This window comes from Budorcas taxicolor, chromosome 7, assembly GCF_023091745.1.
Source record: "Budorcas taxicolor isolate Tak-1 chromosome 7, Takin1.1, whole genome shotgun sequence".
NCBI lineage: Eukaryota > Metazoa > Chordata > Mammalia > Artiodactyla > Bovidae > Budorcas > Budorcas taxicolor.
In genome coordinates this window covers 15164429-15234430 of record NC_068916.1, presented here as the reverse complement: position 1 = coordinate 15234430, position 70002 = coordinate 15164429, and the positions used below count along the sequence as shown (strand labels likewise).

The 70002-nt window shown below is 50.4% G+C and overlaps 2 protein-coding genes across 8 annotated transcripts; both read right to left on the bottom strand.

Moving 5' to 3' along the window:
* Nucleotides 1-5515: 5515 nt before the first annotated feature.
* On the bottom strand, nucleotides 5516-32231 carry ILF3 (interleukin enhancer binding factor 3). Of its 5 annotated transcripts, none has more exons than XM_052644309.1 (20): nucleotides 32084-32228; nucleotides 21279-21485; nucleotides 20499-20728; nucleotides 20167-20344; nucleotides 17905-18052; nucleotides 16434-16525; nucleotides 15929-16024; nucleotides 15094-15205; nucleotides 14568-14665; nucleotides 13900-14011; nucleotides 13685-13795; nucleotides 12937-13136; nucleotides 12424-12591; nucleotides 11914-12051; nucleotides 11632-11808; nucleotides 11372-11525; nucleotides 11189-11242; nucleotides 7508-7873; nucleotides 6783-6908; nucleotides 5516-6211 (listed from the first exon to the last, which is right to left on the bottom strand). In XM_052644309.1, the coding sequence occupies exons 2-20, from the start codon at nucleotides 21279-21281 to the stop codon at nucleotides 6075-6077; spliced, it is 2700 nt and encodes an 899-aa protein (XP_052500269.1). In that variant the 5' UTR covers nucleotides 21282-21485; nucleotides 32084-32228; the 3' UTR covers nucleotides 5516-6074. The 5 variants fall into 5 exon arrangements, with proteins under 5 accessions (XP_052500269.1, XP_052500268.1, XP_052500271.1 ...); XM_052644308.1 differs by having other exon boundaries at nucleotides 21279-21378; nucleotides 32084-32227; XM_052644311.1 differs by having other exon boundaries at nucleotides 11914-12039; nucleotides 21279-21378; nucleotides 32084-32227.
* A 5699-nt stretch (nucleotides 32232-37930) lies between these two features.
* Nucleotides 37931-69639, bottom strand: SLC44A2 (solute carrier family 44 member 2). Of its 3 annotated transcripts, none has more exons than XM_052642875.1 (22): nucleotides 52873-53104; nucleotides 52365-52413; nucleotides 48953-49026; nucleotides 48747-48831; nucleotides 48117-48201; nucleotides 47810-47920; nucleotides 47662-47722; nucleotides 47451-47574; nucleotides 47234-47317; nucleotides 47037-47149; nucleotides 44426-44557; nucleotides 44235-44334; nucleotides 44055-44147; nucleotides 43794-43878; nucleotides 42922-43184; nucleotides 42741-42835; nucleotides 42073-42176; nucleotides 41893-41966; nucleotides 41733-41803; nucleotides 41478-41566; nucleotides 40013-40097; nucleotides 37931-39129 (listed from the first exon to the last, which is right to left on the bottom strand). In XM_052642875.1, exons 1-22 carry the CDS (start codon nucleotides 52907-52909, stop codon nucleotides 39023-39025), a joined length of 2121 nt encoding a protein of 706 aa, XP_052498835.1. In that variant the 5' UTR covers nucleotides 52910-53104; the 3' UTR covers nucleotides 37931-39022. The 3 variants fall into 3 exon arrangements, with proteins under 3 accessions (XP_052498835.1, XP_052498834.1, XP_052498833.1); XM_052642874.1 differs by lacking the exon at nucleotides 52873-53104 and adding an exon at nucleotides 69512-69639 and having other exon boundaries at nucleotides 39004-39546; XM_052642873.1 differs by having other exon boundaries at nucleotides 39004-39546.
* Between the last annotated feature and the right edge of the window lie 363 nt (nucleotides 69640-70002).

Genomic DNA, 70002 nt, shown 5'->3' with positions numbered 1-70002 from the left:
TAGCACAGGGCAGAGACGAAAGGGTAGCCAGAAGAACCAGAAGAGGGGATTCAGAAACCAGGTGACTTTGGTCAAATGATGGGCACGCTACCTCAGTTTCTTCATCTTTAAATTGGGGCAGAGCATCATGATGAAGGTAAACAGTAAACGTCAAAATACACACATGAATATACATGCAATGAATATTAGGGAGCACCCACTGTCAGGCACTGTTCTCACTGCTGGTAACAGCAGTGAACAAGCAGACAAAAAACCATGCCCTGGAGGTATGAACAAGAAAATTTTGTAGAACATATCAGTCTCAGGTAGTGAAGAGTGTTGGGGGAATAATGAGGGCAGGAGAGGAGTTGGGAGGTGACTATTTTAAGTAGTGTGGTCTAGATCAGCCTCAATAAGGTGAGATTTGAGTCAAGGCCTGAAGGAAATAAAGAGGGACTCAAATGAGATCTGAGAGATCATTTTAGGCAGTGGGAACCATGAGAGCAAATTCTCTGCTGAGGTGGGAATGTACCTGGATCACTTGCGGTGCGGCAGGGAGAGCAACGTGGCCGCAGGGAGTAAGGGAAGGAGCAGAAGGTGAAGAGGTCACAGCATGAGATCGTGCAAGGCCTCTGGTTAGCAGTGGGGACTTCAGAGTTCTTCTGAGCTAGATAGGAGAGTGGAGGTTTCTTAACGAAGCGTTTAGAGTTTTTCCTATCCCCAGGGGTAAGTCGGGGGTTGGAGGTAAGTTGCATCCGAGGCTCAGTGGCATCTGCTTTATTTCAGCGCTGTTCAGCAGGTTGGCCTGGTGGGCGCCACAAGGCCGCCCTGAAATCGGTGCAGGGTGCCCGACTTCAGCACTCTGGACAGCGCCACGCATGTTTCCCGGAGGCCAGGGAAGCTGCAGGCCTGGGGGCGGAGCCTGAAGAAGCAGCCTATTAAAAGCCGCGCGCCGCGCACAAAGGGCTCACCCAATAGATAGGAGCTTGAGGAACTGTCCAATTGGGAGCGTTGGAGCGATGACGCACCGAACGACGTTGAGAGGCAGAGCTTGTGGAAAGCCTCTATGCCGAGCGGGGATTGTTGATTGGCTCTGTTGAAGCGACGGTGCCCAAGAGGCGGTCCTAAGAGCTTGCAAGAGGTCATTTTCCAAAGGGTAATTTGGAAAAACCGATCCTTGGGTGGTTTCTGCACCCAAGTGGAAGCCCGTGTACTTTCCCAGGTTGAAAGTCTCTGTGAAGCCCCCAACCCTTCCCTCTTTGGGGTCGACGCAACTATGCAGAGGAGCCCTCAAAACTGGAATAAGGGGTTCTCCTTATGGAGTAGCATGGAATTCTCAGATGCAGAACGGCAGGAGTTGGGTTTCCTCTGGAGTAAAGGGTAACTCTGACGTTGAACTGTGTTGTTGGAGAAGACTCTTGAGAGTCCCTTGGACTGCAAGGAGATCCAACCAGTCCATTCTGAAGATCAGCCCTGGGATTTCTTTGGAAGGAATGATGCTAAAGCTGAAACTCCAGTACTTCGGCCATCTCATGTATAGAGTTGACTCATTGGAAAAGACTCTGATGCTGGGAGGGATTGGGGGCAGGAGGAGAAGGGGACGACAGAGGATGAGATGGCTGGATGGCATCACTGACTCGATGGACGTGAGTCTGAGTGAACTCCCGGAGTTGGTGATGGACAGGGATGCCTGGCATGCTGCGATTCATGGGGTCGCAGAGTCGGACACGACTGAGCGACTGAACTGAACTGAACTGATGTTGAAATAGAAGTCTTTGCAGTCCTGGGGTTGGGTAATTGTCCCAAGAGCCTGGACGATGTTTTCTCTGATTCATTCAGATGGGCTTGAGAGTAGTCCTTGTGTGCTAATCTCAGCCCCCGCAGCCGGGGTGCCCTGCTAGCTTTTTGGGAAACACCAGAAAGGCCATGGACCAGGACTTCTGACCTGTGTGGAATGACCTCTATGGCCACTGTCTAGACATTCCAGCTTGTCTCCGCCACAGTAGAACAGAGTGGTGAGCCTGGACCCCTCTCCTTATCTTGGGCCAAGATTATAATGCATCACTCTTTGTCCCAGTCAGCTGTTTAGGATATGCAGGTGGTCCCTCACGAAGTCCAGTGGACTTTTGCCACTTTATCACTCTGAACCTCAGCTCAGTTGTTTCAGAACTCAAATCATTTTGTCGGTTTCTCAGCCTTTATTTTCACCTCTACTACACACAGGTTCTTTACCCAATATTCGAGGAACTGCTCTGGAGCACCACTCAGCCCAAGTTCTTTCTAGCTCAGAATCTTTCCACTGTTCTCCGTTGTCCTCAGGATGAGGCTGAGAACTCCTCTGCTTCCCAGTCAAGCCCCTGCACTGGATGGCTCCCGGCTTACATCAAGCCACACTTTTCCCTTCTCATGACCACAATGCTCACTCACCTGAGTATTGGCTCCTTGAATTCCATTGACACCTCCCAGAATTTTCTGAGCATGCCAGTCCCTTGGCTAATCCTCCTCAACACACCTTTGGGTCCCACTCAACCATATTGTTTCACTTGAGACACATAATGCCTTCCCCTAACACTCGACCCGAGCTGGGGAAGGGCCCTCCTGGTGCCTGGAAGCTCCTTGAGGGCTAGGCCCAGGTTCACTGCCATATTCCCAGCGCTCAGTACGTGGCTGAAACATAAGCAATATCCAATAAACGTTATGTGAATGAAACAAATGAGCACAGTAAGTTTTCGTTTATTCCAGAGTGGGTTAGAATGAGCATTTCAGCCAAAAATGCATGCTGCATTGTTGCCCAAAACTGTGTCCAGAAGTTTTATAATAGGCCTGTGAAGGGAAGGAAGAGCCTCGTGAGGCTCACACCTGGACACTGAATCCTGAGGCTCAACAGCCCAGCTGACTACACCAGAACAGGTTAATGGTCAGAGAGAGAACAAATGAATGTTTCCCTGTCAGGTAGAGGGTAGTTGGGCAGGTCAGGCTGCACCTAGACACAACCAGGGCCCTGGTGACTGCAAATCTAGAGATGTATGTCTCTGATTTTTGTCTCCACCATTGCTACTAAAGGCCCTCTTTCATCTGAGGTCACTAGTCCCCAGTACTTACACCATGATCAGTTCAAATTCCTGGCAAGGCCCTGTGACATCATCTCTTACCACCATGAGGTGTTAAGTCATACTTTCTCCCTTCCTACCTTCCCTCCAAAAGCACCCTTCAGGGTGGTGTCTGGTCCCAGGTCATTGACCCCCATGGCCTATCCATCAAGTACCCTGTCCTGATCACCTCGCCGAGGGTGTGGGCCACCAATCAATCCTTGTGCTGAGGCTCCTGGAGCTGTCTGCTGGTGACTCAAGGACACATGGCACCATCCTCCAGCAACACATGGGCCAACGTATCTCTCCATAAGCCAGCTGTTGCCTACCATGGCCATAGCTGAGGAGGAGCTGGAGACCACCTCCTCCACACTGGCCTCCAAGGCTTAGAGGACAATAGGCCTGGGAAAGCCTGGATCACATCTGAAGAGATGAGGTGTCAGCAAGGCCTTCTCCATGCTGAGGTATGGCCACATCTTGCTGAATCCAGGTTCCTGGGGTGGCAGGTCCCAAGGGCTGGGGTACCGTCCATGGCCTGCTGCATCGCCGCCACCAAGGTCCTCGAGTGGAGTCAGGGTGATGAGGGATCTGCGATTTCAAGCGGGCTCCTCAGACAGGGACTCACCTTGCTGAAAAGATGCTGTTGGCTCTGTGCTGTCCACACCTGACTACAGTAATCCTGATTGTGGCTGATGAGCTTCCAGGGCAGTGATAGCAGCAATGGAGGGTAGAACCTTTGCCCAGCCTTTTACTGGGTCAAAAAGTGTTCCCCAAAAAAAGCCTGTCCAATCCCTAACTACCAATACCTGTGAACCTAACTTTACCTGGAAACACATCTTTTTAGTTTTTAAAAAAGGATCATGGGAAGAATGCATCCTAGACCAGGGTGCGCCAAAATCCAGTGACTGGTGTCCTTACAGACTCAGGAAAAGTTCATGTGAAAACAGAGACGGAGACTGGCATGATGCTGTCACAAGCCAAGGGATGCCTGGAGCCACAGGAGCTGGAGGAGGCAAGAGGGCCATCCTGCTTCTTCCCAGTTAACTTGTCCTGACTGAGGGACTCCGTCAGGCCTCCATCAAAGATAAGCCACCCAGGCCCCAGCCCTTCCCCCGAGAGGACCATGGCAACAAGTCCCAAGTCCCTGAGGACGTGTCACCACAGGAACATCTTCCTCCGCTGCCTTCTTTGATCTTGAGATGCTTTCCCTTGTGGTGTCAGCATCCAGAAACGTGAATGGTGGCAGCAGATGCTGTTGGGAAACCCACGGTGAAACGTGTGGAGAATGCAGGTCCAGAGCTAAAGTCATGTGGCAGGTGGTGCGGGAGTGTTCCTCGCCATGGACTTCTGCCCACACCTTTATCATCTCAAACACAGGATCCCAGGGATCTCGAGTGGGTCTCCACTAGCACACATACTGAAGGGATACAGGGCACTTCAGGCCCCATTCCCCAAGCTGGACCATTTGAGATCCAGGGCCTCCTCTGCTCTGGCAGTTGACAAAATTCTTATGATGTTTTCCTATTTAGTGCAATCACCTTTCCTTCACCTCCCCGAGGAGGCAAATCTTTATCCTCCGAAGGCATGCTGGATGATTTCTGCCTCAGCCGAGTGACTGCATCAAGAATGGTTCACACTTCTCCCAATGGCCAAGGTTAACCAAGCACGGGAGGCCAAGGTGCCACCTGGAGCTCACAACTTGAACAGTACATGGTCTGAGAGTGGAGAGGCGGCAAAACTAGATGGACTTCTGCAGAGAGGCAGTCCCAGGCCTCACGGAGGGGCTCCTTCCAGACAGGCAGCTAACACCACTCTCCCCCTGGGGCAGGGCCGGAGTTGAGAAGGGCTGCTTGGGGAGGGGGCCACCGCTCCTCCACCTGCACACTGATGACCCCTAGGTGACAAATGTCCCCCACATTGCAAATGCCCAAGATGGAGAGGCATCCCAAAAGTGTACTCAGTGGAACAGGCCCCAGGAGAGGGCTGCTGGAGACACGAAGTGCCCTCCTTGCAGGGATGGTTCTGGGGCTGCATTCCCCAGACCTTGGGAACCTTCAGCCAGATTCAGCTGGGCTTTTTCAAAGTCAGCTCGTGTACCAAAGTACAAGATCACCTTACTTCACGGTGATTTGAAATTGCACTTAAGAACTCTATTAGAATTCATGGAGCAGAAAATAAACCCTGCCCAATTATGTATGAGCAAAACCCAAACAGCAATGTGGGCCTCTGGAAGCTGCCCTGCAGGCCGTTGGGAGAACGGAGGTTTCAGAGCCGCTGCAACACTGGGTCTCCAAGCTCCCAGGACGCTGGGTTTCTGGCCCTGGACTTCTCTGGTGACCAGGAGCTGCCCTGCCCCTCACACCCTGCCTTCCTGCACTGGTAACAGGGTGGAGGCACCCTGCCCATCCTGCTGTGGGTGGGCCAGACACCCAGGGCTACGACGGGCGCAGAGTTTTGTTTTTCTTTATTTGTCTACATTCAGCTCAATTCAGATGTACTGCTTGAATGATGCAGACATACCAAAAAAAAAAAAAAAAAAAGAAACCCCACTCTTTCCCACTGGTTTTTAAAATAAAATCTTCACTTATAAAACTGAAACACTAAAGCATTATAATACAGAAAGCTCGTTTAACTCACTTCACAAAAGCATTAACAGATGACGTATCCCTTCTGTGACTATTTAAAGACAAACTGAGTTAACACTAACACCAATCGTAAATAGACAGAGGGATACTTAACTGCAAGAACTCAAAAAACTCTACTCAGACAAAGTTGTAATGGCAACTAACAAACCATTGAAGACACGGAGTCCCAAACACGGCTAAATATGGGTCACAGGACGGGTCACGGGGGTGACCGGCTGCACCTCACGACACGGCAACGTGGACAGGGGAGGGCGGAGGGGCCTGGAGAGGCCGGCTGACATGTTAACTGTGATGCATAAAACTGAATCTTACAACGGGAGGGTAAGTGCAGAAGGTACAAATCTTCACCCCCTTGGGGGCTTTATCTGTATTGGTAGTTCATGCTGTGGTCTGCGTTTCTGCCATAGCCCCCTTGTGATGACTGGTAGGAGCTGGGAGGACCGCTGTAATTCTGGCCAGACCCTGGAGAGTTGTAGTTCGACTGTGACGAGTAGCCTCCTAATGGAGAGAGGAATAGGTCAGAAGTGAGGGACACAAGGCCCACCCCGTGGTCAGTGCTCGGGTTTCAGCCAACACTAGACAGAGCTGTGTCTGTCCATGAGATACAGCAGCAGAGCTCTGTTAAGTGCCTTTCCAGGGTCAGTGGGTCTAGTTCTCACGTGAGCCCTGAGAGGTGGGGCCATCAAGCAGGGCTTACAAGGAGTAGGGATCTGCCCAGTCACAGACTCGTCAGCCATGGGAGCTGTAATCGGGCACTGCCTGAGTGCAAGGCTGAACTCACCACCCCCAACCAGAGTTCACAGAGCAGGCTGTTTGGCCCTCACTGTTCTCAGCATTTTCCCCTGCTGGTGCCAACATTTATAAGCAGGGCAATTTCTAGACTTCCCTAGCAGGGGGCAGGGGGCTCAGCTTTGGTCGCTGGTAGGGGAGCTAAGATCCCACATGCTACGTGGCCAGAAAGTTTCAAGAAGTAAAACAAAACTGGGTCTTAAGAACCCCTGTGGGCTCTGTTGGCTCTGAGTTTAAGCCTCCCCTCGCCCCACTGTGCCACCTGCTTCCCCAGGCCCACCTTGTTTGCCTTGGTATGAGGAGCCGCCCCCAGAACCTCCATAGCCCCCGTGTGACCCTGGGTTGTAGGACGATCCGCCTGAGCCGTAGCTGTTCCCGCCGCTTCGGCCTCCACTACCACTGTAGTCTGGACGAGAAAAGACAGTGTGGTTAAGGGGCTGTGGCCACGACGTGGCCGGGCACGCTAGGTTTACCCTTGGCTGAGACCATAGGCTTTCGCAGAAATCCCTGTCTTAACTGTTTAAACCCGGCAACCAGTCCAACCATGAAGTGCCAGGGGTCACTGGAGTCCTGTAATGTCACCACGTTCTGAAGCCCAATTTCATCCTGCCTGCTGCAGGTCTCCTCCCTTCTCCCGCTTGGCACCCAGCGACCCCTGCCGGGCCCACTCAGACAGCACAGCTCCCTTAAGGACAGCCCGAGGATGCGCTGAGTCTTGTCGTGCTGTCTCCACAGGAGGTGGAAGACGGGGACAGTAACTGAGCATCTGCTGGGGGCTGTCTCCAGAGCCTAGCCCTGGAGGTGAGCTCACAGCAGCTGGCCTGGCCTCACAGGCTCTATCTATGCTGGTGCCCCAGCCTCTGGAACCACGGAGAAGGCAACAGGGAGCGCACAGCAAAGACTCGGACTGGGAGACTCGTTGCCAGGTTTTCCTAACGCTGCCCTGTAGCCAGCGTCGCTAGGCTCTCCACCATGCCTAGGGATGTCCTCTGCCAGCCAACTCACTGAATTTGCTCTCGTAGCTGTAGTCGGATCCGCCTCCACCTCCAGGGGAGCCGTAAGAGTTGGAGTACGAGGAATAGTTGCCTTGTCCATGATTGTAGCCTTTCTGCTTGCCCTGTGGGGGTCCGTAGTTGCTGTACTGGCTCTGGCTGTAGGACTGCTGCTGGCCTTGGTGGGGCTGGTAGCCTGAGCCATATGAGGGCTTCTGTTGGCCCCCGTGCGGCTGCTTCTTCCCGGCGTGTTTTGGGGGCACTGGGGAGTTGTAGTTGTCACCTTGGTAGTAGGAACCGTAGCCAGAAGAGCCACCACCGCCCCCGCCGCCGCCACCACCGGCGTTCCCCGAATGCCCTCCGTTGCTGTAGAACTGACCTAAACAGGAAGGCAGCAGGTCAGGCGAAGGAGGGAGAGACGGGGAAGGGCAGGAGGGGGGCGGTCTCAGCTGCGGGCCCTGAAGGCTGACCCACAAGCCCATGGCCCAGGCCGGGACAGAGGGACGGAGGCAGGAGAGCGAGGAGTGGCGGCTCCGGTCCATCAGGCAGCCTGGCTGGGGCTGGCCCCGGCCTTCAGCTCCACTCACCCATCAGCTGGCGACAACAATGGATCTCTGCCAAGCAGCGGCACGACAGCAGGCCGAGAGCAGCTTTTGCAGCAGATGTCAACATTATAGTGAGATGGGCTCCAAGCGCGGGATGACATTCACGACTAGCTTGCTGCTACCCAGATGTCCCCAACAGTGGCAGGAAAAGCAAAGCCCCACAGAAGCAGCCAGCTCCCACCTTGTCCTCCTCCCCTCGCCCCCCAACTCCCTGCTGTGCTGGGAAGAGGCTCTGCAGTCCAAGCCCTGTGACCTCAGGAGATATTCTGTAATGATGCCCCTAAAGCCAGAGCCATTCATGGAAGACTAGCTGGTCTGACCAATGACCTGGGATGTCTCCCGGGTGTGACTTACACAGCTTCGTGGGGAAATCAAACACTAGAGTTCGGTTCCCAACGCCCAGTTGAGGCCTCCCACAGGGCACCCCCCTCATTCCCAGCACAGCTGCCGGGCACAGGCGGGACCCAGTGGCAGGACTAACAGTGCAGCGAGGCCGCCACATTCTCAGGCCCTGAAGCAGAGAATGTCACGACAGATACCCGCCTCCCCAACGCTGGTCACTAGGTAGACCTTGATTTGTTAACAGACCCCAACACTCAGAGGGACTCATGGGGGATGGGCCTGATAAGGCAGGGTGATGGAAGGCGGAGGTCAGGTCATGTGGGTGGCTCCCTGACCCAGCCAGGCAATCCCCAACGTTCACGCATGGGTAGTGGAGCCCCTGGGGTAGGAAGACCTGGGCACACCACCTCCTGACACAGCCAGCCATTGTGTGTGCCCGGGATGGTGGAGAAGGAGAGAATGCTCCCATACACCCAGTCCTTCCTTCCCATATTTAGCAGCAATGGTCTCCAGTCTTTTGAATGAGGTGAATCTTGGAGTTCTCAAGGACCTTCCACCCACTGCAAATACACGCCTCATACCACTGTGTCTTGAGTGGTTGGGACAATAATTTGGATAGAGCTAATTTGCCACATAAGTTACTTTCCTCGAGACCCCTCCACTCAGCCCACCTGAAGGCAGAAACACCGGGGAGAAGGCTGTGTCCCCAATGCGAGAGAGCAAACATGCGAAGGTTCCTGGAGTAGGGGCGGTACCCCCTTGAGACTCCCCTCTCCTCTCAGAAGCCCACCACCTCAGCTGCCCACGGCCTGCACTGAGCACCTCCTTGCCCCTCCGCCAGCGTGGGGATGAATGAAGACGCCAAGGACTGAGGGCTTGTTACTTTAACATGTATTGATTAAAAAAAAAATAATAAAGGGGAGGGAAAGTTTTCAACGTCATTTCAGGATAACTATTTCCTGGTATAAAAAGACATTATTCTCAAACAATAACGTTCTTAAAAAAAAAAATACATCATGCAATCAAAGTTTTCGAAAGTTTCACTGAATGTTTCAAACCCCTGGGAACAAACTATGGAGTAACCGTTTTGACCAGTTTTTTTCCTGAATAAACGCAAAATCTTGCAAGTCAATGCGGAGGCAGGCTTTGCTGCAATAAGAACTGTTGATCAGAGCCAAAACTACACTCGTTCCCAAGAAGGACTCCCGCCAGGAAACGAGGGTCTCATTCAAGAGCCAGAACGCCTCGGTGCACCTCTACATGCAGGGAGAAGCCCCCAGCTCAAGCCTGCAACTTCCGGTGAGAGGGCAGTCGCTTTCCAGGCCTTTTGGAACCTGTCATGGGAGCAGGCTGGCAGCACAGGGCCTGCTGGGGGGCTTGGCTCCTCACTGGAGAATTAGGCGCTATGTATTAGGCTCTTTCTACTTGGATATTTTTAAAGCCCCATTTAAAAGAAAAAGAAAAAAAGAAAAAGAAAAATCCTTAAGAATCCCATGCATTTGCAGCGATGATTAGGACTTGCAAAATTCTACGTTCTCATTTTCTTAAAGCCTGTCTGTTTCTTGCACTAAGAGTGGAAGCACAGTTTGATACCTTTGAGAGTTCACCTCTAGCTAAAGCAGCCACAGAATATCGCACTCCGGAACAAGAACCCACCAGAGCAGTTACAAAAGATGGAAGGGGTTAACTTAGCACAACGTACAACTCCCCAACGTTCCCAATGTTTCACATGCTTATGAAAAAAAAGGCAGATTGCTCTGGATTCGGACGTGGTGAAACTGTTACTGTCAAAGGCATCAAAGAGATTCGGGGATTTGTTAAAAGGTTAAAAATTCATACAAAACCTGCTGTAAATTAAGACAAAGGTAGATTAAAATGCATTATTATCTGTCTCTTAAATAAAGTAATGCTTTCCATAAAAAGCAAAGGTGGGCTTTTGCCTTGATGCTGACCAACGCTGGCTCTAGAATTCTGTGCAGTTCTGCACAAAAACGCATTCTCTGAAAAATTGTTTTCCACTTATTGTGAACTTCAATAGGACCAAGTTCAAAGGCAAATCACGATAAAAACTGCCATTGTCTTAAATTCTGCAGGCTAAGAGTTTCAGACAAGCTGCGGTGACAAGCCACGGTTGAGAAACCCAGTGAAGCACAGGGCACAGCACGGACACTTTGGGTTTTGGAGTTCGAGAAAATTGGAGTAAAAAGTTGATTTTGTGTGCAATACTTTTAGATGCTCTAGGAAGACCCAAAATCATGATAGCCGTAGCAGTCTGTGAAAAAGTCACCTACAAAAGGGGGAGACAGAGCAGAGAAAAAAAATTAGAATTCTTTTGAAAAAGGGCACAGAGCGCCACATTTGAAATTCATGTTTTAGATTTCTCTGCTCCTGTAACCCCCCAATGAAGGCTCCTTCTCAAGACAAGAGCTGTGCACTGTCAGGAAAAGCGTATTCACAGGTTTGGTGCTTCGCATGGCTTAAAGCAGAGAAATTTAAAATTTTGATTTTTAACGAATTTGCCAGTTAGTTATACAAATGTGAGCCTTAACACTTAGTAAATTACGCTTCTGCAGCATGGGGGCACTGGAGGACCACTTGCCCTAACACCAAGCACAGGTGCCAGCCGCCCAGGAATCTCAGGGAGGCTGCTGCTGCTAATACTGCTGGGCCACCCTGCTCTAACTCAGGCCACGGGAGCTAAACTGCAGCTTCTTCCCAAGCTCAGACAAAGAGAAACACACACTTACTGTAGCCGGCAGTCGCTGAGTTGCCTCCATACCCGTAGCTGCCATACCCGGCGCCTGAAAGGGAATGGACAGGGTCACCAGGGTGGGAGATGGGTCTGCCCCACCCCTGCCTTGTTCGGGGGGGCCCACCCACTGCAGGGAGTAGGCCAGGCCCCTGGGGACAGCGCAGGACAGGGTCCTCACCAGCATTCATGTAGCCTCCATGGTTGGCACCACCGAATCCTCTCCCTCTCCCTCGACCACGGATGTTCCCTCCTCTTCCCCGTCCTCGGAGGTTGGGGGGTGGGGGCACTTCATTGTGCATGGGACCCCCCATGCCGAACCCAGGGTTATGTGGCTGGATGGGAGGGAAGACAGACAGCTTACATTCACCTCCCACTCAAATAACCAGAGAACGCCCGCCAAGGAAACCACACCCAGAGAGCTCAGGGCTGAACACCCACCTTAGCAGCAAATTTGGGGCCGCCTCTCACAGGCACAGGGGCTCTCTTCTTCTTGTTGGCCTCCAGGGAGAGAGGGGCGTCAGGGAACAGCTTTTCTAGTGCAGCCAGGGCGGCATATGCTTTGGCCACCTTTTTGTTTGAGCCAGCACCCTGAAACTTCTGGCCATCCACCTCGACCTGGGGAGAACAGTGTGTGTCAGGGGTGACCCAACACCACCCTTGGGGCAGGGACCTCTCCCAAGACCCCAGGTCCCCATGGGAACCACCCCTGGGACCACTCACCTCCATGACGAAGCGTTTGTCGTGGCTGCCCCCCGTCTCTGAGATGAGTTCGTACTTGAGGCCACGTCTCTTCTCATTCAGTTCCATAACAGGGTTCTTGCCATGCTTGGTCAGGATCGGCCCCTGCTGTTTTACGTTCTCAGGGAAAACAGAAAAGAACACCAACAAACTCAGCTAAGGTTTTTCTAACAGGTGGCAGCCCCTCGTGTTAAGGGCCTGAGGCCCTCTGCTCCACTCACTCTGCTGCCCACCCCTCTGGAAACCATCCGTGGGCTTGCCAGCAATGGGACCACCTCCACCCACACCGTCTCTCTCTCAAGGAAACAGCCCCCGATGTTGGGTCAACGCCAGCACAGGCCTCCACAGCTCACACTGCAACCCCACCCCCAGCGCCCTGGACTGGAAGGCTGTTATGCTTCTGGAGGAAGAGAACAAGGACCAATGACTGTCCTTGTTCAGGGGACCCCGGGCCACTCCTGTGGGGCCTCACAGCACCCACCCTGTGCTCACCTCGGTGGTGGGATCAGAGGGAAAGGCAGCACTGGGGGTCGAGACGGCCTCCACCACAGGTGGAGGGGCCACCACGGTGGGCTTCGCCTCTGTCTCCTCAGCGGAGTCCTCCCCCTTGCTGGAGTCTCTGCCTTCAGCGCCCGTGGGCAAGCCCATGTCCTGTAACACCTGCAGCAGGGGGAGACCCCGTGTCCCCAGTGAGGAAGGCCTCACCCAGACAGGAACTCCCCCACAGCCAGCGTCCTGAATCAGCAGCTCTTAGGGAGGCATCCAGCCAACTAGAGGCACTTTCCTGAAGCTCCCAAGAGCACCAAATGCCCGCCCACATTTGGGGGCCCTGCGCCCATCAGTGACGGCTCTCTGACCGTGTGGGACTTGGCCCCTAGTCAGGCCTCTGTTTCAGTGTTCCCATTCCCTCCCTCAGCCTCGTGCTTCAACAGGGGGCAGGGGCTCTCAATGGGCGCAAAGCTGAGGGAGGCACTTCGCCATTCCACCCCACTGCCAGCCACTCACCTTCACAGCCACGTGCAGCTTGGCAGTCTTTTTGGAGGGCCCAGAGGCCTCGAAGGAGCTCCCGTCCACCTCGACTGACATGGTGAAAATGGGGGCATGCACTGGGCCAGTCTGGGAGATCAGTTTGTACTGCAGCCCTGGTTTGAGCTGGTTCAGTCTCATCAGGGCGTTCATCGCTTGTGGAGGCTCTGCCTTCTCCTCTAGAGAGAACACAGCAATGCCGCTCTAGAATGCCAGTCAATTCTGACCCTGACAGGGACACTCTCCTGACTGGCCCCCGACACACCACGTGGTGGACTGGGCAGGAGACCGGGTGGCCAAATGTGCTGAAGCGCTGCCTGCCCTGCTATCCAGACACATACCCTGATTGTGGTCACCAGCTGAGGTGTATCCATCTTAATTGTGTTCCACGCCCATGCTAAGTTTAATCTATCCCTTTTATGGATCACAGCCTTCTCATGGCGAAGAGGCTTGCATAGCTCAAGGAAGCTATGAGCCATGCCATGCAGGGCCACCTAAGACTGATGGGTCATAGTGGAGTTCTGTCAAAATGTGGTCCACTGGAGGAGAGACTGGCAACCACTCCAGCATTTCTGCTGTGAGAATCCCATAACCAATCATTCTTAAAAGGACTTCCACATCACATCCGAGAAAAACAGAACAAAAGCAGGTATGTCACCACTTTGGGCTAAATCTTCAATGAAGCCAGACAGCAGGTAAAACAAGGACTATGCATGAACGCTTGTACCTTTCTTCTGAATCTTCTTCTTCTTTTTGCTAGGAGACTTTTCCTCCCCATCTTCCTCCATTGGGCGTTTCATGGGTGTAATAGCGTAGGTGGTGCTGGGGGGTATTTGAACTGAAACGAGACGAGGACGACAGCAGTTGAGACTCTAGCCTGTCCTCTTGCCAGGAGCCCATGATGACATCGCCGCCTGGGCCCAGGCCCTGCGGCCTCCTTACCCGTATAGTCCACTGGGTTTTCATTCTTTGGTTTCTTGGGCATCTTAGATGGCAGAGGGTCCATACCCAGTACTTTATGGAGCTGGCCAAACGCAGCTAGTCGCAGCGCGTGCTGGAGAAGGGGAAGAGGAATCTGACTCAGCCGCCCTTCACTCCCAGCCCTCATGTGTGCTCTCACTAATGCCTCCTGGAAGGGGTGGGAGCTGAGGGGGTTGCTAAATGGTGTCCCCTATAACAGCAAGGGGTCCTCCGCCAGCCAGGAGAGGGCCTGATTGCCAGGGCCTAGCCTTGCTGTGGGGGAAGGCCAGCCTGTGACCACCCCCCTCAAAAGAATACAGGAGACCCCAACCTGGGGACTGGTTGCCACACGGAGCCACGGGGTGGGCCTGCAAGGGAAGGACCCCTGGAGCAGTCCGCACAGCAAATACGTCTCCCCGCTGAACTCGGGTGTCTGAAAACGGCACTCGAGCAGGCCAAGGGGGGCAGGTGACAACCTCGCGTGGCGCCAGGGGAAAGAAGCAGCCCAGGTTGGGGCGCCCTGTATCAGGCCCGAGCCCCTGACCTTCGGGCCCCGAGCTGAGCCTACCCTGAGAATACCCAGTAACGGAACTGGAAGCCAGCGATTACAGACTGGGTAAGGGCTCACGTGGCAATGGCGACGACTATACCTGCGCACTCTGTGTGATATCTTCCCGTTGCTGTCTGTCTAGATGCCCAATAGCATCAGTGGCTTCTTTTTCACAAGGGTCATAAATGCCAGAACCATCTGAAGGCAGGAAACAAGGAAGATATGCAGAGGATTATCTTTTAGCATCTCGGAAGCATGGAGCTGGGCTGAGGGAACCAAGTGCGTTACCCCCCGCGCCCCATCCACACCCAGCTCTGGAAAACACGCCGGGCTCAGTGACCCACTCGGCGACCAGCCCGTGAGAGAAATAAGCCACTTGTGTCTCAGAGCAAGGAGCTCGCGTGGGAGTGGGTCACTACTGCCCCGGATCCGCCCGGAGTCACAGCTGCGGAGCCGGCACAGGGCTGGATATGATGGTGCAAGAGGGTAGTCACATGCTTCACCCCTGGGGGGACACGGGGCTGCTGCTGCCCTAACCCACTCAGGGGACCCGCCGGGAAGTGGCCTCGGGGCCTCGGTCCCTGTCCTTTCCTTTCCCTGCCACCTGCAAAGGACAAGGCCCCAACCTGGCATGACGATGCCCGAAGCCAGGCACTCCAGCACCCTCCGCAGGGCCTCGCCAGCACCCATGGGTCTGTTGGCTGTGCCAATGGACTTCTCACAGAGAAGCTCGAGGGGCTGAAAGGGAAGAGGGACAGTTAGTCACCAAGCCCAGGAGGGAGCAGGCTGACTCTGAGGCAGTGTCACCCTGTGTGCGTGTATCAGAGTCAGGGCCCTCCAAGTCCACAAGCCAGACTCACAAGCCAGAGACAGCACACCTCGAATGGAGCTCCACCAACTTTTCAGTAAAGGGACTGATGTTAAGTCTCTTAGGCTGTAGGGGCCAAGAATTGAAGCTGTGTACTTAGGTACTTAAAATGCAGCATTTAGAAAGATAAAAACCAGGGGGCGATGTATGTATACTTATAGCTGATTCATGTTGCTGTACAGCAGAAACTCATACAACACTGTAAAGCAATTATCCTCCAATTAAAAAATAATTTAAAAAAAAAGCCATTCTTCACCGTAGACTATAGAAAGAGGCAACTGGCCAAAACAGGCCTGTGGGCCTCAGTCTGCTGACCCTTGTCTCAGAGCAGCTACAAAAGCATCTACACGGAGTGGAGCCTGTTCCAGTAAGTGCACCGCTGGCTGAGCTGTGCACCCTCCTCTGGGTTCCTGGCCTCGCTCTCAGCCCCACCGGGGGTGTGGCACTCAGCAGGAGCTCAACAAGCAGCTCTGATGGGATGCATCAGCCACACCCCAACGGGCCACTCCAGCCCGCTGATCAGCAACACAGTCCTGGGATCTGGGAAGTCTGCACACATGACCCAAGGTGGCTACAGCTCCAAGGTGCCTTACCCATCCTCTGAGGGGACCCCAGGTGGGCACTCGGGTGCACAGGTCCCTCAGGACCCGGATGACAATGACACACGACTTCAGCCCGTTGGCTCTGGCCTAGAGGAACAAAGCACATGCTCTTTACACCAGGGCACCTCCCTGAACACGAGGCAAACATGAAAAACACAAGTCTCAGGGTGCTACTTTGTCAAGGGTAAATGAAGGTGAACGTTCACGACCATCAAGTGTGTGGTCGGCAGCAATTCCACCGAGTGGACAGTAATAACGTTATTACTCTTGGCACAAAGCAGCAGCTCCCCACCTACTCGGTCACAAGCCTCCTTGGGGGGGGGGGGGGTGTGTGTGTCAAATTTGTCTATGCGTGCTCCTTTAGCAACCGCACGCCAGCAGGTGCTAAGTTCAGCACAGCGCTCTTCAGTGTTACCAAAACTTTATGGTGAAAGTTAGCCAAGTTAAAACTTAGGAATTCTCTACCGAAAGACAAATAGAAGAACAAAATGCAAACCTGGAACCACTTGGCGTGTCGGAGGGACGCCAAGGCAGCAAGGCATTTCTGCCTGTCCAGAACGTCCGGGGGGTCGTTGACTGATAGCGTTTCTATTCATGGATGGAATAAGAAGACAAGGTACAGTTTGACCAAGGGGTTTCTGTCAGGTGGAAAGGGGATGTGGCAGCTTCCTAAAGGGCAGCTGAGGCTCCCAGAATCTCAAGTCCTCTCCACCCTTGACCAGGGAAGGAGATGCTCGAGCACATTGAACTCAGCCCCGAGAGGAGATTGTAAAAATCAGAGGCCCCCTCCAAAAAAAAGAAGAAAAAAAAAAGAAAAAAACAACAAAAAGAAAAACAAAAACAAAGTGGGAAGGTACTCTAAAAGGAACAATCCCATGGGGGAGGGGGACAGATAGGTGGACCCTATCTTCTAATAGATGGTTACCTTGCTTCCTCTCCCCAGGATCTCCCAATAAATAAGCTATGCTGAAAAATTCATTAGCAAAAAGAAAAAACAAAAACTGGAAAAAAAAAAGGTACGGGGAGTAGAAATGCACTCCCTGTCTGCCTCCCACAGGTCATCCCCTGAGGCAACTACGGCAAAGGGGACCACCTCCGCCCACCAGGCGGGACTGCCCCAGCCCCAGCCCTTGACAGAGTCAGTCCTGTTGGTCAAAGGTCCAGCGTCCCTGAATTGATAAACTAGAGGGCTCTGGTGGCGAACCAGTATCGGAACCGAAGGGCACTGAGGAACCTCAACAAGGGTGTGCGCGAGCCTGTGCTGCAGCAGAACGGGGGCATCTGTCACTCCCACCACCTGTGCGTCAGCGGTTCGGATAAGGCCAGTCACCCTGATTTTCAGTCATGACTGAAAACCATCCACTCAGAGATGCACAGGAGGCCCTGGGTGGACTCGGAATCGTGAAACCATTAGCACTGTCCGAGGTTCCAGGATTTGGGCTGAAAATTGCTCCACTGTTAAAAAAAAACTTTATCCAAAACCCTGCCCCAGCTCTCTGCATCTCGATCACGGCCACAGGTAACAGCAGCCAGCGGAAGAAGACAAACGAAGAGGCCCTGGTTCTACTGCAACACAAGCTGTTTGCACAAGTCCAACATGACACTCATGCATAAACCATCTGGTTGTCTTCCGTACTTTAAAAAGCCTATAGTCACCGGGGACACACTTTTCCAAGGCCAGAGACTGGCTCAACCAAAAAAACACCTTTAACACCGGTAAGAACATCCAAGGATTAAGACAAACAAAGACGGTGCAATCCTCTCAGAAAAGTACTACTCACTTTTAGTGCAACTGTTTTTTCAACCTCCCAGAACAGAAACCCAATGGGAGATGTGAGCTCGAGTAAAGGTGGTCAAAGCTACACCGCTAGCCTTTTATCAGAGCAATCTAAAACCTCATAGCACATTTTAACAGTGAGGGGATACCACAGTGCCAACACCCTGCTGGCCTTTCTCAGCCTCCCTACCTCCAGCTAATACTTTCTCCATTTCTTCTCTGACAACAGGGGAGGTCAGGTGGATGGTCAGGGACAATGGAGGCTCTTTTGTGTTTTTTATCACAATCGCAGCGTCATCAACAGACTGGAGTATTTCATACTTGTCATCTGTGACAGCCTATAAAAGAAAATGCAACTGTCAAACACTTGCTTCCCAAGACCATCAACAGTTCTTTTGAGCTCCTAATTACAACTACAGGCCAGCTTCATGGGCTGTGACTGGCAGCAGCACCTTGCACTAGAGGTCAGAACGGCCTCTCACTCGACAGGTCTTTGGCCATTTTCCAGGTACTCCAGGGAGGAGACGACTACTTAGCAGAGGAAGCTTGTGATACAATGTTAAGAGTTTAGTGTCTGGGAGGAGATGGTGGTGCGAACTCCTCATTGTGTCACTTGGGAGTCACGTAACTTGCGACAGATCACTCTATCGCATCAAGACTGTGGTTTCTGATTTGTAAAACAGACTTAGGGACACAACCGACACCCAAGGCGGCAAAGGAACTGAACCGGACACGGCACAGAAAGCACAGCACCCAGCACGGTGTGGGCAGCAAGCCACAGCTGTTTCCACACATGGACGAGCAGCTATCACAGGGCACGGAATGAAAACTGCATGGTAAAATAGTTTCATATGGCAACTATGAAAGCACGTACTTGCTGCAAATACATGCTACGAGGATCTGTAAAATGACGTTCATGCCTGTAACTTCTGCTTTCTTCTTTATACCAGTTTATATGCCCTGATCAAGAAAACTTGAGTATATATGATTTTTGTCAAAGAGAAAAAAAAAGTTTCAGGGAGAACTTTAGAGAATCCAAGCTGACTTTTTCCACCTCAGCATTATTAGATGTGCCACAGATCACTCTGTGGCCCTTGACAGTCAGTCCTGTTGGTCAAAGGTCCAGTGTCCCTAAATTGATAAACTAGAGGGCTCTGGTGGCGAACCGGTACTGGAACTGAAGGGCACTGAGGAACCTCAACAAGGGTGTGCGCAAGGCTCTACAGGACTGTCCTGTGCCCTGGAGGACCTCGGAAAGCCTCTCCAGCCTCCACCTACAGATGCCGGTAGCGCCGCACCCACTCTGCTGAGATAACTTAAACTACCTCTAAACTCACTCCGTGTCCCCCAGGGTGCAAAATGTGCCCCAGTCAAAAAACACTCAGCTACATGATAAAAATATACTTTCTTGGGACTTCCCTGTTAATACAGACTCCACACTTTCAATGCAGGGGGCGTAGGTTCGATCCCTGGTAGGGGAACTAAGATCCCGCACGCCGCGTGGTGTGGCCAAAAGAGAAAAACGGGGGTTAAAAAAAAACCAAACACCTTTGTCTCTCTCTATAAACACTCTATGAAAATGGTCTTTCCTTTAGAAACATTTATGTCAACTTAATTTTCTACACTTAATATACTTTTTAATAGATAAAGACTAACTAACTAAAAAATTATCAGGGCTGGCTTCCCTTTCAGCAGCTCCCCGAAGCCTTTCCACACAGCACTAGTTGCTCATTTCAACTCTGACCTCTGTCCTGAATCCCAAGGGGTCAGTCACACGTGACAGATTTACCGGGGAAAATGAACAGTGTATCTACGGGGTGAGAATTTCTACTTTCTTCTTATCCTGTGGCTGAATCCAGGGTACTGTCCCCATGAGGCACCCACGGGCAGCGACACACAGACATTCTGAAGCCCAGACACCTCACCAGCTGGGGACGTGGGGTCAGTTACTGAGCTCCCCGCACCTCAGTCACATCTACTAGAGTACTTAAGATGATCAAGCCCCACCTCAGTCATTATGATGAAATGGTGTGTGCAGAGCTCGTCTGGCCTAGGGCCTGGTTCAGTCAATGCTCAAGAAATGCCAGAAGTTACTATTTATATAGTACTTCTGTAGTGAAGCAAATAAATTGGTTAAAAACAACTTTTTTTAAAGTCCAGGTTTGCATTAAGGAGGAAGACTTGAAAACTGAATATCCTTTGCAGCCACCCGCCCATTCATCCATCGCTGGAGTCTGGATGTGAAGGTCATGCCCAGTGGCGCCTGGTGCATGGTAGGTGCCTGGCCCGGCCCGGCTGCCAGGCGGCTCTGCAGCATCCTGCCGGGCAGCTACGGAAATGTGAGAACGGCAGGGGCCGGGCTGGGTGGGGAGCATGCCTCTCGGGGCACGGTGCAGTTGGTCATGTGTTCCCCTGACCACCCTGCGTCCGCAGTGGAAGTGGGCACACTCACAGTGAGCTGGATGGCCAGGTTGTCGGCCACCTTGTCCAGGAGGGCGGTTGTGGGCTTCTCCTTACACAGCAGCACCAGCTCCAAGTCCAAATCCCCCTTGAGCAGCAGGCCCTTGGCCACGAGGCCAACACGCATCACTCCCCTCAGGGTTCTGGTCATGTGCTCTGTCTTCTGCTCCCTGAGAACAGCCCAACACAGGCCCAGTGAGATTCAGGCTGGCCAGAACCCAGAGGCCCCGGAAAGGCTGGAGTTTCTTAGAAAAAGGAGAGGCTCAACCCTGCACTGGCCAGTCTCCCTAGATATAAGAAAAACACCGTACAAAGCCAACCTACCCAGCCCCTTCTTTGCCCTCGTCTTCGGCGGGCACATCCACATTCTCAGACTCGGCGTGGTCGCTGCTGCCTTTCTCTTGCTCATCGATCCAGTCCGACACAGCTTTGAGAGCCCGCTCCGTGTGGGACACCATGTTCTGGACCGCCTCCAGCTCCTCTTGTGTGGGGTAAACGGAGGAGTGCTTTGCCATCACATGGCGATCATCATTCACAAAAATTCTCACTGGACGCTAGAGATGTGAGAGCTTAGTTAAAATGATGTAAGGAGACCAAGCAGCTTGATGCTTCATCTGCTCAGCTGTACAGCTCACAGTTACACACATGAAAGTGAGACTACATGAGCACATCTGAAGGTCTGAGCAGGACAACCAGACACAACAGTCGAGCCTTCTCTAGGCTGTGGGAAGAAGGGGCACATTGTACATTTCTCTATTACTACAACTGTTACACTACACGCTTCCAAGAGTCTAATGAAAAGTGATTATAAAACCAAAGGCTTTGGGGAGGCAAGACATGTGAAGGCTACTGAGAGGTACAAATTACCAAGTATAAAATAAATTAAAAAGACAATGTACAGGATAGGGAATGTAGCCAATATTTTATAATAACTTTATATGGAATATAAATATGAAATGACTGTTGTATACCTGAAACTAACATACCGTAAATCAACTATACTTCAAAAAAAAAAAAGAATCAAATGCTTTGGGGCAACACCACATACATCTTTGTACGTGAATGAAAAAACAGTATCTATGATTAAGAAAATAAATTTCTTACCATTTTTACTTCTCTTTATCTGTAGTGTCTGGAAATCAAATTTTTGCTTATCTTTTCAAATTGTGACAGATTTCCTTGCTGTTATCAATACTTCAACTATCTATAAGATCAGAAAATCTTTTTTAGTTTCATGTATTTCATCGGCGGAGGAGTCTGAGCAGTCAGATAATCCCGCAGGAGGAAAGCGATGCTGCCTCAGGAAGGAGTCTGTTAACACAGCAGGACACATCTCTATTTCCAAGTAATCACTAACCCAAGGTACAAACAACTAATTATAAAACTCCCCCCAAATGAAAACAGCTGGTTTCTAGAAGCCACGTTTGACTTCAGGCCCACACTCAAGATGATTTTTACTTTTTAAAAAATCTCCTTTCAACATTTCTCAATATGAAGTATGCCAAGTTTTACAAATAAACCTATTACCAAGCCTCCCCCAAATGGTATGGGTTAAAATGTTCAGCAAAATCTCGGTGTCTGGAGAAGGGAAAGAGAAGGAAGGAAGGAGTGAGCTCTGACCCTTGAGGGTCATGAAGACATGGAAGGAGAGCAGGAAAGGGAGGCCCCAGATGGCTGCTGTAGACTGGCAAGGCAGGACCCTCTGAAGCGGCAGGGGGACGCGGCCCCACAGCACATGGCCACCCCTGGGGTTCCGCTTTGGAGTGGCCGAGACAACTGCAAGAGGACAACACAAGTCTCCAAGACAAACGCAGCTATAATTACAATTCTGGACTCTAAATAACATGCTGACTACAACCTACTCAATTCCCACTGTGCAAACAGTCTGGTCCACACCGAAATCTTCCAAATGAGTAAACAACCCAAAAAGCCTCCTCAGCAGAGTAGGCAACAGACTGACTCCACCCATTTCATCCAACCACGTAACAGCTAGCCCCTTCCATCCACACCGGTTGTTACCAGCCAGCGCAGCAGGTTCATCTCAGAAAGGCATTAGCTTCAAGGATAAACTCTGACAAGACTAGCCCAAATGAGAATTTCCCATAATGCTTTAGGACTAGCTAACTATCTCATTGAAAACTTAGGGGTTGCCAACTAAAACCTGAAAATCTAAGGGTGGAATGAGAAGTGATACTCCTGCAGAGTCAGGTAAGGTGACAGACGGGGTCTAATGCTTCATGACAGGGAGGGAGGGAAGGAAGAGGACCACAAGTCCCCGGGTTCAGCCCTGGCTGTGCCTGAGCCCTTGGTAAGCCACTCAGCAGTCACCAAGTGGGAGCTTTTGCCACTACCTGTGTGGCCTTCAAGTTCCTTAGAGCTTCCTTCAACCTGCAACATGGAATCTACCTCTTCAAGGAGAGTGTGAAAATTAGATGAGTTGGCCTGTGGAAAGCATGGAGGACAAATCCCACAGACCCTAAAAAAAAAAAAAAAAGGCAGCACTGACTTCTACTACAAGAAGTACATTGTTGTGGGGGCTAATAATAAGCACATGCAAAAGCACATCCTGGATAAGGAATGAATGAGACTATGGCTGTGTTTGAAAAGAACATCTTCACCTCAGATACACATTAAAGATAAATTTATGGCTTACACTACATGCCTGGTTTTTGCTTGTTTTAAAATACTTCAGTGAGGGATTTCCCTGGTGATCCAGAAGGTAAAACTCTGCACTCCCAATGTAGGGCGCCTGGGTTCAATCGCTGGTCAGGGACCAGATCCCACATGCCACAACTCAAGAGTTCGCATGCTGCAACTAAGACCCGGCGCAGTCGAAAGAAAAATACTCTAGGGGTGAGGTGGGGAGTGGAGAAGGGAACAGGACAAACCAACACTGGAAAACGTTAATACGTTTTGAAGATGGAGATGGGTAGAATGGGGATCACTGTGCATGTCTGAAAATTTCCATAATAGTTGTTTTTTAAGTGCATAGCAAACTGAAGAATTCTTACAAAAGTGCAGCCATGGCAGCTAATCTAAAATGTAAGCCAAATCTCAGAAAATAAATTCTAAACAGACAAGAAACAGGCCTTTGGAAATCACAGCTGACTGGTGAGGTGCCCATGTAAACAGTCACCAGTCCTGGCCAAATCTACACTGAAACTTCATCATTCTGATAAAGAAGGATGATGTTTAAAACTGCACTGACTTAGTCAGAAGTATTCTGTGTGCACCTCCTCTGGACCAGGCCCTGAGTCAGAGGCTGGGACGGTGATGAACACAGCAGGCAAGGCCCCCGCTCCTGTGGACCTGGCCACCCTAAAGGACAAATGCCTTCCCTCCAAATCCAACATGGTGCCAGGAGCCAACACATCACCACTCTATACTTACCACTTCTTCATCTTAGTCTTCCTCCACCACAGATATCAGATACAGAGGCTTAAAAGTAACAGAGGGTTTAAACCAAGATCCCAGGGACCAAAGACCTTTCTATTAAGGGCTTTGTAGGACTGATACTGTCTAAAATCTTCTAAAAGGAGCTCCCAGAAGAAGTAGTTGATTCAGCACCTGATGCAGAACTATGGTAGGTGAGCCTGGGTCAAAATGCAGTATCAGAAAGCCAGGAAGAGACTTTCCTGGCAGTCCAGTGGTTAAGACTGCACTTTCAAAGCAGGGGGTGCAGGTTTGATCCCTGGTAGGAGAACTACCATCTCACATGCTGTGTCGCATGGTCAAAAAATAAAGAGTTGGGGAAAAAAAGAAAAGAAAGGGAAGGAAGTGCTCAGTGATTACTGCTGGCATGTCCAAAGGACAAAGGAGCTGACTTGTGAGGGCTCCCACTAGCTATATTTGAGGCAACTGAGTATCAAAAACAAAAAAAAGGCCTGTATGAAGTACTCCAACACAGCAAGAAAACCACACTAATCGGCAATCGCCTCCGTGGGACGGTGGCAGGGACACCTGGGAAGGGTGCCAGGAGCTTTCTGGGGTGGTGGTCAGTCTGCATCCTGATAATACTGTGGGGGACATGCACTGACCCAAATCCACTGAATGGTATATGCAAGATCTGTGCATTCACCTCAAAAGAAGTAAAGCATCCACCTGCCAATGCAGAAGACACAGGGTTGATCCCTCGGTTGGGAAGATCCCCTGGAAGAGGAAATGGCAACCCACTCCAGTATTTTTGCCTGGAAATCCAACAGACAGAGGAGTCTGGCGGGCTATAGTCCACAGGGTCACAAAGAGTTGGGCAGGACTGAGCACGTGTGTGCACACACATTAGCTCTATTTCAATGAAAACAAAGTGGCTGAAAGATGAGAATAGAGAAGGAGAAAAGCGTGAAATACAACTGAAGTCAATGGCAGAACTCAGGTGTATAAACAGGCAAGCGTTGACTGTAAAACGGTGTCACCTTTTCTGTATGTTTGAATCTTCTAAGAAAATGTTACAAATATATGACTAAAATATATGTGGACTATCATGAGTCCACAATGATACTTATTTGACACCACTGGAGACATCCACACCCCAACTCCCTCATCCGAAGGGACCAAGGTTCACCCGGAGTTGATTCTGAGGATCTCTTCGAAAAATGCTATCTAATGAATCGAGACAGTCTGGAGAGAAAACCACCCTTGGACCACTGGAGAACAAGACAGTCACTGTGTAGAACATCAGGACCCTGTTTTTACCACCGAGGGCCTGGGTTCAAGGCCTGGTTGGGGAACTAAGATCCCATAAACCGCAAGGCATGGGCAAAAATACTTAAATAAATAAAAATGAAAAACTGGAGTCAATGCTTTTTTGCTAAACAACAAAACGGGCCTCACTTGTCTCTGTGTGAACCCAGATCTGTCATCCAAATCAGCCTATCAGAAGCCAGCTGCTCTGGTCCTGAATACCAGAGAATCCATCTCTCCTTTTCAAAATTGTGCTGTCAAGAAGCCCACAATACCCACCCATAAGCAACACTCCACTGCCCCCTGACAATCTAAATTTGGAGACAGGCTTTGAACTGCTCTTGCCACCTCAGACAGAATTCAAACCAGGTCCAAGATGAAGCCTGATTTTTTACCAGCTCCCAGCTTCTCTGAAAAGAAACCCAAGGAATTCCATGCGAAGAATCAGGATCTTAAACTACCTGTGTGGTTTGGGATGTTCTAACACACAGCGATCAGGTTTCTTTCTTTTGTTCTCAAAAGCAGCCCACCCACAGCATGCAGAGTTACAGAGGTTTAAACCACAACATGCAGTGAGATGACCATCTTTCTGACCTCTCACTAGTTGGAATATCCCAATCATGACGCTGGCAGTTGGGAAAGAAATGTGCCCAAGTGAGCATGTGTGGACCAACAAACGTTTGTAGAACTGAATGAACAGGCATGGTGACAATACCCTAACAGGTATGGCCCCCACCTACCTTGCAGAGTAAACTGTGCCCTCACCGCCATCCAGAGTATTTCACAAAACTAGTGTTCCAGTCACTGTGGGGAGTGGTCTGGAACTAGATACTCCTCCTGAAAGTTGTTAGTTGCACAGTCGTGTCCTACTCTTTGTGATTCCATGGACTATAGCCTGTCCCGTTCCTCTGTCCATGGCATTCTCCAGGCAAAGAGCACTGGAGTGGGTTGCCATTTCCTTCTCTAGATACTCCTCTTAAAGAGACCTAATTACGCTTTGAAAGACACAGGACCCAACTCAGATGCTGGTTCCCGGACCTCTGGAGATACAATCCTACACTGGAAGTGAAATAATACGCACATGCAACTCTTCAGTGACTCCTTAAAAACTATTACAGATTCACATCACCAAGGACATATGGAAAATAAACAAAGCAGCCCGGCCAGAAGAGGCCAATCTAAAATCTGATTATAGATGCCACTCTGAGAATTTTTAAATTCAAGACAAACCTTAAATCCAGTGCGATGGTTCCCAGCTCTGTCTGCAACTGTTTTTGCTGGTCCATAGGGAGGTATAATGCAGTAGGAAATGACAACCCACTCCAGGATTCTTGCCTGGAAGATTCCATGGACACAGAAGTCTAGCAGGCAGGCTACAGTCCATGGCGTCGCAAAGAATTGGCCATGACTGAGCACAGCAAGCAGGGGGGTATGAAGTTAGGAGTTAAGATTTTTCTCAAATATTTTCTTTCTTTGGCAGTGTAACATGGCATTCAGGATCTTAGTTCCCCAACCAGGGACTGAACCCATGCCCCTTGCAATGGAAACTGGGAGTCTTAACCACTGGACTGGCAAAGAAATCTCACAAATATTTTCCATTTAAAGGAGTGTCCTTTAATCTTATTTTCTTTCTATATGTTCAGTGTTAAAACATTCTTTTTGCTTACGAAATGGTGGTGATGGCAATGGGTAACTGATTAGAAAACCTGCATCAACTGGCAGATGCAAGTTGTTTCCCAAAATGTTTCTGGAACTCTTAACTGGTCTATAAGACCTAGGCCTCCAGGCTCAGTGACACTGTGGAATACCCAAAGGTCTTAGAAACACAAGCCCAGGTTTGTGCCCACTTGGGTTTTCCAATCTGGCCACTGTGGAATCTTCAACAAATCACTTATCTTTTCAGAACTGGGTCAAAAATGAGATTGAAACACCACCTACACCTCTCAGTCTCAGGACACAAGGTGAGAGAATGCCCTCCAGCTGTGTGCTTAGTCGATTTTGACTCTGCCACCCCATGGGCTGTAGCGGGCATCCATTTCCTCCTCCAGGGGATCTTTCCAACCCAGTGATCTAACTCTTCTCTCCTGCATTGGCAGGTGGATTCTTTACCACTAGCGCCACCTGGGAAGCCCTATCAGCTGTAAAACTACAAATGCAAGATGCTGAAGGAGTCATTTCAGCTACTCTTGGATGAACCAATAGAAATGTTTTTGAAAATCTGCCTGTGAGAAGACATAATGTCACAGAAAAAAGGTTTAACAGGATTCTAAGTGGGGATTATCAAACTCTCTTTGCAACATGCCCTTCAGGCAGCAAAGTCAGTCATGTTAGAAACCTGAGGGGGAAAATAGAGACAACTTTCCCACGTGTCCCCAAGGGGAAAGCCTCAGATTTTTAAAAATCAGTTTCTAATTAAGGAAAAATCAAAACATGGCTGCGTCTCAAAGGATGTTAAATCTTAACATAACATGCAGACTGTCAATTATTTTAATGGGTAAGGGTTTCTTTTTAAAAATATTTATTTGGTTGCCCCAGGGTCTTAGCTGTGGCATGTGAGATCTAGTTCCCTGAACAGGGATTGAATCTGTGCCCCTTGCAGTGGAAGCGCAGAGTCCCAACCAGTGGACCACCAAGGACGTCCCAAGGGTTTCTTTTTTAAATGAAACTTTCCATCTTGTAGCTTCTTATGCAGCTCTAAGAAAAGAACTATCTCCCATGTTCTCCACTCAGTTTCCCCCAATGGCACCATCCTGCCAGAGCTGGAGCACTATCACAAGCACAGTACTGACACTGACAGTCACAGACTGCTGCTGCTGTCACAGGACCACTCCTGTTGACCGTGTATAGTCACACTCACTGTGTAATAGTGAACACACTGGGTATGGTCAACCGCCCCACACCCATGCTTAACCCCTAGCAACCACTAATCCACTGAAGGTTTTGATAATCTTGGCATTCCAAAAATGTTATATAAATGGAATTGTAGAGCTTATGACCTTTTAGGATGAGCTTGTCTCATGCAATGACTGCCTCAAGATTCATCCAAGTTGTGTGTGTACTGACAGCTTGTTCTTTTTTATTGCCTCATAGTATTCCATGATAAGGAACCATTCACCCACAAAAGGACAACTGGGTCGGTTCCAATTCTTGGCTATTATAAACATTAAGTGACACTATAAGCCATGGAGCCAGGCTGGCCATTTCCGTATTAGGGAAATTTAAAGTTTTTTTGGAATTATGAATACATAGTAAGGATTGCGGAGAAGGCAATGGCAACCCACTCCAGTACTCTTGCCTGGAAAACCCCATGGACAAAGGAGCCTGGTAGACTGCAGTCCATGGGGTTGCTAAGAGTCGGGTACGACTGAGCGACTTTACTTTCACTTTTCACTTTCATGCATTGGAGAAGGAAATGGCAACCCACTCCAGTGTTCTTGCCTGGAGAATCCCAGGGACGGGGGAGCCTGGTGGGCTGCCATCTATGGGGTCGCACAGAGTCGGACATGACTAAAGCGACTTAGCAGCAGCAGCAGCAAGGATTGAGTGAGTGAGTTGAGGGAAGTTGCTGAGCCATGTCCAACTCTTTGTGAACCCGTGGACTATAGCCTATTAGGCTCCTCCATCCATGGGATTCTCCAGGCAAGAATACTGGAGTGGGTTGCCATTTCCTTCTCCAGGGGATCTTCCCAACCCAGGGATCGAACCCAGGTCTCCTGCACCGCAGGCAGATGCTTTACCATCTGAGCCACCAGGCACTGCCACGCTGCATGGCAGAAACTCTACATGTACCATGGAAAAGCAAGCCCAACTTACAACATTCATCCTTTAGACATACACATACCTCATGTACACTCTGATAAGAGGAAGAAATCAGTTCAAAAGAAAGCAGCAAAAAAGCCAAGTGGCCTGGAATATTATTCCAATAAGACCTTATCCTTGAGCATCAACTACAACACTAATGGAAATAATATGAATGGCTGTTTCAAGGAAAATTACCCTGACCCTCAAACTGCCAATAGCACCATTTCTCATGAATCATCTAAGATTACTGAAAAAAAAAAAAAAAATCTGGAGCAAATTTACAGACTGTACTAAAGGGACACACATTCAACTCTGTAACTAAATGATCCTTTGTGACCATATACGGACAAGAAAATAGCCACTGGTCAATAAACTCATTTCCCCATTAAAACTAGTAGCTACATTTTCAATTTCTTCACTACATAGGAATTCAGTAAGAAAAAAAACAGGATCACCTATCAAGTGATGTCTACGAAAAATCTCACAGGGATTTAGCAGAACATAAGGTGACAAAAACCAATTCATTTAAAAAAGTCAGCACACTCACAAGGCTCCACAGCAAACACGTGCGCACCCTGCATTCACTGTCATTTCTGTGGTGCTAGCACTACTGAGGCAGCACCAGACTGCCCTAAGTGACAAAGAGGGGAGCTGGCCGTTCCAGCCAAAACTCTCAAATGCTAGGCAAGACACTACAGCCAGCCTTGTCCCTTCAGGACCCTGAACCCATTTCACTAACCAACAGTGTGTAGACTCCTGTCGAGTCACTTGTTGTTTAGTTGCTAAGTCCTGACTCTTTGTGACCCCACGGACTATAACCTGCCATGCTCCTCTGTTCATGGGATTCTCCAGGCAAGAATACCAGAGTGGGCTGCCATTTCCTCCTCCAGAGGATCTTTCCGACCCAGGGATCCGACCCACATCTCCTGCACTGCAGGCAGATTCTTTACTGCTGAGACATCAGGGAAACCCCATCAAATTACCGACTGCCTCTAATTCTAAATCCTTCCACTGGAAGCAGAAATCAAATCTTTCTTGACCAGGTCTTTGCTAAACTAAAAAGATGCCAATATACAAAGCTGAGAAAATCTAATTCTTCAGAAAATCCAATGAAAGCAATATTCAAATAAAATTATCACCATTTTGTGGGCCACATCTGCTAATACTAGGTGGTGACATTTTACACATCTTTCAGAACTGCACACAGTTAAAAGCAACTTGATGACAAAATGTAGCACGTGGGCAAGTCCAAGGACATAAAAACCCAAGTTTCTGGGGGAAAAGAATCATTCTTTTAAGATGTAAAAGGTGAAATCTGGAGGAACTGGGGAGAAAGATGAGAAAAGTTAAGAGGGAGTTGCCTCTGCCCAAAGAAAACTTCTAAAGCCTTTCTCAAAAGCAAGAACATTTCCAACTCTCACATCCTGCTAAAGCCCAAAGACAGACAAGATGCTGCCTGTATTTACCCAAAGAGATTTATATGACTTGTAGACAGCTCTTTCTTCATCAGTGACTCACCCCACTTGTCCCTACCTGGCTAACTTAACCAGGGGAGCATGACATCATATTTGTGACATCAAAATATTAATATTACCAGCCACTCTTGCCAATGTTATTTTTTTAAATAAGAAAAGTTTAAGAAAAACAAAAGACAGTCTTAGATTTCTCACACCCAATAATATGGGCATCTCCTCAAGTATCCTGGAAGAAGATAAAGGAATTTTTCCCTGTAAGCACTAGACAAGTCCAATCAGGAAAAGGAAACAAACACTGCAGAGGGTTAGGTACCACTCCACTCAAGAGAGAGGGCGATTCCCAGGCTGGCCCAAGCTCCAGCAGGGTAGGGAGCCTCTGATAAATCAGTGCCCACTGTTGGCAAGGCCACCTCTGGCAGTAGTTGCCAGCCTCCAATCAACTCAGACAGCGCTTGGGTCTGCAGAGATTCTGTTCACAAAAGCCAGGGACCAAGAGCTGTCCACATGGCCAAGAAACAACTCAGGACTACTGTCTGGAACAGTAGCACTTGCCTGTGCCCTGGGGCCTTTCCACTGCTATTCCAGCTGTGAATGAGCTTCAGGTTCCCACAGTTCATTCAGTCTGAGCGGCTGCTGTAGCCACATCCCACAAGACCACACAGAAAGCATAGTGCCAGCCGCTGGGAGCAACCCCAGGAGATTCCCAACCACAGATACTTGAGGGAAAGAGTAAGTCCTAAATTTTGAGAACCAACTTCGGGAGCACCTTGTGTTCTCCCATGGATTCCAAATATGCCACCAGGCCACTCATTTTAAAGAGATCACAATCCTAAACAATAACAAAAGATTCAGAATCCCTGGAATACCTGAGCCCATTAAAAGTTAATTGATGCTTCCCTGTTGATCAATCAAATCCCCTAGATAGAATCCCAAGCAACTTTCAACCAGTTCTGGAAATGTTAAGAAAAGATGCCTTACTCTTTTAGACTGACTGGGGGAGAGCATGCAGATGACTGTGCACCCCGAATCAAACCCCCCAGGCGCAGTATTACGGGACAGAACCTCAAAAGCAACCCTAGGAGTCTGTCCCTCAACTATTTGAGAAAATAAGACAGAAACGGGTTTCAAGCTCTCCTGCTTCGGTCCCAATTTTGCAGATCACAGGACACTCAAATATCGCACCAGATCAGTTTTGGGGGAGAATGCAAGTCCTAAACAGACTGGGGGGAAAAAAACCCAACATCAACGAATCGCCTGAAGAGAGAAAGCTTGAATCCTCCGCTAGATTTGGTTCCTAATCTAGGGGCGGGCTGGCTAGCCAGAGATTTGAGGACCCCAAGCAGCTTTCCCTGCAATCCACCCAAGTATGGGGTTCCAGGGAAGGGCTTTGCCTCTCTGCCCCACGTAAGGACAAAGAAGGAAATGTTTCCCGCCTCGGGAACCTGGGACCCTCCTGAAACTCGGGGCGGGACTGGGACAAAGAGGAGAGGTGGAAGGGGGGTCGTCCTTGCATCGCGGGTCAGGATGCTCCGGGCCGGAGGGGGTGTGTGCTCCAGGCACATGCGCGCGTGCGCCGCAACAGACAAAGCCCGGCCCGGGGGAGGCGGCGGCCGGGGGCCCGGTGCGCGCGCACCCCCCGAGAGAGGCGCCGCCGACGGCCGAGGGGCCGCGAGGGGGGGCGGATGCGCGCGCACCGGGCCCTCGCCGCCGCCGCCGCCATTTTGTTTCCTCGGCACAATGGGGGAGAGTTAACGGCCGAACGCGGGAGCGAGGCTGACAAGGGAGGAATGGGCCAGGGGCCGGGGCGAAAGGACCGGGCGGAGGCGGGGAGCGCGGGGCGCCTCAGGCCTTGTCACGGCTACTCCTCAGCGAAGCCCGCGCTGAGTGGGAGGACTGACAGGGGGGAGGAGGAGAGGCGGGAGCGGGCCTGGCCGCCGCCACATTGACGCTTACCTCGTCCGCGTCCCCTTCTCTGACCGCAGCCGCCGCCCTCCTGCCAGAGCCCACCGGGGTCTCCCCCCAAAAGCCACGCGGTGCGCACCGGGCTGCTGAGTCCAACTGCAATGGCGAGAAGAGGAGGAGGAGGAGCCGGGGCCGGGGGCGAGCGGGCGGGCGCGCGCCGGGGAGGTGCGAGAGCACGTGACCGGCCGGAGCCCCGCCCCTTCGCCGCTGCGTTGCCGCTCGACGCAGGCCCAGCCGGAAAGGGAAGGAGGGACAAAGAGTGCGAGGGCCCTAGTCACGTGTCAGAAACGTAGCTGTTACGTGGCGTCGGAACGGTTTCCCTGCCCCTTTCCACGCCTCTGCTTGATCATGTGACAGTGGCAAATTCCAAGTTCTCCTTGGCCACGTGACAAGGACTTTTGTGCCTTTCCCTTGTCTTATTGGTAGACCTGAGTCATGTGACAATATCGGCGCTCTTTTTTCAATGGCGGTTTTTGATAAGCCACTACCAGGTGGTGCAGGTTGAGGGGCGGAGCCTCATGCCGCTGCTAGTTTACGCGCCTGCGCGGACGCCATCTTACGCTCGAAGTATGTTGGCGGAAGCGACCTTTAGAGGCAGGCGCGCTAGCATCCTCGTAGCGGCTGGGTCTCCGTAGCGCTTTCATCGTTTCCAACCGAGGCATTCTGGCGAAACTTTGTCCACACTGTCCGCATCTTCACGAGAGGCCGAGGAGACTCGAGGTGCGTGTGCGAGCAACGGCCGCGCCGAGCTCCTCCTTGCTGTCCCTGGGCTAGTTAGAGCGAACACCTCGGGTCTTCGATGTTAAAACTTTATCGGATGTAGCGCCCAGCCGGATTGCCGAGCCTCCGAAGAGCAAAGCCGAGTCGGTCGGGATCTTCCAGTCCCCACTTCGCAGATGGACAAACTGACGCCTGATCCAGAAAAAGACCGGACTGGAGGCTTCTCTGTCTTTCGCAGGGCTGCGACAGTTGCTCGGCCAACCACATCTTGGGGCTCATAAGTAGAGTTATCCGGGACCCAGCGCCTTTTCTTTACAAGCCTGGTGTCGTCTCCTCCCGAGCGCTTTGTGAGATCCCTGTTGTACAGTGTACTAAACTAAAGCCCGCTCCCCTTCAGTGTCGGCGTCACTTTCCTGAAGAAGGCGAGAAGTCGTTTAAGACTTAATGCCCTAATTTTGGATCTTCCTTAACAAAAACGTAAGGAGGGAGCAGCTAGTTCAGAATGCAAGATCCAGTGTCGCCCGAAGTTTGAGTCTCCGGATGTGACCAAGAATAGTACAGGTCCCTGGACCTCCGTATCGTTATCTTCAAAATAGTGATGATTTTTCTTAGAAGCACCTAGCACAATTCTTTGCGCGGAACAAATGCCCCAAAATGATAGTTACTGTTAAAAAGGTAAGGTGTAAAAGTATGATTACAGAATGAATGGATGCTGTGCCCGTTACTTTTCATTTTTATTTACACTTAGGGTCTTGAACCAATGATTAATCACATGATAACAAAATGTCAAATGTGCAAAAGAATGTAAGAAAACGGAGTCAGTTTGCCTCTTCCAGACACTGTCCTTGGCAACCACTGTAAAGTTTTTCGGTGTATCTAAAGAGATGTTTTATTTATTTTTATCAGTGTTTTTCACGTAAATGATAGGCATTCAGCATCTTGCCTTCCCCACCCCACCCCAACTTGGAAATCTTTTTTAAATAAAGCTTGAGGTTGGAGAATGTTTTGGTTAAATTAACGGGACATGTATTCAGACAAAATTAGCTAAAATAAGTTTAGATTGTTCCAGAGCACCGTAACAATAGAGCTGATAATTTGGTTTTAGCCGCAAGTTGGAGATCAGCTATGCCTCTGTATGACACTTGAGGGAAGATGCACAGTGGTAGGGCAACTTGACCAAGCTAACAGCGCTACCAAGTGGCAGAACGAGGAAGATTTCTAGTTTTCTGACTCAAGTCCTTAGACTTCTCTCGAAAGGGTCCCAAGGTTACATTTTCTTTTTTGACCAAGTCACTCAGCTTGCAGGGTTTTAGTTCCCTGACTAGGGATCGAACTCGGACCCCTATCAGTGAAAGCACTGAATCCTAACAAGTCATAGGAGGCAGGGTATTCCCAAGATTACATTTCTGAAAAACTGGCTTTTGAGTATCTCATTCTTCTAAGGCAGCCCCTATTAAATCTCTGATATAGGGGCAGATAAGATCATGACTAGGCTTCCCGGGTGGCTCAGTGGTAAAGAATCCACCTGTCAATGCAGGAGGCTTAGATTTGGTACCTGGGTGGGGAAGATCTGGCAGAAGAAATGGCAAGATCGGAGAAGGAAAATGGCAACCCACTCCAGTATTCTTGCCTGGGAAATCCCATGGACGGAAGAGTCAGACGCAACCTAGAGGCTAAGCAACAGCAGTTGCTTTCCAGTGTTAGTTTCTGCTGTACAGTAGGGTGATAGGTACATACATGTGTACTGTTCAGGCACTCAGTCGTGTCTGACTCTGCAACTCCATCGACTGCATCACACCAGGCTTCTCTGTCCTTCCCTGGCTCCCGGAGTTTGCTCAAACTCATGTCCATCGAGTCAATGATGCCATCCAACCATCTCATCCTCTGTCATCCCCTTCTCCCGCCTTCAGTCTTTCCCAGCCAGCATTAGGGTCTTTTCCAATGAGTCAATTCTTCGAATCAGGTAGTCAGAGGACTGGAGCTTCAGTGTCAGTACCTCCAATGAATATTCAGGGTTGGTTTCCTTTAGGATTGACTGGTTTGGTCTCTTTGCAGTCCAAGTGGCTTTCAAGAATCTTCTCTATAACCACAGTTTGAGAGCATCAATTCTTTAGCGCTCAACCTTCTTTATGGTCCAACTCTCAGGTACATGACTACTGGAAAAACCATACCTTTGACTGTACAGACCTTTGTCAGCAAAGTGATGTCTCTGCTTTTTAATATGATGTCTAGGTTTGTCATAGCTTTTCTTCCAGGGGGCAAGCATCTTCTAATTTCATGGTTGAAGTCACCATCTGCAGTGATTTTGGAGCCCAAGAAAATAAAGTTTGTACCTGTTTACATTTTTTCCACATCTATTTGCCATGAAGGAATGATCTTAAGATGCCATGATCTTAATTTTTTGAATGTTGAGTTTTAAGCCAGTTTTTTCACTCTCTTCTTTTACCTTCATCAAGAGGCTCTTTAGTTCCTCTTGATTTCTGCCGCTAGGGTAGTGTTATCTGCATATCTGAGGTTATGTATGTATATATGTGTGTGTATATGTATATATATACACATATATATCCTCTTGTTTAGATTTCCTTCCCATTTAGGTCACCACAGAGCACAGAGTAGAGTTCCCTGTGCTAAACAGGGATCATTAAAAAAGCAAGAGAGTTCCAGAAAAACATTTGCTTTATTGACTACACCAAAGCCTTTGACTGTGGATCACAACAAACTGGAAAATTCTTCAAGAGATGGGAATACCAGACCACCTGACCTGTCTCCTAAGGAGTCTGTATGCAGGTCAGGAAACAACAGTTAGAACCAGACATGGAACAGACTAGTTCCAAGTTGGAAAAGGAGTATGTCAAGGCTGTATATTGTCACCTTGCTTATTTAACTTGTATGGAGAGTACATCATGTGAAATGCAGGGCTGGAGGAATCACAAGCTGGAATTAAGATTGCAGGGAGAAATATCAATAACCTCAGATAAGCAGATGACACCACCCTTATTGCAGAAAGTGAAGAAGAACTAAAGAGCCTCTTGATGAAGGTGAAAGAGGAGAGTGAAAAAGTTGGCTTTAAACTCAGCATTCAGGAAACTAAGATCATGGCATCCAGTCCTATCACTTCATGGCAAATAGATAGGGAAAAAATGGAAACAGTGACAGACTTTATTTTTCTGGGCTCCAAAAATCACTGCAGATGGTGACTGCAGCCATGAAATTAAAAGATGCTTGCTCCTTGGAAGAAAAGCTACAACCAACCTAGACAGCATATTAAAAAGCAGAGACATCACTTTGCCGCCAAAGGTCTATATAGTCAAAGCCATGGTTTTTCCAGTAGTCATGTGTGGATGTGAGAGTTGGACCATACAGAAAGCTGAGTGCCAAAGAATTGATGCTTTTGAGCTGTGGTGTTGGAGAAGACTCTTGAGAGTCCCTTGGACTGCAAGGAGATCCAACCAGTCCATCCTAAAGGAGATCAGTCCTGGATGTTCACTGGAAGGACTGATGTTGAAGCTGAAGCTCCAATACTTTGACCACCTGATGCGAAGAACTGACTCATTGTAAAAGACCCTGATGCTGGGAAAGATTGAAGGCGGGAGAAGGGGATGACAGAGGATGGGATGGTTGGATGGCATCACCGACTTGATGGGCATGAGTTTGAACAAGCTCTGGGAGTTGGTGATGGACAGGGAAGCCTGGTGTGCAGCAGACCTTGGGGTCGCAGAGTTGGACAGACTGAGGGACTGAACTGAACTAAATAAAGTGTAACTGTCAATCCCAATCTCCCAATTCATCCCACCCCACTTCCCTCCTTGGTATCCACAAGTTTGCCAAAACAGATTTCAGTGAGCAAGTAAACTTCCTGGAGGCAACACCTGAGCTGAAAGCAGGAGGATAAGGAGCTAGGTGAAAAGAGCCAGATGATGTGCCTGGCATAAGCCCTGGGCCCAGGGCGGTTGCATGAGGTCAGCCTGAGTGCGTTAAAGAGGGCGGATGGGGCAGGGCCCTGTGGGTTGCTTTGGCTTTCACTCAGTAAAAGGGATCCGTGGAGGGTTCTTGAGCAGAGGAAGTGTGAACTCAGATGTTATACAGGCGGCCTTCTGGGCCTGTGGGGGAAACTGAAGGAATGAGGGCAGATGAGTTGATAATGAGGGTTGGGAGCTGAAAATATGGAGAGATGTAAACTGGTTTGGGCTTTCCACGTGGCACTAGTGGTAAGGAACCTGCCTGCCAATGCAGGAGACATAAGACTCAGGTTCAGTCCCTGGCTTGGGAAGATCCTCTGGAGAAGGGCATGACGACCCACACCAGTATTCTTGCTTGGACAATTCCACGGACTGAGGAATCCGGCAGGCATAGGGTCACAAAGAATCAAACACGACTGAAGCGAGTTAACACACAAGCAGGTTTAGGAGCTATTTGGGAGGCAGGGTTAACGAGATGGCAGTAAGAAAGGAATAAACCCAAAAGATCGAGGTGAACAAGCAAACCTAGAGAGTGTCTGTACAGGATAGAAGCTGAGGGCTTTGAGGCAATGAGACAAACTTCTCAGCCCCTTTCCTGCTGGGCTACCTTCAGAGACGTTGCCAAACTTCCCTGCCTTAATGAGTGGGGACTGTATGTGTGCAGATACGGAGTACTCCAAAAATGGTAGCTATTTACAAAAAAAGGCAAGGTTGGGGCAAGAAAGAAAATTAACAAGGTGGAGCAGTTGGCCCAGAGGTGACAGTAACAGAGCTGGCACCAGGGGGCAGTAGTGAGCAGGGTGGAGCGGCTTGGCAGGTCTGAAGCCACTTAAACTAGATTGTGGTGCCCAAGTGCTGGGCCCAGGACAAAGCCTGCCTGGGGGCACGTGTCCAGGCAGTGTGCCGAGGAGGTGGGCAGGTCACTGCCGCCTTCTGGAGTCTGGGGATCAGAGCCTAATAAGGGGTATTTGTTCAGGAGAAACCTGAACGGCTGCATGGTAGAATTCAGTCGGAGGCCAGCAGACAGCGGGCTTCCTGCCCTCCCTCCTTCCCCCAGGAGAAAGTCGCCCCAGCTCGGGGGATCTCAGGGTGGCAGAAGCTGGGGTTTCCCCCACCAGCCTCCCACTCTCCCCCACAAACACTCCAGGCCCAGGCGCTGTACAGTAGGCACTTTATTAGTGGTTGGAATGCAGTTACACATAGGGGTGTGTGGACAGAATGGGGGAGGGGGGCAGGTAGGCACAGGAGACAGAAACCCCAGGTTGGGGTTTCTCCAGATCCCATATCGGGGGGCCTTGAGATATGGCGAAGGGAGAACGGGCACACCTGTTCCCCTGAATTCAACACATTTGGCAAAAGATCCTCAAAGCGAGGAGACTGGGGGTGGGGGGTGCCCATTTGCCCAAGGCATTTACCCCCATCCCCCCTTTCTTCGAAATCGTCCCTTGGGTGGATTCAGTTTCTTATGTCTCTTACAAAGAGAGGTGTGTCAATAAGTGGCAGAGAAAAGGGGAAATTCGGCCCGACTCAGCCAGCCAGCGGTTTACATTTTTGCCGCTGTTACCAACCTCCTCCCCACCAGCCTACCCCCAGCCTCCCTGCCCCCACAACCTACCTCCCTCTTCTCCACCCCATCGACACCCCAGCTGCTGCCTCCCTAGCCAGGAGACACCCCTACCTGGGTACACACAGCAATACCCAAGGAGGGGACATAAGCATTCTTTAGCGGCCCCATCTCAGCCATGAAGACAGAGAAAAAGCTAACAGACCCTTTAATGCATGTCCAGGTTTAAAAATAAAGAAATGCCTGCAGTGGCCAGTAGCCAGTTGTTCAGCCTGGAGAAAGGGTTCTGGCATCCTGGCCAGAGCAGACGCAGGTTACAGTGGCCTTGTTGCAGCCACCGCTGTTGCAGACACAAATACTGTCCTGTCGTAAGAGGGGGCAGGAACCACAGGGTAGCCCACAGAGGCCCCACATGTTGGATAATAAGAAGCCCCACCTGGATTCTCATCCTGGCTGGTGGGGGGCGAAGTAGTGAGGGGGGGAGGTGCCCAGAAAACTCCGACTGGCCCTTGGCATAGGGAGGTGATGCCCCAAATCCTGCAGGTTCCCTGGTGGTAACTGGATGATGGGTGGGGCAGGAAGGGGGCGGCAGTGATAGGACTTCAGGTCAGCCCGATGGGCTGAGGGTTCTGACCCAGCTGCCCACCACACATCACGAAAGTTCCAGGGAGGGTGGGGGCGGGGCCTCTAGGCCTCCGCCTGCCTCTTGTTGGTCTTGTTCAAGATCTTCTTGAGGGTGAGAGACATGAAGTAAGGCCTCTCGGGCGTCCCATCGTTCCTCTCCAAGTCCTCCACTGCGGAGAGAGGCCCCAGAGCAGGCGGCATGAGGGGAGCCCACGGGCGGGGGCACCGGGGGATTGGGTGGGTGGATGGGGAGGGGGGTGGGACACAGAGAAGCCTCAGAGGGTTAAGAAGCAAGAGGCGCTGGGACTGGAGCGGGGGGGGGGGGGGGGGGGGGGCGCGCGCACACACACACACAAACACACACACACGCACGCACTCACACACGCGCACACACACGCTGATCCCCGCTCCCAGGCCCGAAAGCCCCGCATGCACCCGCCCTGATCTACAAGCCAGCCTCCCTCTCTACTCCTCGACTTCCGCCCGCTTCCCCTCCTCCGCACTCCCCTTCAACAGGATGTCTCTCAGCTCGGGCGACATGAAGTAGGGTCGCTCCTGAGAGCCGTCATTTCTTTCCAGGTCCTCACCTGGGCTCCCCCAGGAACCAGCAAGGGGGGAAATGGGGTGGTCAGGAAGGGAGGGGATGAGGGAGGCGGGGCGGGGGCGCGGGGTTTCAGGGAAGCCAGCAGGCATGGAGGAGAGGACGAGAAAAGAGAAAACAAAAAACCAAAAAATAGACGGAGAGACCAGAGTTAGTGGCAGCCACAGATGCCCCCCCCAGAGCCAGAAACTCCAAAGCCAAGGGCCCAAGGGACAGTGTTCCAGCTGCAGCCTGACCAAAGGACAAGAGGATGGAGCAGCTCTGAACGCGGGGGGAGAAGCTGGGGGTGGGGTGGGAGGTGGGGCAACCTGGGGCCCTAGGGACAGCCAGGCTCTGGGGAGGCCGCGGGCACCAGGTGGGCAGATGTGTAGCCCCATCGCAGGGTGATGTTCTGCCCAAAGGGGAGAAGCGAGTCAGGGCCCAGCAAGGGTCGGGGGTGAGGGGTTACTCACAGAAACAGAGGAAAAGTGTGTCCACGCACATGCCGTAGACACTGAAGAAGCCATGGGCGATCAGGTAGGAGCCGATGACCACCGTCTGGGCAGAGGATAGACAAGCTCTTTCCACCCTTCTGCCCAGGGCAACCTCTACCCACCACCTCATCCCTTCCAGCTAGCAGCATGCCATTTCCCTGCTGATAAGCCAGCCCCTCATTTAAGGCCTTTGGCTGCATTTTTTAGGGAATGATAGGTTTTGACAGTATTCTTTTTTCTTTTTAATTTTTTTGGCTGCACTACAAGGGGTATGGGATCTTAGTTCCCGAGCAGGGATCGAACTCATGCCCCCTGAATTGGAAGCACAGAGTCTTCACCTCTGGACCGCCAGGGAAGTCCCTAGTGCATGACAGCTGTAATGCCCACATCCCTACTAGACTGTGTCTGTCCCATTTATATCCCCCAGCAACCTGGAAACTCAGAGGGCCTTGGTAGGTACTTGATAAACATTGATTGACTAAAGTGAACAGATTAAATAACTTGCCCAGAGTCACTCAGAACTACCAAACAAAGAACGAAAATAAAAATCGAGGTCACTGGGCCCCAAGTCCTGCACTCAGATACTGTACTGCTGTTAGGGGGATGACCTAAACCCCTAGCCACGGCCCCATCCTCTGCCCGCCCAGTCTCCACCTCCTCATCCCTTCACTCCCTCCACACCAACCACACTCATTTGCTCACTGTTCCTGGCACAGACCTGCCTCAGCTGTTTGTCCCCTCTGCCACAATATTGCCTGCATCTCTTTCAAATCTTAGACATGACATCACTTCCATGGGGAAACCCTCTAGACTCCCACACCTGCCCACATCCTCCACTGCAAGCTCGAACACTTGGCTCCCTGTAATTCTTCTGGAACGTACAACTTTGCAAGCATACATCTAATTTGCATCATCATGGGCATGTGGAATATGTGGGATCTTACTTCCCTGAGCAGAGATCGAACCCATGCCTCCTTGGCAGCATGGAGTCTTCACTGGACCACCAGAGAGGTGCCATGTCTATTTACTCCTAAGCTGTAAGGCCTTTGAAGGGAAGCCCTCCCAGGTCGTGCCTGGAATATGGTGGTGCTAAGTTGCGTCAGTCGTGTCTGACTCTTTTTGTGACCCTATGGACTGTAGCCCACCAGACTCCTCTGTCCATGGGATTCTCCAGGCAAGAAGACTGGAGTGGGTTGCCATGCCCTCTACCAGGGGATCTTCCTGACCCAGGGATTGAAACTGCACCTCCTTTAATCCCTGCACTGCAGGCGGATTCTTTACCACTGAGTCACTAGGGAGGCCCCGGAACATGGTTGGTACTTAATAAACATTTGTGGCCTGAGTTAAACAACCATTCCCCACCTCTGCTTCCATTCACATCTGTCCAGTCAGAGTCCTGACATCTCCTTTTCCCCAACCCCTGCCCACCCCCAAAGGTTCATACCACTATAGGGACCCAGTAATAATGGAGGGGTGGTGCTGTGTCCTGCACGATCCTGATTCGGTGAGTGAAGAAGAAGAAAGCCAGGATCCCTGGAGAGCAGAAGGAAATGGAGATGGTTGAGGGTTCTGGATAAAGGAAATGCCTCCCCCACCACCAAGAAGACCCCAGAGAAGACGGTTATTATAGAAGACATGGGGGCCGATAGCAGCTCACTAATGGCCTCCAACAGTCTCTCTGCAGCCAGACAACACTCACCCACGCTACCGACTATCAGAAGTTTGCCCAACAGGAAGAGGAAGTCGGTGACTTTATCCAGGACAGCCACCCTACAGGGGACAGTAAGAAGCAGACGTGAATGCTGGCTCAGGGCCTGGGGGAAGAGGGAGGTAGCCAAAGAAGGGTGTTTTTCCCTGACCTGATGATGTTTCTCATGAGCAGGAAGAAGGCGTTTCTGGCTGAGGTGCAGAAGTTGGTGCCATAGATGGCAATCTGGAGGGAGGTGGGAGCGATGGGTCAGCCCCACCAGGCCGGGGAATGAGGGCTCCTCCAGCTAGCAGCAGCTGGTGGGTTAGATCTTGGTCCCAGGCCTACTCACCATGATGTAGGCATTTCTGTTGAGGAATTTGATGAATTTCTCTAGACACCAAAAGCAGCATTTGAGACAGCTCATGAGGAACTTTGCAAACTTGTTCTCTGCCGCTGGTAGATGAGAGAGATGCAGAGGTGAGAGGAAACCCCACTCGGCCTGGTAGGAGCCCCTACTTCCTTGCTTCACACACTTGGCAGAGTCCAGTACTCTTAGAGCCCCCTTCTCGAATAGACAAGGAAAGGGAGACTTGATTCAGGACCCTTGGAGTCCTGTCCCACAAGCTGGTAGGAACCAACAGTGACCCTCAGCCCAGTCCCGCAAGATAGGAGTAAGTGACAACCCACACGGCTACCCTGGCCCTGCCTCCCAGGCAAAAGCCAATCCTTGAGACCTCCTTGGCTCCACCCCAAAGTACAACCAATCCCAGCCTGACCGTCTCTTTAGGAACCAATGGCGGCCCCGCCTCTTGTTCCCGCCCCTTCAACGGAAAGAACTCCTTTCAATGGGCTCTTCCAGCCATTCCTCATCACAGGAACGAATCACGAAAGCCCCATAGGCAGCAACCAAACTCGGTCCCAGCAATTTAGCCCCACCTCCCTCCAAGAATCAATCCCAGTCTAGCCCCGTAGCCCCGCCCCCCCATGGGAATCATGTCAACCACCTGTGGGCCATACCTTTCAAGCGCTGATCCAAGTACTCCAGCATCACTCGGATGACCTGCACGACGGCCAGAAGGAGGGAGCCAAAGGCCAGGGAGCCTGTGTGATACCTGTGAGCCGAGGGGGTGGTCAGCGGCCGGGCCAGGCCTCTTCCACTCCATCTCACCCCCAACCCCCAGCCCACCTGGGTCCCCACCTGAGCGCCCGGCCAAAGGCAGAGAAGAGCGGGAAGGCAGGCAAATCATCCGGCTTGTTCATGGCCCAGTAGTAGGAGGCAAACGCCCCGGCTAGTGTGACTTGGCCCAGTGCCAGCACGAAGTTGGCCAGCCAGAAGAACATGAAGACGTTGAAGATCTGCAGGCCCAATAGGGCCCGGTGGTAGGTCGATTCACCACCATAGAAGGCGAACTGGCAGTGGGCTCCAGGACACAGGCGGGATTCATTGGAGGAGGGGAAGGTCTGTGGGAGGGATGCAGAGCCTGGTCATATCTTAGGGCCTTGTGGTTCAGAGTGGGCTCTGGGCATCAGGTCCAGGTCAGGTGGACCATGGAGTGGGACAGGAGTCATGAGGAACTGAGTTAAGTCAAGGAACTGGGAGTTTCCAAGAAGGGCTTGCAAAAGGGGTTCTAAAAGCAGGATCAGAGTTCATTGTCTCAATGGGCATCAGGAAGACAGGATACACTATCATGAGGATCAATGGAATGGCCATGTGGACAGATCACAAGTGGCAGAGATCACTATGAAGACCACAGAGGGCAGGTGAGGGGCTTGTGAAAAGCAAGGACAGGGTTCTGGAAGCAAGAACTGGCCACCACTGGGTGAAGAGAGGGGTGCAGTAGCAGGAGACGAAGTCAAGGGTGGGGGTAAGGTGAGTGGATCAGCACTTAGGGAGTTGGGGGGAGTGAGGGCCAGGCTGGATCTCTTCCCCCCCATGCCCCCTGCATCTGGCACAGGACATACAGCAGGCATCAAATGTTTGCTCCAGTGGTCCCCAAGTGGGAACAAGAGATTTCAGATCATCTGTGGGCTATCAGAGAAACAGCCATCCCTCTATTTGGGGACACTCACCTCGGGGTTGCAGGTTTTCCCAGCAACTGGGCAGCTGGTGTCACTGAAGATCTTATAGACAGCTTCATTGGAAGTGGACAGGAAGCTAGAAGCTTGTTAAGGAATCTAAGTTCAGGGCTTAGGGACCACAGGGGCGCACAGAAAAAGAATCCATTCCCACAGCAGGTTCTGGCCTTGCCCCCAGGCTGCGGGTCATCTCCAGGCAAGATGGGCACTTTTAGCCATCCCTGGGGTCAGAAACCAGTATCTGACGGTGGATACATAGCGGTGCTAGCCCAGTAGGCGATGCAAAGGCACAGCAGGAAGAAGGTGACCAGTGGGTACAGCAAGGAGCACATCACGTATCCCACAGCCCTGGAAGGAGCAGAGACACAGACATCAAAGCCCAAGCAGCCCCCACGAATGCCCCAGCTGGGGACCCTCTGGCACCCCAGCACCCACCTGCTGGCTTCTTTGATGAGTGCGATGGCAATGAGAATTCTCTTCCGTAGAAAGATGAGCAGCAAGATGATAATAACCTCAATGATGCTCAGAATGATCACTGTGGGGGGCAGAGAGTGAATTCAAGTCTCCCACCTGCCTGGGCTCCCCGCTCCCACCCAGGCCTCACCAAGTGGGGAGCTGGGACTCACTGAAGGCCACCCAGGTCTGCCGCAAGTGCAGGTACACACGGAAGTCTGTCTGGAAGCCAAGGTCCACCAGGGAGACGTCAGAGCCGGCCTCACCACGCAGCCGAGCATATTCCATGTAGCAATGCAGTATTCCTGCACAGGGGAACCACTGTGCTACCACTGACCTCAGCCCAACCACTGCTCCCCCAATGCTGCAAAGCAGGTACAATGATACCCATTTAACAGAAAACAAAAACCAAGGCTGAGAGGGGGCTGCTGTTGCCTCAGGGCCTTTGCACTGGCTGTTCCTGCTGCCCGGTTCAGTCTCTCCCCAACCGGATCCCCTACATCGTCTAGTCTCTGCCCTAAAGTCACCTTCTCATGCAACCTTCTAGGATCCCTTCCCCACTTTAGAATAATACCCTCTTATACTCCAAATTCTTATCCCCTTTCACTGTTTTGACATCCCAGAGGTTACCTGGTTTGTTTCTTGTCCATCTTGCCCATACCCCCCTGGAATATAAACTCCACAAGAGTAAGATTTGTCCCGGTGTATTCATTGCTGTAAGCCCAGGACCTAGAAGACTGCCCAGGACATAGTCATTCAATACAAGATGGATGAGTGAGCAGGTATCAGGGTATTGTGTGACCTGAGGCTTTCCTCAGTTGCTTCAGTCGTGTCTGATTCTTTGAGACCCTAGGGACTGGAGCCCATGAGGCTCCTCTATCCATGGGATTCTCCAGGCAAGAATACTGGAGTAGGTTGCCATTTCCTCCTCCAACCTGACCCCTCTGCCACCCTGTAATGATGATTCATGGGTGGGGAGGGAGGACATGGGCGCTAACATCCAGTGGGGCAGCATTAGGGACTCTCAGCATTCTCTTTAGCTCTCTGTATAAGAAAATTATAAAGTACGGATAACGTACAAAAAGCTAGTCACCAGAGATTTCCCTAGTGGTCCAATAGTTAAGACTCCCAAGCTCCCAATACAGGGGCATCAGGCTCAGTTCCTGGTCAGGAAACTAGATCCCACATGCCACAAGTAAGAGTTCACATGTCACAACTAAAACATCCCTTGTGCCACAACTAAGACCCAGCACAGCCAAGGGGAGTAGCAAGATGGTAATGGTGGTGATTTAGTTGCTAAGTCATGTCCACCTCTTGCAACCTCATGGATTGTAACCCACCAGGCTCCTCCATCCATGGGATTTCCCAGATCAGAATGCTGGAATGGGTAGCCATTTCCTTCTCCAGGGGATCTTTCCAACCCAGGCATCAAACTCAAGTCTCCTGCATTGCAGGTGGATTCTTTACCATGGAGTCACCAAGTAACAAAGGCAATAAAACTATTTAAAAAACAAAAACAAAAAGCTAACCACCTAAACTGCCAGCACCTAGCTAGAAACCACTATTAACATGAATATTTTGGGAATTCCCTGGCAGCCCAGTGGTTAGGACTTTGAGCTTCCACTTCAGGGGGCATGGGTTTGATCTCTGGTTGGGGAACTAAGATCCTACATGCTGCACAGTGTGGGCAAAAAAAAAAAAACATGAATATTTTAATATCTGTATCCTCAGTTTAGGTTGCATATCTGGCAAAGTTTAAATGAATAAACAGAACATGAAGCACTATGTTCAGAGTCACAGGGCCCTTCCCCATCTCATTCATAGCCTATCTTCTTCTCATCAAATCTCTAAACTAGTAAATACTAATTATTCCCATTTTATGGAGGAGGACACTGAGGCATGGGGAGGTTGAGTCACTTGCCCAAGGTCATAGAGCAAGGAACTGGAAGAGGCTGTATTCAGACCCTGGGCTCTCTGGTGCCAGAGCATGTGGCCTTAACCACTGTGCTAGATGGCATTCTTGACGATAACTTTGCTGTCAACAAAATACAGATCCAGCCCTGTTTAGGAACATTATGATCTAACCCATCACACATAAATGAGCATGGAAGTTGTTTCCAAGTGTCTGCTCTCATAAACAATGTTGAGATGAACATCTTCACAAATATTCCCAGTGAAAGACAGAGAATGTCTGACGGCTCAGGATAATTTTTTTTTTTTTTTTGGTCATACCTTACAAGCCTTCAGAATCTTAGTTCTGTGATCAGGGATCAAACCCAGGGCCCAGCAGTGAAAGCGCAAGTCCTAGCCACTGGACTACCAGGGAATTTCCTCAAAATAAGATTCTGGGTTGTTTTGGCTGTGGGATATGTGGGATCTTGGGCTTCCCAAGCGGCACTAGTGGTAAAGAACCCGCCTGCCAATGCAGGAGACCTAAGAGACACGGATTCGATACTTGGGTTGGGAAAATCCCTTGAAGGAGGGCACAGCAACCCACTCTAGTATTCTTGCCTGGAGAATCCCATGGATAGAGGAGCCTGGCGGGCTATGGTCCATAGGGTCACAGAGTCAGACACAACAGAAGCAACTTAGCACTGCATGTGCAATCTTAGTTCCCTGACCAGGGATTGAACCCACGCCCCCTGCATTGGATGCATGAAGTCTTAACCACTGGACCACCAGGGAAGTCCCAAGAGAAGATTCTTGATGGGCAATGACAGCTCCAAGGGCACAGGCACTTTGCAGACAGTGGGGAGGGGAGGACACAGGGAGGGAGAGACTTACCGTAGCCTAGGACCAGGATCACCATGACGATCATCACCCAGACCATAATGCCAGCCAAGAATCGGAGCAGGATGATGAACAGGAGGCTCAGCACCATGGCGATAATCAGGCCTCTGAGAGAGAAAACAGGGACGTAAGTGGATCCTGATCCCCTCACCAATCTCAGATAGGGTAGCTCACCCTCCCTCTCAACTTACATGATAATCCAGTACCAGGAGACTGTGTAATCTTCAAATATCCTCATGGCCAGCTGCCGGGCCTCCAGGACTCCACTGGCCTTCCTGGGGGAGGGCAGACAAGGCTTAGGTAGGATCCCAATCCATGACTGGGCCAGCTCCAGGGGATGCCCTGTTCCCCACCCCACCCCACCCCCCAGGAAAGCACAGTGCTGGCGTGGCGGGTCGAGGTCCTCACTTGGCGCCTTCCACCAGCTCCGTGATGTTTTTCCGAGAGCCATGCCCATCCTCGTAGGTCGTCTCGTTGCCCACCATGAGGACCCCCTTGTGGGCATGGACAGCCGGGAAACATCGCTGGGCAACTATACAGAGTTGGAGATGGGACCAGTCAGGTGGAGCCCCTGAAACCTCCTCAGGCCCCTCCTGAGCTCAAGGGACCCCAGACTCACAGGGTTTGCTGGGAATGAGGACAGCGGGGCAGTCTCCATCTCGAAGGACTTCAGCCACACCCTGCCAAGAGACAGCATGTGGTCGATCCTGCAGGCCAGTACTCTGGACCTGCCTTTGCCCAGGCTCCCTGGGCAGTTATCCACTTACCTTGTTTTTCTGGAAGCCAGGTAAACAGTACTGCTTGTAGTACTCAAAGTCCTCAGATGCATGAGCATTCAGGTAGGTGAGGTAACGGCTGGGACATTTCTCCACACAAATCTTGGGAGGGGCAGGAGGCAGGGGTTGGGTGGGGTCAGAAGAGACACCTGATCCCCTTAGGACAGAGGTCCCACCCTCCTCCCCCTTATTCATCAAGGGGAGAAAGAGGGCTGGGAGAGAAGCTACTGCTAGAGGAGGAAAAAGGACCTGATTGATGTAAGCGGGGAGAGAAAACAGGAGGAGGGGGGGAAGTTACCTGGGGGGTGGGACACTGGAATTCCAGCAGGACCAGGGGGCTAGCACACTTCACGATGTTGAAATAAAACAGGAAGGGTTTGTTCCTGGGGTTGGGGAAGGGAGACGGAAACTGTCAAGACTTCTCCGTTGGCCTATATAGAATGTCTTAATGAAAATAGAAATAACAACCATAATAACCACAGCAGCAGCTTCATGCCAGGTGCCGTTTAAGCACTGGACATGTCCTGGCTCATCTAACCATCAGAAGAGTCCCACAAGAGTGGGAACGTCAGGATCCCCATTTCGGAGATGAGGCCCAGAGAGTCTGAGACACTTGCAGTAGGTCACACAGCCAGGGAGCGGCACCGCTCATTTTGAACTTGCCCATTTGCCTCACCTGACATCAGATCTAGGGCTGTCTCTTCTCTGTCTCTCCCCTAATATGTGGGCCGCCAGAGGACAAGACTTTGAATGTCTCATTGAGAGCCCTGTCCCCAAGGCGTAGAACAGAGGCTGGGGATGGTGGGAGTTTTATAAATACTTGCTGACTGGACTGGTGGATGGATGGAGGTGAGGGAAGCCTAGAACCTTCTCCCCAGTACTGAGGAAGTCTCTCCAGACCCAGGAGGCCCCAAGGAGCCACACTCACTCATTTTTCGTGCCCTTCTGCCCGCAGAATTGGCCTCGGCTGTCAGTGGGGTAGATGACCTTTCGAGGGTCTCCATGGGTCCAAGCTGTGGAGGGATCCAGGAATGTTGAGGTGATGGGACTCCACCACCAGCTCCCTGTCTGCCCCAGAGGCTGTGGGCTGCCCGCAGACCCAGGAACCGCCATCCCATCCCCTCCTTCGCTTACCTATGATGCCTACAGCTACATAACCCACGATAGCCAGGAAGAGGAAGACACAGCAAATGATATCTGTGCAGCCTCTGTGGAGGAAGAGACCGTATCAGCGTGGGAGTACTGGTGCCCTGGATATCATGGACCCAACCTGCCTTGTGCACGCGTCCATGCTCAGTCATCAGTTGTGTCCGACCCTCTGGTACCCTGTGGGCTATAGCCCACCAGGCTCCTCTGTCCATGGGATTTTTCAGGCAAAAATACTGGAATAGTTTGCCATTTCTTCCTCCACGGGATCTTCCCAACCCAGGGGTTGAATCCGAGTCTCCTGCATTGGCAGGTGGATTCTTTACCTCTGAGCCACCTGGGAAGCCCCGTCCTGCCTTGTAAATGTACCACTGCTGCTGCTGCTAAGTCGCTTCAGTTGTGTTCAACTCTGTGCGACCTCACAGACGGCAGCCCACCAGGCTCCGCCGTCACTGGGACTCTCCAGGCAAGAACACTGGAGTGGGTTGCCATTTCCTTTTCCATGTGTTATTTGGACACATGTTCCTGAGTGGTAACAATGCTGTGAATTTTAACTATTAATGCCTTTCATTGCAGCACTATTGACGATAGCCAAGATATGGAAGCAACCTAAGTGCCCATCCATAGCTGAGTGGATAAGGGTGTGGTATATGTGTATACAATGGAATATTACTTGTGTGTGTGTCTGTGTGGGCGCGCACTCAGTCACTCAGTCGTGTCCAACACTTGGCGACCCCATGGACTGTAGCCCGCCAGGCTCCTCTGTCCATGGAATTTTCCAGGCAAGAATACTGGAGAGGATTGCCATTCCCTTCTCTAGGGGGTCTTCCCAACCCAGGGATTGAACCCACATCTCCTACATTGTAGGTGGACACTTTCTCTCTTTTTAAAATTGTATCTTTTGTTTTTCATATCTGTTATTTTTGCAGGTGCATTCTTTACTGCTGAGCCACCTGGTAGCCCTGGAACATCACTAGCCCTCCATAAAGAGTGAAATCTTGCCATCTGCACAACATGCGACAGACCTGGAGGATATCCTGCTAAGGGAAGTAAGTCAGACAGAGAAAAACAAATAATGTATGCTTTCACTTATACGTAAAATCTACAAAACAAAACAAACGAACAAAAAAACAAACCAGAAACAGACTCACAGATGCAGGGCACAAACTGGCAATTGTCAAGAGCGGAGGTGGGAGGGGGAACGGACAGAACAGGTAAAGGGGATTAAAAGTTACAAGCTTCTGAAGAGGTACAAACCTCCAACTACAAAACAGACAAGCAATGGGAATGTGATACACATAGGGAATGCGGTCAAAACCATTCTAATAACACTGTATGGTAATGGATGGTAACTGGTCTTATTGCAGTGACCATTTCACAACATATAAAAAATCCTGAATTACTACAGAGTCCACCTGAAACTAATATTATATTGTCTATTAATTATAACTCAATTTTAAAAAGCAAAAAATAAAACATAATTTTAATACCTAATGCTACACTATCCTCAATGCAGGTTGCAGCATTGTTTAGCTCTCTTTTGATTACGTGCCCATTTCACTACATCCTTACCAGCATTATGGATTAATGTTTTTTAAAATTTAAGCTATTTTGTGGGGACCATTTTGCAATGTACAGAAATACTGAATCACTATGTTATGCACCCAGAATTAGTTAAGTGATGTAGGTCAGTTATACTTCCAAAACAAAGAAACTAATTCATAGAAAGAGAGATCAGACATGTGGTTACCAGAGGTAGGATTTGGGAAGTGGAAGGGGGCATTGGATGAAGGTATTCAAAAGGTACAAGCTTCCATTTGTAAGATAAATAAGTACTAGTGATATAATGTACAACACGGTAAATATAATGTTGCATGATAAATTATGAAAATTGTTAAGAGAGTAGACCTTAAACTATTTTTTAATATCATAAGGTTAAATATGAATATGATAAAATGTAAACCATACAGGGATTTACTTAATTAAGAACTACCTCCCACATAATCCTCCTCTCCATGAGAAACCTCTGTTAATGATTTCTTGTGAGTTTTTAATTTACTGGTACAAATGTTTTCCAAAAAAAGTTTTTTGGTTAACCCAGGTATGATTATGATACACCCACAGTTTGTGTCTTGCTTTTTTCGCTATTATATTGAGAGGGATCCATGTGAGGACTCAGAAGGGCTCTTGTACATTTTGGTTGTGGTGGTTTAGTCGCTCAGTCATGTCTGACTCTTGCGACCCCATGGACGGACGGTAGCCCGCCAGGCTCCTCTGTCCATGGGATTCTCCAGGCAAGTGGGTTGCCATTTCCTTCTCCAGGTTTGTACATTTTAGCAGCTGTGTAATAAGATGCACTGTAATGTATCTAACTAGTTCCCAGACATGCAACTCAGATTGTTGGTTTTTGCCCATCTAGGCAAGGTTTGTGGAGAAGGAAATGGCAACTTACTCCAGGATTCTTACCTGGAGAATCCCATGGACAGAAGAGCCTGGTGAGACCCAGTCCACAGGATCACAAAAAGTCGGACACTACTGAGAGGCTAACACACACAGCTAAGGTTTGGGCTTCCCTGGTGGCTCAGCTGGTAAAAGAATCTGCCTGCAATTCAGAAGACCTGGGTTTGATCCCCGGGTTCTAAAGATCCCCTGGAGGAAGGCATGGCAACCCACGCCAGTCTTCTGGCCTGGAGAATCGCCATGGATAAGAGAAGCCTGGTGGGCTACACTCCATGGGGTGGAAAAGAGTCAGACACGACTGAGCGACTAAGCACAGCACAGCACAGGCAAGGTTTACTGAGAGAAACTTTTTCACATAATTTTAATTTCTGGAACGAAGAGCTGTACATTTTTTTTAATGTCATATTTCCTAATTCCCTCCCAAAAAAGACTGTATCAATTAGTTTCAGAGCAGAATATGTGTCAATTTTTTTTAATTGAAGTAACATTGTTTTATAACATTATGTAATTATCATGTGTACAATATTATATTCCTACTTGTGTATACCCTAGTGTGTCTTTTTTTTTTTTTTAGTGTGTCTATTTTTAACCTCTGCTAACCTGTGAGGGGGAGACTCTATTTGGTTCCTGTTTTACATTACATTCCTTTACTTTCCAGTGAGTTTGAACATTTCTCCATAACCCCACTGTCTATAGTATTTCTGGTTCTATTAAATGGTCTGTTCCAGTCTTTTGCCTGAATTGAAAAAAATGCATTTGTAAAGACTCTCTATAGATGAAGAAAATTCCTTTATCATTCTTTTACCACTCTTTTATCTCTAAGTTGCAAATATGTATCACCAGTTTGTTGGAGAACAGATGTGGGTGTGGGTGTAAAGAAATAGGGGTGGAAGCAATGTTAGCTGACACTCTGCCCCTGCCAGGAACCCAGACCCCTTACCTGTTGTAAATGGGTCCTTTGAAGGCGGGGTCATACTTCTGCGGTGTTCCTGAAAATCAGAAAGATTGAAACGGGTGGTCCAAAATGAAGCTGGCAGACCACCCTTCCCCAAGATGTTCCCAGGGATGTCTCTAGCCACAGAGGAGTAAGATTCAGAGATAACTGGATTTTCCGTGAACTGCCCGATTTATCACCTGGCTACCACTCACTGGAAGGACTGGGAGTGGGGCTAAAAAAGGGGCTGCCCGGGAGTCCGGTGGAAGGGGGAGGACCCAAAAACGGGATCTGGAGAAGCAGGCTACGAGCCCAGACCTCTGGGATGCGGGAGTTTTGGAGGGACCTCCGGGTGGGCCTAGGGGCTGAGGGGTGCTGGCAGGTGATGCGGAGGCGAGGCAGGTACAGGCCGAGATCTGCGGTTCCGCGCTCCCCTCACCCCTCCTACCCCGGGTCCTCCGGCTGCTCCCTCCAAGTTGCCAGGCCCGCGTGCGCGGAGGGGGGCGCTGCCTACCGTGCTTCCCGTAATAAAGCTGCTGCTCCTTCCCCATCCCTGCGGGCGCCCGGCCCGACGGCGCCTGCCTGCTCCCGCCGCCGCTCCCCCTCTGCCCTCCGGTCCGGACGCGCGGGCGTCCCCACGGGAGGGACCGAGGGACCGACTGGCGGCGGCTCCTCCCAGCAAAGAGCCAGACGGGACGGCCCAAACCGGTCAGACCGGCCCTAGCAGAGAGGCTGCCTCGGACCTACTGGACCCAGAAACGGAGGGAGGGAGGGAGAGAGGGAGGAGAAAGCAGGGCGGGGCGGCAGCTGCTCCCGCCACTCACCCGCCGCCCAATTTAGCCCTCTCCGCCTCCCCCCGAACCCAGGGAACTCTGGCTTTACCCAATGGCCTGGGCTAGCCTCCCCCGCGCCCCGCAACGAGGCGACACAGCCCTAAAACATCTCTCAACCCTGGAAGGCACCTAATAATTGTCCCATTCTGCAGATACGGAAACAGTATCTGGCCAGGCACCCCAAAACAGGCAGACGGCTGAACCCAACCAACTAATTATTCAGCCCATTTGGGCTGAATGCTCTCCAACCTGTGGGTGCATTTTTTAAAGAGTAAGTGCCAACAGTTAAATATTGAGACAGTCCATATAAAAATCCACACCCGTGTCTCCTGAGAACTCCCAAATTAGAAATGACAGTCCCTTCCCCTACCCCATGCCACATCCCTGTCTGGCACTGCTCCCCACTGGTTCCTTTGTGGCCCCCAAGGCTACACATCTCAGCTTACCATCCCTGCACCCTCTTACAGCTGATAATCCTGAAGCGTTTGCTTTGAAGAACATGCATTTATTGAGCACCTCCTGGGTACAGTGGCATTTGTGAAACCCAGTCTTGGGGAGCTGACATCTACAGGGTAAGCCTGGACTCAAATGATCCTGCCCCATCTGAGCCAGAGGATCCTCAGGTCAGTGCCTGTATTCTCTGAGCCTCAACTTCCTCATCTGTGAAACAGGACTAAAGTGTAAAACCAAAACCAGCCACAGTGGGGACTTCCCTGGTGGTCCAGATGTTAAGAATCTGCCTTGCAATGCAAGGGACATGGGTTTGATCCCTGGTCAGAGAACTAAGATCCCACATGCCTCGGGGCGACTAAGCCCACTGGCTGCAACTACTGAACCCTTGAGCCATAGCTAGAGAGTCTGTGTGCCTCAATGAAAGATCCTGAGTGCTGAAACTAAAACCCTATACAGCCAAATAAAACAAAAACCAGCCAAAGACCAGGCATGGGATGGATACCAAGTATACAGTTGGCATAGATGTACTGTATTGCCAGTACAGGGGTATTCAACTGATGTGGAGGTATACAGTAGGTATGGGGTACTGGTGGTATGGGGTATATAGCCCATCAAGAGCTATACAATTGGGGGGGTATAGGGACAGCAAGGAGTTGTAAAGCTGGTAGGGTACACCCCCCTGCCCCAGCTATCCACCCCGACGTCAGCAGTATGCTCCTTTGATCATGCTCCTGTTCAAACTGCTTCTCCCAACAGCCCTTAGGCCAGTTGCATACATCACACCACATTCAACTCTACGGGTGACATGGCCTGATACAATTGGTATGGGAGTGTAGGCAACAGGAAGAGATATCCAGGGTGGGGCACACAGTCAGCACAGGATTATCAATGTGGTCATATACAGTTGGTGTTCAATAATTGTTGCTGCTCCAAGTCAGGTAACCCCTGGTGGGAGTCTGGTCACCAGCTCAGCTTGTCCCTAGAGAAACGAAACACCACCTCCTGGAACTCCCAGGTGGCTCAGAGGTAAAGAATCCCCCTGCCGATGAGAGAGATGCAGGTTGGATTCCCGGGTCTGGGAAGATCACCCCTCGAAGCAACTAAGCCGAGCGCCACAACTTCTGAGCCTGTGCTCCAGAGCCCAGGAGCGGCAACTACTGAAGCCCCAACTACCGTGCACCCTAGAGCCCGTGCTCTGGAACAAGAGAAGTCACCACTAGGAGAAGCCTGCACAATGCAAGTAGAGTAGCCCCCGCCTGCCACAGCTAGAGAAAACCTGCGCAGCAACAAAGACCCCGCAGAGCCAAAAATAAACACACAATGAAAAAAAAAGAAAGAAATGTCACCTCCTCCCCAGTGGCTTCTAGCTATCAAGGCCCCACTTGCCCCCTGGCCCACAACCTTCAGCAAACAGGCGAGGCCCAAGGCTCCAAGCCATGCCCTTGGGTGACCAGGCCTCTCAAAGGAGCCTTGTGGTTCCTGTGGTCCCTGCCAACTCAAAGGCAAACTGGTCCCACCCTGCCCAGGGCAAGCGGTGCCCAGGCTGAAGCTTCTTCTCTTTCAGATGTGCTAGGTCCCCTGGGGACACTCCTGCAGACTCCAGCTCCACCCTGATGATGCTCAAATGTGGGTCTCTGGGGAAGGCCTCACCCCTGAGTGGCACAGCCCTGTGGCACGTGCCCCCCTCAGCACCCCACATAGGGGCCTCATGGCACACCTCCCAATCAGCACGGCTATATCAAACCACCATGGTCCCCCAGGCTGCTCTGCCCTCCTGGTGCTCAGGCCAGAAACCTTGCAGTTCTCTTCCAGGATCCAACAGCTTCTCACCCCCTCCTCGGCCCCCGATCTTGTCACGTGGCTGTCATTTCCTGCCTGAAGAGTGCAGGTGTCTCCACCCTGGTTTCTGAGCTCTCACACTTGTACTCCAGTCTGTTTCCCTGGTAGGGCCCAGCGGAGGCAGTGATCACCCGATTCAGGGTATGTCCCTCCTCTGCCCTGAACCCTCTATGGCTCCCACCTCACTCTGAGCCAAAGCCCAGGTCCTCCCCATGGCCCACAAGGCTGTGCCCACTCTGCCCTGTCCCATCCCTGCCCTCAGCCCCTCTCATGCTCCCCTTTCCTTCTCCATTCCATTCACTGGCCTCCTGGTTATACTGTAGGTTATACTGGTTACAGCTTTCCAGGTGGCTCAGCAGTAAAGAAGCCGCCTGCCAATGCAGGAGATGCAGGTTCGATTCCTGGGTCTGGAAGATCCCCTGGAGGAGGAAATGGCAAAAGGCAATCCACTCCAATATTCTTGCCTGGAAAATCCCATGGACAGAGGAGCCTGGTGGGCTACAGTCCACAGAATCGCAAGTCGGACATGACTGAGCGACTGAGCCTGGAAAACCCTATGGACGAAGGAGCCTGGTAGGCTGCAGTCCATGGAGTCGCTAAGAGTCGGATACGACTGAGCGACTTCACTTTCACTTTTCATTTCATGCATTGGAGAAGGAAATGGCAACCCACTCCAATGTTCTTGCCTGGAGAATCCCAGGGACGGGGGAGCCTGGTGGGCTTCCGTCTCTGGGGTCACACAGAGTCGGACACGACTGAAGCGACTTAGCAGCAGCAGCAGCAGAGCGACTGAGCATGATACTATACTCTATTATACTATACACTGTTGTTTTAAAACTTTTTCACTTTTATCAGTGGTTGTGACTATGAGGGATTCATAAAATGTCACAAAACTCTATTTGCTATTGAACTGTCTACTTCTAAATAGGAGACAGACACTGGTACAGCAATTGCTTTTATGTGGAAAGTTAAATTTTTTTGAGAAAAGATTCACACACACACACACACATATATATATATATGTTCCTTTTTTGAATTTCAACCCCCCAAATATTCCAGCAAAACAATAATAACAACAACAAAAAAAAAAAACAAGGGAAGTTGGGCTGGGTATCTGCTGCCGAGGATGGTGGAGTTGCCACCATGAGCCCTCGTCCCCCTGGTTATGTTGCAAACACACCAGGCATAGTTCTTACATCAGGACCTTTGCACGGGCTGTTCCTTTTCCCTAGAGATCTCTTCCCTGAGAAAGCCACTTGGCTCCACGTTTCTTTTTTTATATTTATTTACTTGGCTGTGCCAGGTCTTGGTTGAGGTATGTGAACTCTTAGTTGCAGCATGTGGGATCTAGTTCCCTGACCAGGGATCAAACCCAGGATCCCCGCATTGGGAGTGTGGAGTCTTAGCCACTGGACCACAGGGAAAGTCCTGCTCCACCTCTTTCAACCTCAAACGTCACCTCCTTAGAGAGGCTTTCTCTGATGATCCTATCTAAAACAGCACCCTTTCCCCCGCTCCTGTTACCCTATTTTATTTTGTGTCTTGCCACCTGCCACATCACTTATTTACACACTGACAGTTCACTGTCTCTCCCCATGTCTGTTGGCTGCACAAGGGCAAGGATTTCTGTTTTCTTCATAACACTGTCCCCAGCACTCAGCATTGCACCTGACACAGAACGGGCACTTAGTCAGGATTTGTTCAATGAACAACCACCATATATTATTCACTTATATATAGCTAAGACTGAAAATAAAAAATGCAGCTTAGAGTTTTCCAGATGCATATTTTTTAATTAATTTGCATTAATTTTACACATAGAAGAACTGAATACATGATAAATATCCAGTGGGCAGGGAAAGGATGAATCAGTCAGTTGCCTTGACTATGCGTTAGGGAGAAAATAGTTAATTCCACTCCCACCACACAGCAAAACAAATTCCACACAGATTAATCATGCATACAAATATATAAAACTCAAAACTTCAGCAAGTATGATGGGAAGATGAAAGAGCATATTTCTACCATCTGAAAGCAGGTGAAACTGGTAAGGTGGGTGGGGGAGAGAGAAAGGAGCACTGAAATTTTCTCACGTCAGCCAAATGGCAGCCTGATCTGCAGAGGGGAAACAGTCAGATAAGAACAGCTGGTGCTGGGACTTCCCTGGCAGTCCAGTGGCTAAGATTGCATACTTCCACTGCAGGGGGCACAGGTTCAATTCCTGGTCAGGGAACTAAGATCCCACAAGCCACCTGGCACAGCCAAAAAATATATATGTATATAGGACTTCCCTGGTGGTCCAGTGGTTAAGAATCTGCTTTGCAATGCAAAGGACATGGGTTCCATCCCTGGTCAGGGAACTAAGATCCTACATGCTGTGCAGCAACTAAGTCTGAGAGCCACAACTAGAGAGTCCATGAGTTACAAGGAATAGATCCAGCATGATACAAAGAAGATCCTGCATGCTGCAACTAAGACCCGAAGCAGCCAAAAAAAAAAAATATATATATATATATATATATATATATATGTTGCTGTTCAGTGGCTCAGTCATGTCCGACTGTCTGTGGCCCCATGGACTAAGTAGCCTGCCAGGTTCCTCTGTCCATAAAATTTTCCAAGCAAGAATACTGGATCAGGTTGCCATTTCCTACTCCATGGGATCTTCCTGACTCAGGGATAGAATCCACATTTCTTGCATCTCCTTCACTGCCCAGTTGATTCTTTACCACTAGTGCCATTCATATATATATATATATAAAGCCCACTTTATGGGGAGGAAGCAAGTGGTCAGTTCCTACTCCAGTTTTGAAGGGCGAGTGGGAGCCACTGAGGGTGTTTGAGCATTATGAGGCCAAGCTAGGGAGGGAAAGACGCATGGGCGGGCAAGTCTCAGCTCTCAGGGAAATCAGTAGCCATGGATGGGACAGGTGGGCTATATAGCCTTGCATTGTCAACTTGAGTTATCCTTCCATAAGATGGAATTAAAGAAGCAGAGAGAGGCACCTGGTTTAGCCTTGGCTCAAGGCCTTGCCTTGTGGGTGGCTCAGGAAATAAAAGGAACATGGGTACTGTGGGGCTTCCCCCGTGGCTCAGCAGTAAAGAATCCAGCTGCAAGGCAGGAAATGCAGGAGACATGGGTTCAGTCCTTGGATCAGGAAGATCCTCTGGAGAAGGAAATGGCAACCCACTCCAGTATTCTTGCCTGAAAAATTCCATGGACAGAGGAGCCTGGTGGGCCACATGGCTCACCATGAGGTCACGAAGAGTCAGACACAACGCAAGCGACGGAGCACGCACAATTGGTATTGTCATCTGATCTGTTCCATTAGCTCCTGTTTTAACATTAGCCAAGTGGGGTGGAGGCAGGGGCAAGGCGAATACTAATGGTTTGATAATTGAGCCTGGTTCAAACACTGCAGGACAAAAACTTGCTGAATCTTTGCAACGATGATGCAAGATAATAAGAACAGTAGAACGCCCCAGTGCCCCCATATTACTGTGTGCCAGGCAGTCTTCTAAAACGTTACATGGTGCACCTTGGTTCACCCTTACAGCAATTCTGTGAGGTTGATTCCATCACTGCTCCCATTTGACAGATGCAGAAACTGAGGCCCAGAGAAAAACAACATGCCAGTGGCCACAAAAATGAGAAGCAACAGAGCTGGGCCACCCAGCTACTGAGTTAGTGTTTCCTTTGGATGCTGTAAGCAATTACCACCAACTTGGTGGCTCAAGACACAAATTTATGGGACTTTCCTGCTGGTCTATTGGTTAAGACGTCACCTTCCAGTGCGGCAAGTGCAGGTTTGATCCCTGGTTGGGGAGCTAGCACCCCACAGGCTTCACAGCCAAAAAAACCAAAACATAAAACAAGCAATATTGTAACAAATTTAATAAGGACTTTAAAAATGATCCACATTTTTTGGATCATTTGTTTGTTTCTTCATTATTTGGATCATTTGTTTCATTTGTTTTGAAAACAAAACACACACAAATTTTATTATCACAGTTCTAGAGATCAGATGTTCAAAGTGCATCTCACTAAGCTAAAATCAGGGCGTTGGCCAGGCTATGTTCCTTCTGCAGTTTCTCAGAATCTGTTTCCTCGCCTCTTTCCAGCTTTTTGGCTCATGTCCTCCTCCTCCATACTCAAAGCCAGCATTCCCATCAAGCCTACATCTACTTCCATTGCTGCGGCTCCTCCTCTGACTCCCCTACCTCCATCTTTTCTTTATGAGGACTCTTGTCCTTGGGCCCATTTGGATAACTGAGAATAATCTCCCCATCTCAAGATCCTAAACTTAATCCCATCTGCAAAGTCCCTGTTGCTGTGAAAGGTAACACATTCATGTTGTTTAGCTTCTCAGTCATGTCAGACTCTTTGGGACCCTATGTACTGTAGCCTGCCCAGACTGCTCTGGGCATGGGATTCTTCAGGCAAGAATACTAGAGTGGGTTGCCATTCCCTTCTTTTTTTTTTTTTAATTTTTATTTTTACTTTATTTTACTTTACAATACTGTATTGGTTTTGCCATACATTGACATGAATCCACCATGGGTGTACATGCGTTCCCAAACATGAACCCCCCCTCCCAACTCCCTCCCCTGCCATTCCCTTCTCAAGGGGGAATCTTCCTGGCCCAGGGATTGAATCCGAGTCTCCTGCATTGGCAAGCAGATTCTTTACCACTGAGCCACCAGGGAAGCCCACAGGGTTCCAGGAATTAGGACATGGACATCTTTGCATGTGTGCTAGGTTGCTTGAGACATGTCCAACCCTTTGCAAACCCCTGGACTGTAGCCCACCAGACTCCACCATCCATGGGATCCTCCAGGCAAGAATACTAGGGAGGGTTGTCATTTCCTTTTCCAGGGGATCTTCCCCACCTCAGGGTTCTGGCACTGGTAGGTGGGTTCTTTACCACTAGGGCCACCATGGGAAGCCATCTTCGGGGGTGGGGGTGGGGGCTATTATTCTGTCTACTGTGGGGTCCTAACCATTTTTTTCACACTTTAAAAAGGATAATTTGTACTATCTTCTGGTCACACCATGCCGCATGCAGGATCTGCGTTCCCCAACCGAGGATTGAACCCAAGCCCCCTGTGGTGGAAGCGTGGAGTCTTAACCACTGGACTGCCTGGGAAGTCCTCATGTCTTAACCATTTAGGGCAGGAGTTGTCAAACCATCCGTTCCCCACTGGGCAAATCAGTCCACCATGTTTTCATATGGTTCAGGGCTAAGAACGGTCTTTCTGTTTTTAAGTGGCTGACAAACATCACAAGGAGACTACTTTGTCATATTAAATTTGAATATCAGCAGACTTCCCTGGTGGTATGGTGGATAAGAATCCATCTGCCAATGCAGGGGACACAAGTGTGATCCCTGGTTAGGGAAGACCTCACATGCCTCAGAGCACCCAAACCCGAGCGCCACAACTACTGAGCCTGTGCTCTAGAGCCTGGGAGACACAGCTACTGAAGCCCCCCACCTCTAAAGCCCCGACTCCAAAACAAGAGGAGCCATCACAATGAGAAGCCCGCACACCGCATAGATGAGTAGCCCCCAGTGCTCACCGTTAGAGAAAGCCCGAGCGCAGCTACAAAGACCCAGCACAACCGAAAGTAAAGGAAGAAAGAAAATGTTTAAAAATTAAAACATCACCAACTACAAATCAAGTGTGCTTGGCACACGGCCATTCTCATTCGTTTTCATACGGCCAGTGGCTGCTTGCTTTCATGTTGTCTGTTATCTGTGGCAGACTAGAGTAGCAGGCATAGATTGTATATGAAAACATTTACTCTCTGGACCTTTACAGAAGTTCACTGCCCCTTGATCTCTAGGCCGTGAACCAACAGGTGTTGGGCCCAAGTCTGTGCCAGCATGTTGTGTGTGTTCTGCTTATAATGGTCAACAGTGGTAAAGGCACGCCATTCATTCCCCGGCAATACAGATGGGGAAATTGACAAGCCCTTTCCCTTTGCAGTCCGCTGTTTTCCTGTGTGGAGAATGGGGCTCACACTTCATTTGCTGGTAGGTGTTGCCAGGGCTTGATGCTCAGAAAGCACTTAGCAGGGGCTTCCCTGGTGGCTCAGTGGTAAAGAATCTACCTGCCAATGCAGGAGACACGGGTTTGATCTCTGATCCAGGAGGATCCCACATGTTGCAGAGCAACTAAGTCCGTGTACCATAGCTACTGAAACCCTCTTGGCTACAGGCCTGTGCTCCACAGCAAGAAAAGTCACTATAATAAGAAGTCGCAGCACCACAACACAGTGGACCCCGCTCACCACAGCTAGGGAAGGCCCACGGAGTAATGAGGACCCAGGACAGCCAAAAATAACTAAAGAAATTTACATTAAAAAAAAAGAAAAGAAATGCTAACTAGGGACTTGCCTGGTGGCCCAGTGGTTAACATTCTGAGCTTCCACTGCAGGGGGGCAAAGATTCAATCTCTGGTCAGGGGACTAAAATCCTACATGCCACATGGCCCGAAAAAGTTGCTAACCAGGAACATGGTACCATTTGACAGAGGAGGCAAACAGAGGCCACGTGCTCAGACCACATAGCTGATGAGGGAAGGAGCTCTGAATCAAACCGAGGGTCCTCTGGCTCCAACCCAGGCCTTTTAGGGGCAAGTACTGGGAGAGGCAGAGCTAAGAATGTGACTGCGGTCGGGGAGAAGGCACAGGAAGTCGGACCGTTAGATCAGGCTCCGGGAGGAGAGGCGGCTGTTGGGTCCCTCCCTTGCTGGGCACGAGGGCCATCCCGCCCAGTTCAGTGGGTGTAGGAGATAAGGGAACAGGCTGCCCAGTCACAATTCCAGTGGTCAGGACATCAAGTGCCACCCAGCCCTTGTAGCTTCTGGAGACAAGCCAAGTCCCCAAGGCCTCCCCCACACAGCCAGCCCAGCCCTCCCCTGCCTTCCCAGAAACCTCTGCCTGGGTAATGGACATCCCAGCTGCCCAGACAAGTCCCCTTGACAAATATTTCAGGACGGCAGCTGGGTAAGAAAACTAAAGTGATTCTACTGACCAAAAGGCTAGGAGCAAAAGACTGAGCGCCTACTATGTGCTAGGCGTCAAAACAGAAATTTCCTTCTATTATTTCATTTTATTTATTTATTTTCAGCTGTGCTGAGTCTTTGTCGCTGCATGGGTTTTTCTCTAGCTGCAGTGAGTGGGAGCTACTCTCTAGCTGCTACGGGCTTCTCATTTCAGTGGCTTCTCTTGTGGAGCACAGGCTTCAGTAGTTGTGGCTCCTGGGGACTAGAGCACAGGCTCAACAGTTGTGACACACGGGTTGAGGTGCTCCTCAGTCCGTGGGGTCTTTCCGGATCAGGGATTGAACCTGTGTCTCCTGCATTGACAGGTGAATTCTCTACCAGTGAGCCACCAGCGAAGCCTTAGGAACTCATGTAATCCTTATGATGAAGGATTTCCCTGTTAAGACTTTGTGCTTCCACGGCAGGGGGTGTGGGTTCGATCCCTGATAGGGGAACTAGGATCCCACATGCCTAAAAAAAAAAAAAATCCTTATATCGAGGCTCTGAGGGCATGTCTATGCTGTGCTTAGCTGCTCAGTTGTCTCCAACTGTTATGCGATCCCATGGACCAGGCTCCTCTGATCATGGGATTCTCCAGGCAAGACTACTGGAATGGGTTGCCGTGCCTTCCTCTGGGGGATCTTCCTGACCTGAGGGCATCTTGCGCAACGAAGCAGAAACACAATGATGCTTCCTGACTTGCCTGAGGGACACAGAGCCAGCAGGAGCTGAAATTTTGAACTCTTCTCCTGAGACCATGCTCTTCTTTTTTTTCCTTCAAAACTTTTTCAATTTTTTTTTTTTTTTGGTCGCACCTCGAGGCTGGTGGGATCTTAGTTTCCTGACCAGGGAATGGAAACCAGGCCCTTGGCTGTAAAAATGTGGAGTCCTAACTATTGAGCCTATGTGTTGTAACTACTGAAGCCTGTGCGCTTACAGCCTGTGCTCCATCCACAACAGTACCAAGCAATTCCCTCAGTTTTTATTTTGCATCGGAGTATAGTTGATTTACAATGTTGTGTTAATTTTAGGTGTACAGCAGAGTGATTCCGTTGTACATATATGGTTTAATCGGCTAAGTCATGTCTGACTTTTTGCGACCTCGTGGACTGTAGCCCGCCAGGCTCCTCTGCCCGCGGGATTTCCCAGGCAAGAAGACTGGAATGGGTTGCATTTCCTTCTCCAGGGGATCTTCCCAACCCAGGGACTGAACCTGCGTCTTCTGCATTGGCAGGTGGATTCTTTACCTCGGAGCCGCCAGGGAAGCCCTCAAGTCATGCTGTGCAGCCAAAAACAGCAGTAACAACAGACACAAACAGGGCTTCCCTGGTGGCTCCGCGGTGAAGAATCCGCCTGCCAGTGCAGGAGACACGAGTTCAGTCCCTGATTCAGGAGGATCCTACAGGCCTACTGAGCCCGAGAGCCAAAACCACCGAGCCTGTGCTCCAGAGCCCAGAAACTGCAACTAATGAGCCCATATGCCACAGCTACTGCAATCTGAGCCCTAGAGCCTGTGTTCTACAACAGAAGAAGCTGTTGTAGTGAGAAGCCCCTGTACAGCAACTAGAGAAAAGCCCACACAGCAACAAAGACCCAGCACAGCCACGAATAGATAAATAAAAACAAACAAGTGGCAACAGAGGCCCAGCTCCTCCCACGGTCCACAAAGCCCTATACACTCTGCCCATTCCCTCTCTTCCTTCACCTCTTCCTAGTCTACCCTTTTATCTATTCACTCCAGCCACAGGCCCTCCTGACTGCCCCTTCTAGAGACTTGAGACATGACCCTACCCCTGGGCCTTTGCACAAGCCTTGCCTACTGCCTGAGAAGTTCTACAGGGCTCCCTTTCCTATGCCTCTGGTGACCTCTGAAGAATGACCTGTTTCTATTTGAAATTAAACCCTGCCTCCAGGCCCAATAGATCACTGCCCTCCCTCCTTCCTGATAAACTTCTCTCCAGAGCCCTTCTCTGAAAGGAGAATTTCCTTAGTATCTTATCTGGGGGCCCCTTGACAAGGTCAGCTGGACAAGGGCTGGGTTTCTAGAGTTTAGGACAAAACCTGGCCCATGGTCCCTGCACAATAAATGTTTGCTGAAGGAAGTTAGGAACCTGTATGTTTATCAAGATTAAAAAAAAAAAAAAAACAAACTTCAGGGAGCCTTTAGACTAAGAAAAATCACTCTTCCCTGGTGGTAGAGTGGATTAGAACCCACCTGCCAATGCAGTAGACACAGGTTCGATCCCTGGTCCGGGAAGATCCCACATGCCTCGGAGCAACTAAGCCCAGTGCCACAACTACTGACCCACGTGCTGCCAACTACTGAAGCCTGTGCTCCGCAGCAGAAGCCACTGCCTTGAGAAGGCCATGCACCGCGACGAAGAGTAGTCCCCACTTGCTACAACTAGAGAAAGCCAGTGCACAGCGATGAAGACCTAGAACAGTTTCTTTTTAAATAAATAAATCATTTAAAAAATACAAAGGGAAAACCACTCTCCCTCTCACCCCTGGCCTAGAGCCATTACTTCCTCTCTGGGGGGCAGAGGGCAGTTCCTCTCACTGGATTCCCTTCTGAACACTGTCCACAGGTCACATACCCAAGCAGATTTCTAGCTATATTTATCCCTTGTTCTTCACTCCCCTTGTTTCCTTAAACACCCCGTTCCCTACTTTGCTGTTTCACAGCCTAACATAATTAGACACTGTTTCCCCATCAGCAAGGTTAGACCTACTTCATCTTACAAGGCAACATAGTAGCCCATTCTAGGAACAGTGCCTTTTCTCATGAAACCAACCTGAGGAGCTTTAAAAAGATACAGATGCCACACATACACACAGAAATAAACAGTCTAAGCTCTGGAAAGTCTTTCTGGCTGCCTTACCTCCTGGGCAAGGACAGTGAGCTGAGAGCATATGAAGAGTTCTTTTACTCAGAAACCTAAAATCTTCTGTGCGGTTGAGGGCTTATTTTTAATTTTCAGCCCTCCCCACCCCAGTAGACAGAATACATTAATTTTCTTATATGAGTTTTAAATCCTATTTTAAAATAATTTTCCTTGGGACCTTCCTGGTGGTCCAGTGGTTAGGACTTGGCACTTTCACTGCAGGGGCCTAGGTTATATTCCCCGGTCAGGGGACTAAGATCCCACAGGGCACCTGGTATGGTCAAAATAATGAAAATCCTTCCACTGGGGACTGACTGGGAAGCGGCAGGAGATACCTTCCTTATCAGGAAAGAAGGGTCTTATCAGAGATCTGCACATTTTTTCCTAAGGACAAGGTGTTAAAGATTTTAGTCTTTCTGGTTAGTATATTACCTCTCTCACATATTCTTCTTCTTTTAAGAACCACTTAAAAATATAAGAGCCATTCTTAGTCCTTGGGCTTCCCTTGTAGCTCAGTTGGTAAAGAATCTGCCTGCAAGGCAGGGTTTGATTCCTGGGTTGGGCAGATACCCTGGAGAAGGAAATGGCAATCCACTCCAGTATTCTTTTTTTTTTTTTAATATTAATTTATTTATTTGGTTGTGCTGGCTCTTAGTTGCAGGATCTTTGATCTTCATTGCCACAGGCAAGATCTTTAGTTGGGGCTTATGAACTAGCTTCCCTGGTGGCTCAGAGGATAAAGCGTCTGCCTGCAATACGGGAGACTGAGGTTTGATCCCTGGGTTGGGAAGATCCCCTGGAGAAGGAAACGGCAACCCACTCCAGTATTCTTGCCTGGAGAATCCCATGGACAGAGGAGCCTGGCGGTCTACAGTCCACAGGGTCGCAAAGAGTCGGACATGACTGAGCGACTTCACTTTCACTTTATGAACTCTTAGTTGCGGCATGTGGGATCTAGTTCTCTGGCCAGGGATTGAACCCAGGCCTCCTAAACTGGGAACATGGAGTCTTAGCCACTGGACCACCAGGAAAGTCCCCACTTCAGTATTCTTGCCTGGAGAATCCCATGGACAGAGGAGCCTGGCAGACTATAGTCTATGGGGTCGCAAGAGCTGGACACAACTTAGAGACCAAACCACCACCAGATGCATGAAGGGAGTGTAATGTGGGGGATGGAGAAGAAGAATGTTTTCTTAATAAAGCTTTCATCTTCTGTCTTTTGAACCACGTGAATGTATTATCACTTCCTCCAAAAAAGGTATAATTAACAATAACCTCTCCCAACAATATTTTTTAAAGCTCAGATGCCAGAGCCCTCCTACTGGCTGAGTTGAACTCTTTAGCGAATGGGGCTTTGGAATCTGTTTTTAAAACAAGTGCCATGGGCAGCCTTCCCTGGCAGTCCAGCGGTCAAAACTCTGTGCTTCCAGTGCAGAGGGAATAGGTTCAATCCCTGGTCAGGGAACTAAAATCCCATCTGCCTTGCAGCGCGGCCAAACAAAACAAACAAACAAAAAAACAAGCACTGTGACTTCTTTCTCAGTCCCGCACCCCCATAAGAGTCTATTGTTTTAGGTTCTAGAATATTTTTCCATGCTGCTCATGCCAAGGGTGGGTTGGAAAGGATGGCAGTGAGCCTTGCTGACATCCGTCAGGGACAGGAGCCATTTCCTGGCTTCCTCAGAGATGCTGCCTTCCTCTAGGTATGATGTATAATAGGGAGGAAGCTTTCTGTCCTGCCCAGTCTTATCTAAGTATATGTCCTGACAAAGAGGTTTGCTTCCACATCAGCTCCTAGAAAAACCCACATCCTCAGGATCACCAGTCCCAGAGGCCTCCTGAGTGTCTCCAGATAACCAGGCACTGTGCAAAGCACTTTTCACCTGCCAGTACAGTCTGCCCAGCCCGACTAATGAAAATACCAAGTTTCAGAGAGGTCACCAACTCACCTACAGTCACACAGCTTGTATGTATCAGAACCAACCAGGATTTGAGCCTCTATCAGCCTGACATCACCCCTTAAATTCACAGTGACTGATAGGAAGACGCCAGAGTACAAGGGAAGTATAGGGGACCCACTCTTTCCAAAGTACAATTTCCCAGGGGAAATCTCCCTGTTTTCTGGCAGGGACTTCATAGGGCAGTGCGAGGACCCTAGATTTTTGGTTCTGATGAGAATGAACGACTTACAAACTAAGCAAGAAATCCCCATCATCACATCCACCCTTCGCAGCCACTTCAAGGAGTCAAATCCTGTGGCCCCTCTGGAGGAGGTGCAGGCCTGGCTGCAAGACCTGTCTCTCATTCTGAAGTCTCCATCTCACACTCCCCTGGACTTCATAGAGAGAAATCATGAAGCACCTGTGTGGTTAATTTGCTGTTCCGTCTGCCTGGACCACACTTTGCTTTAACCTTCCCATGGCTAGCTCAATCTCCAGCCATTGGTCACCTAAAATAATCCCAGATGATTCTGCCCCAAATACACACACACACACACACACACACGCATACACAAAGACAGACACACACACACAATGTCCTGTTCATTGCCTCACAAAGCATACAACAACCTAAAATTACTTATTTATTCAAGAATTTTTCCACTCTGTTCACTGCTGTATTCTGTGTCTAGACACTGCCTGAAAAAAGGATGCTCAACACATACTTGTTGATGGAATGTGTTTCTAATGCCCAGCACAAGGTCTGCTGGACACATAAGTCCCCTGTTTCTGGTGTGGTCCTGGCAGGTCTATGGCTGGCTCCCTTTGGCCAAATACCGGGTGAATCACATTATTGTCCCCTCTGTCCCCAGGCTCGCCTCCCAGAGGCCAAAGATACCAAAGGTGCTGCCCACAGACAGGCAGGACCCCAGGTGGAGAATTCCAGATCAGAGAAAGCCAGCCACACCCAAGGGACAGACAGCACTGGGCAGCCAAGGGGTCTGGGGCTTGGGCCAAAACCAAGAGTGAGGGGGCCCCTCAGGAGGTCGGGGCTGCCAGCTTCAAGCAGGGAAGGGAGTGGCTGGGCAGTTGCCAGGCTCTTGGCTGGGCTGGGCAGGGACAGCCGTGTCTATCTGTCTGTCTGTGCAGCCTCTGGAGGCCGCAGTCCCTGAGGGGAGGGAGGCACAGCTCTACTCGGCTTGTTTTTCTTGATTATTTTTAAGTGGTTTCCGGCCCCCTCCCCAAGGCCCTTGGGTCTCTCACAGTTTCCAGGAAGTTTCGGTTACACAAGGAGAGGTGGCAGAGCCCCTTTACCCCAGGGCAGTGTCACGTGGGGCGTGTGACCAGCTGGGCTCTGGGGACCCAAAAATGGAGAAGAGAAAAGAGAAACTGAGGACTACACACCCCTCCGTGGGAACCTAGGGAAGGGAAGCACCACAGGGCGTGGGTGGGGAGGCAGCCTCATCATTGCCCCATTCCACTGACCCAGAGGCTAAGGCCGCCCTCAGAAGTTGGCGGGAGCGGGTACCTGTCGCGGGGACCCCTTCCAAAGGCGAGCCAGGCCCCCGGCCGCTGGCACAGGGCAGGGAAAGTTTCTCAATTGTTTCCTGCTTCCTTCCTGCCCCTTCGCCGGTGGCGCCCCTATTTCCGCCCTTCCCAGACGGCGGGCGAGACCCGATGGGTTCCCATCCCAGGACTTGGTCCGCCGAGACCTGCCTCAGTTTCCCCATCTGACCGAAAGCCCAGAACGGTTACTTCTAAGGGCGTGTGAGCCGGAGGAAGCAGTGGAGAAAGGGAATTGGAAGAGGAGGAGGATCTAGAGGGAGGCTGGGGCCCTGGTCCTTTTCTGAGCCCCGATCGCCGTGCCTCCCCTCCCCCGCCCTGCATCCGAGCCGCCCAGATAACGGGACCTCCCCAAGCGGAGCATGCGCCATGCGTCCCCGCCGATCACCCGGAGGGGTAGCAGGGGCTCCCGAGAGGGGACGCGGGGCGACCAGGCGGGAGCAGGGGGTGTGGGCTCGGCGCAGAGCAGGATGCAAGGCCGGGAAGCAGGAGGAGGCCCTTAGCTGCAGCGCGGGTGTTTAAGATCTCGGATGTCCCTTTCCCAAGGCCCCCCAACTCATCAGAAGCGGACGCGGGCCAGAGGCAACTCCTACCATAGGATCCGTCCTTCCGCTCGTCCACCATGGCCGCGGCGGGCGGGGAGGGGTGTCCGGGCCAGCGCGACCCCAGCCCGGTCGGGCTGGAGGCTCCGCGAGCTGCAGCTCCCCGCCCAGGGCCCGGCCCCGCCCCTCCCATCGGTCAGCCCCTCGCACTCCCACCAATAGGAGCCCCGAGAGGGAGGGGGCGGGACCCGGGGCGGGGCGGGGGCGGGCTCGAGAAGGGGTGGGGCCCCAACCTTTGTTTTCCATCTGGGATCCTGCGAGACCCTCTTGGTCCCTTTAGTGGGCTAGCGGCAGACGTCATTCATGCAGTCACCTATCCAACCATTCAATCGCCAAATAGATACTGAACATCAACTGTGTGCCAGTGAACAGAGGAAAAGATGCATGTTCTTCATACATCAGATTGGCAAGAACTTTAGAGTTTGATAACATCAAGTGTGTAGACAAAGCTATGCTTTTTCCTCTAGTCGTGTATGGATGTG

Excerpts from the sequence above, each read along its gene's own strand:
- SLC44A2 (XM_052642873.1), bottom strand. The coding sequence starts at position 52,909 with ATGGGGAAGGAGCAGCAGCTTTATTACGGGAAGCACG. Across the intron at positions 48,202-48,746 it reads CAGAAGGGCACGAAAAATGA|GAACAAACCCTTCCTGTTTT; the intron begins GTGAGTGTGGCT and ends CCCCAACCCCAG. Across the intron at positions 47,150-47,233 it reads TCCTGGTACTGGATTATCAT|AGGCCTGATTATCGCCATGG; the intron begins GTAAGTTGAGAG and ends TTTCTCTCTCAG.
- ILF3 (XM_052644309.1), bottom strand. Across the intron at positions 14,012-14,567 it reads ATATCACACAGAGTGCGCAG|CACGCGCTGCGACTAGCTGC; the intron begins GTATAGTCGTCG and ends CCCCTTCTCCAG. Across the intron at positions 12,052-12,423 it reads CCTCTGATCCCACCACCGAG|AACGTAAAACAGCAGGGGCC; the intron begins GTGAGCACAGGG and ends GTTTTCCCTGAG.